General features: G+C 46.3%; 1 protein-coding gene and 1 long non-coding RNA gene across 5 annotated transcripts; both read left to right on the top strand.

The window, feature by feature from the left end:
• Window positions 1–3,876: 3,876 nt before the first annotated feature.
• LOC144102053 (uncharacterized) lies at window positions 3,877–12,910 on the top strand. Its single transcript, XR_013308157.1, has 5 exons — window positions 3,877–4,083; window positions 5,694–5,845; window positions 10,535–10,649; window positions 11,210–11,557; window positions 12,700–12,910. It is a non-coding gene; the product is annotated as an uncharacterized LOC144102053 (long non-coding RNA).
• Window positions 12,911–17,024: 4,114 nt separating this feature from the next.
• On the top strand, window positions 17,025–68,948 carry LOC144102050 (uncharacterized). Of its 4 annotated transcripts, none has more exons than XM_077635324.1 (19): window positions 17,025–17,316; window positions 18,427–18,547; window positions 19,177–19,272; window positions 21,138–21,224; window positions 21,965–22,070; window positions 23,192–23,232; window positions 31,464–31,584; window positions 34,322–34,440; window positions 40,841–40,946; window positions 41,950–42,063; window positions 43,980–44,087; window positions 45,575–45,753; window positions 53,300–53,392; window positions 57,633–57,739; window positions 59,598–59,703; window positions 61,218–61,509; window positions 63,391–63,484; window positions 67,234–67,370; window positions 68,240–68,948. In XM_077635324.1, exons 12-16 carry the CDS (start codon window positions 45,605–45,607, stop codon window positions 61,225–61,227), a joined length of 465 nt encoding a protein of 154 aa, XP_077491450.1. In that variant the 5' UTR covers window positions 17,025–17,316; window positions 18,427–18,547; window positions 19,177–19,272; window positions 21,138–21,224; window positions 21,965–22,070; window positions 23,192–23,232; window positions 31,464–31,584; window positions 34,322–34,440; window positions 40,841–40,946; window positions 41,950–42,063; window positions 43,980–44,087; window positions 45,575–45,604; the 3' UTR covers window positions 61,228–61,509; window positions 63,391–63,484; window positions 67,234–67,370; window positions 68,240–68,948. The 4 variants fall into 4 exon arrangements, with proteins under 4 accessions (XP_077491450.1, XP_077491451.1, XP_077491449.1 ...); XM_077635325.1 differs by having other exon boundaries at window positions 19,115–19,272; window positions 31,464–31,578; XM_077635323.1 differs by having other exon boundaries at window positions 19,115–19,272.
• Window positions 68,949–71,607: the final 2,659 nt, after the last annotated feature.

Raw genomic sequence — 71,607 nt, 5'->3', positions numbered from 1 at the left:
AGTGTGGCAGCGAAGGAGGAAATGGCAAGCGCTATGGCTGCTTCTTCGGCTTCAAGTGAGGTTGTTGTCTTGATCGAGGATGAGGCTATGGGTTTGAGGTCATGCGATGCTACGGTGATGGCGCAGGGCGAATTGTGGATGTACTCTGTCGCGTCCACGTAGACCGCGTCTTTGTTGTTTGCATGAGCCTTACGTAAAGCCTTGGCACGAGCTTCGCTACTGGCCTGGTTGTGAACTCTGTGTAGATTTTTGGGCACAGGGTGAACTATGAGTGTGTCCCAGATTTGTGTGTGGGTGTGCCCCGCCGCGGTGGCTCAGTGGTTAAGGGCGCTCGACTACTGATCCGGAGTTCCAGGGTTCGATCCCGACCGCGGCGGCTGCGTTTTTATGGAGGAAAAACGCTAAGGCGCCCGTGTACTGTGCGATGTCAGTGCACGTTAAAGATCCCCAGGGGGTCGAAACTATTCCGGAGCCCTCCACTACAGCACCTCTCTTCCTTTCTTCTCTCACTCCCTCCTTTGCCCTTCCCTTACGGTGCGGATCAGGTGTCCAACGATATATGAGACAGATACTGCGCCATTTCCTTTCCCCAAAAAAACCAATTATTATTATTATTATGGTGTGGGTGTTGGGGTGGACCTGTTGGCTGAATCTTTAGAGAGGCGATAATGTGTCTACCTGTATTTGTGGAGGAGAGTCTGTCAATATGAGCCGTGCGATCAGCTCCAGTTCTTGTATTTATTGTGTACTCATATGCGTAGGAGATGGGAGGTGGAAACTCGTTGTGGAAGATTTAAGGTCCCCGCCGCGGTGGCTCAGTGGTTAGCGCGCTCGACTACTGATCCGGAGTTCCCGGGTTCGAGCCCGACCGCGGCGGCTGCGTTTTTATGGAGGAAAAACGCTAAGGCGCCCGTGTGCTGTGCAATGTCAGTGCACGTTAAAGATCCCCGGGTGGTCGAAATTATTCCGGAGCCCTCCACTACGGCACCTCCTTCTTCCCTTCTTTCACTCCCTCCCTTGTCCCTTCCCTTACGGCGCGGTTCAGGTGTCCAACGATATATGAGACAGATACTGCGCCATTTCCTTTCCCAAAAACCAATTATATATTCCGCTCCTGAGCCGGAGTATCCAGGTTCGAACACGACAGCGGCAGCCGCGTTTCGATGGAAGCAAAACGCAAAAACGTGAGCCTCTGTGCATTCCTCGAACACACGGGCTTGACGTCCCGTCTGTTCTCCGTCAGGTAGTTACACGCAGTGACCGAACGCTCCGCGAGTTCTACCTTGAACGATTAATAACTGGACGCCCCACTCCAGTTGCAACCAACACAGTGCTGTGCGCGTGTGTGATTTAATTCCTCTAATATGAACTAATCACGCGCACAACCTGGACACATTACTTATTGTGTAAATAGTTTGTACATGTTACTTCTCCCCCTGTCCTCTATTCCTGTCCCCTCACCTCTTTCATTTCATTTCCTCATTCTGCCTGCTGTCCTTTATTTCCGCTGCCCCAGCTCAGGTGCTTCAGTATCGATGGCAGATGCCGGGGCTAGCAAAAATCTTTTCTTTCCTTTTTACTATTATTTTTAATAAAACCACTACCACCACCATATATAGATTTAAGGCTGACTTGTACGCCTGTCTTATTAGTTCATCTACTTTCTCCTCTTCCACATTTGTGAGGTCGAGGTAGGGAAGAGAGTAAACCATCCGACTAATCTGAAAGCCTGCACCAGCTGCCTCAGGTCATGTTCACGCATGCCTCGGTGATTGTTGGCTATTATTCTAATCAGTCGCATGGTTTGATGATCGTGATTGTAAGTTTGGAGATGGTCTCCGCGTTCCGTCCATGGTTTAATAACATGCCCAGGTGGCGTATTTTTTCAACCTCTGGCACTGGTAGACTTTCACCTTGACGAGCATGCAAGGGTTTTCTTTCCTGTTGCGATTTGGGGTCGGGTGGAGTAGCCAGAATTCAGACTTAGCAGAGGAGCATGCGGGGCATATAGAGGCTGCGCACTCCACTACCTCGTCCGCACCTGCTTGAAGGGTTTCTTCCATGGTGCCAACATTGCCCATGGTGGTCCATATGGCAATGTCGTCTGCATAGAAGGAGTGAGAGAGGTTTGGAATGCGCTCTAGCTTGGGAGCTATGGGAATGAGAGTGATGTGGAAAAGTAGAGATGAGACTGACCCCTGAGGTATCCCTCTGCTGCTTTGTCAGCCTCAGCCAGAATAATTTCGACCACCTGGGGATCTTTAACGTGCACTGACATCGCGCAGCACACGGGTGCCTTTGCGTTTCGCCTCCATCGAAACGCGGCCGCCGCTGTCGAGTTCGAACCCGAGTACTCTGGCTCATTAGCCGAGTGCCCTACTGATCTGGAGAACCCGGGTTTGAACCCAATCGCGGCGGCCGCATTTTGATAGAGGTGAAACGCAAAGGCACCTACAGTACACGAGAAATTTAAAAATTGGTTTTGAAGAATGAAAATTGCGCAGTAACTACCTCACGTACCTCAGCGGACACCTGGTACGCGCTGTAAGAAAGGAATGGAGGGAGTCAAAGAAAAAAGAGGTGCCGCAGTGGAGGGCTGAGGAATAATTTCGACCACCTGGGGATCTTTAACATGCACACTCATCGCACCGCACACGGGCTTATTGGTGGTGGTAGTGGTTTTATTAAAAATAATAGTAAAATGGAAGGAAAAGATTTTTGCTAGCCCCGGCATCTGCCATCGATACTGAAGCACCTGAGCTGGGGCAGCGGAAATAAAGGACAGCAGGCAGAATGGAGAAATGAAATGAAAGAGGTGAGGGGACAGCAATAGAGGATAGGGGGAGAAGTAATATGTACAAACTATTTACACAATAAGAAATGTGTCCAGGTTGTGCGCGTGATTAGTTCATTTTAGAGGAATTAAATCCCACACGCGCACAGCAATGTGTTGGTTGCAACTGGAGTGGGGCGTCCAGCTATTAATCGTTCAAGGTAGAACTCGCGGAGCGTTCGGTCACTGCGTGTAACTACCTGACGGAGAACAGACGGGACGTCAAGCCCGTGTGTTCGAGGAATGCACAGAGGCTCACCTTTTTGCGTTTTGCTTCCATCGAAACGCGGCTGCCGCTGTCGTGTTCGAACCTGATTACTCCGGCTCAGGAGCGGAGTAAGCCGCCACGGTGGCTCACTGGTTATGGCACTCGGCTGCTGACCCAAAAGACGCGAGTTTAACCTCGGCGGCGGTGGTTCAATTTTGAAGAAGGCGAATTAAAGTCAAGAGGCCGATCTACTGTGCTATATCCGTGCACGTTAAAGAACCTCCGGTGTTCGAAATTTCCGGAGCCCTTCCCTACGGCCGAGTCCTCATAGCCTCAGTCGCTTTAGGACGTTAAACAAAAAAATAAGAATTCGTTTTGGGGGAAAGGAAACGGCGCAGTATCTGTCTCAAAACTCGGCGGACACCTTTATAGCACCGCGAGTGAGATGATGTTTACATAGCTGAGGCTAGCGTAAGTAAAATTACAGGGAAAAGAGAGCGAAGGGAAAAGAAACAGGCGAGTCAGAGACAGAAATAATAGCAGGAGGGCGTCAAAATACACATGTTTAAAGTTAAAATATGACAAAATAACCTGCCGTAAGGGAAGGGGTGCATTTGAGATTCGCCTCCAGAGGGAAAGTGCACACCCCTGGCATCGATAGTCAATGGGCGTCATCAAGAGAGGGAAGGCTGCTCACGTGTCCATTGCGCCTTGAGCCACCGAGAGCATAGGTGGCTTGGCTTGAGCGCGTGCCTCGAGACGAGCAGGACAAAACCTTTCGATGCTGACGTGTACGAGCAGTGCTCGTAGAGATCTGGAGGCGAGCGGTAGCTGGCGGCCGCGTCGCGCTGTGCTCTGGTGGTAGGACGTTTTCACCATACCGACGCTGATGTTTTACCAGGGAAAATCCTGCTTCGCACCGGACCTGGGAATCTCCTCTCTTAACTACCTTTCACCTGCGGACCATAGGCTCCGACTACAACGCACTTCGAGGTTTGCCCGTGGCTCAACCCATCGGGCCGAGAGCGGCGCTTCACACCAGGTTCGACCTCTTTCTTGTTGCATTTAATTCTCGCTTAGTACGCCAGTAATTAAGCGAAGGGCAACTGCGCCGATTCCCTTACGGCCCCATAATAGCTATTGGTACAGCTTGGATTCCGCTCTGGGTTTTTCGGTCCGGCGTCCCTGCCGGCGTTCTGTGCTACCTCCTACACAACGTAGTCGCGCGTCGAAAAGGCAGCTGGCCTTCTTGTTTTCGGTCAATAACACAGCTGCGGTCATGGCGTTCGTAGTCAGAGGACAGTACAGAATGATCCAGCCTTCTTTATTATCTTGCGCCAAGCCCGTGATGCAGAAAAAAGAGCTCCCATGACTGAGCCTAGCCTGTTCCCAATATCCCACTAGGATGACGTGCATTCGGGATGAGGCAGACATGAATCGGAGCTAACGAACGTGACCGTGCAAGCGTGGGCTCATTCGGCGTTCGATGCGAGGGTATGCACGTGATGGCGTCTCGCATTTGAGCGTTCGATTGTGTCGCGGACGTTGCACCAGTCTCCTGGTTCGGCACTTCCAGCTGGGCGTTCGTGGCCGGCTTGCGAGCTTCCGGATAAATATTGAGGCTCAGGGATGATCGAGCATTTAAAGCTGGCCACAGAGGACCACCCTGTTATTTTGAGGCTGCACTACCAGCCAGCGTCCGTATTCCAGACCAGCACTTCTCCTGCACCGTGACAGCGAGGCAAGCCGCCAGTCTAATCAGCAATCTTGCCCCGTACCGGCCGCAACCGAAATATACGACGTGTTTTCCTGCGAAAGCTATAATGTTTTCGTTATAAGCCACCTAAGAGCTACAACGCAGCCATATCGCATAACCTTACGCGGGCTGCGTTTGCATTTTTTAGCCGCCGTGGTGGCTCATTATGACCCACGGCTGCTGACCCGAAAGACGCGGGTTCGATCGCAGCCGCGGTGGTCGAGTTTCAATCGAGGCGAAATTCTAGAGCCCCGTGCAATGCGCGATATCGGCGCAGGTTAAAGAACCCCAGGTGGTCGAAATTTCCGGAGCCCTTCACTACGTCGGCCTCATAGTCTGAGTCGGATTGGGACGTTAAACAAAAAAATTAATTTGGTTTTTGGAGGAAGGAAAAGGCGCATCTCCGCTGACACATTTACGACGCCACGAGTAAGATGTTTCCTTAGCTCAGGCTAGCGTAACTAAAAGGACAGGGAAAAGAGAGCGGAAGGAAAACAAAATAGGCGAGCGATAGATAGAAAGGATAGGAGGAGGGCGGCAAAGTACGCTACTTGCAAGAAGAAAATATAAAAGTCGCCGTAAGAGAAGGACCGCCATTTTGAGTTTCCCCTTCAGGGGGAACGTGCAGCTTGGCGTCGATAGTCAGTGGGCGTCAATGAGAGAGGGAAGGCTGCTCACGTGTCCAATGCGCCTTGAGCCAATGAGAGCATAGGTGGCTTGGCGTGAGCGCGTGGCTCGAGACGAGCCGGACAAAACCTTTCGATGCTGACGTGTACAAGCAGTGTTCTAAGAGATGTGGAGGCGAACGGTAGCTTGCGGCAGCGCCGCGCTGTGCTCTGTGGTAGTTTTCACCCTACCGATGCTGATGTTTAACCAGGGAAAATCCTGCTTCGCAGCGGACCTGAGAATCTTCTCTCTCAACCAACTACCTTTTACCTGCGGACCATAGGCTCCGACCACAACGCGCCAGGCAGGTCGTCCGTCTTCATCGACTTCGATGTTTGGCCGTGGCTCAACCCATCGGGCTGAGAGCGGCGCTTCACACCAGGTTCGTCCTCTATTTATGTCGCATTTAATTCTCTTACTACGCCAGTAATTAGGCGAAGGACAATTGCGCCGGTTTTCTTACGTTCCCATAATCGCTATTGGTACATCTTGAACACGGCTCTGGGTTTTTCGATCCGGCGTCCCTACCGGCGTTCTGTGCTACCTCCTACACCACGTAGTCGCGCGTCGGAAAGGAAGCTGGCCTTCTTGTTTTCGGTCAATAACACAGCTGCAGTCGTGGCGTTCGTAGTCAGAGGACAGTACAGAATTATCCAGCCTTTTCTATGATCTTGCGCTGACCCCGTGGTGCAGAGAAGAGTGCTTCCATGACTGACCCTAGCATGTCCTCGATATCCCACTAGGATGAGGTGGATTGGGGATGAGGCAGACACGAAGCAGAGCCAGCACACGTGACCGTGCAATCGTGGCCTCATTCGGCGTTCTATGCGAGGTACTGCATCTGATGTCGTCTCGCATTTGAGCGTTCGGTGTTGTCGCGGACGTTGCACCGGTCGCTTCTTTTTCGTTACGGCACTTCAAGCTGCGCGTACGTAGCCGGCGTGCGAGATTAGGCTTTTTATTGAGTTCTAGGGATCATCGAGGTATTGTGACTGGCCACAGAGGACCACCCTCTTCTTTTGACGCTGCACCACCAGGCAGCGTCCCTCTTAGACCAGCACTTCTGCATCGTGACAGCGAGGCATGCTGCCAGTCGAACCAGCAGTCTGGCCACGTACCGGTCGCAACCGAAATGCAGGACGCGTTTTCTAGCGAAAGCAGTAATGTTTACGTTATAAGTGACTTAGGATCTACGATACAGCCGTAATGCGCAATGTTACGTGGGCTGCTTTTGCATTTTTTAGCCGCCGCGGTGGCTCAGTTGTTATGGCCCTCGGCTGCTGACCCGAAAAACACGGGTTCCCGCGGTGGTCGAATTTCGTTGGAGGCGAAATTCTAAAGACCCGTGTACTGCGCGATATCCGCGCACATTAAAGAACCCCAGGTGGTCGATATTTCCGGTCCCCTTCACTGCGGCGTCCCTCCACTCCCCACCTACATTAAAGTGACATTAAAGATAGACTGAGTCGCACTGGGACTACAAACCCCATAATCAATTTTTCATTTTCTCACTGCGTGGATCAATTCTCCCTCCAAAGAGTGAGTCATCAGTGTGCCTTTGATCAAAACCAAGGAAGTGATTCCCAATCAAGCTCATTTCCAATCTAGACGTTCTAGATTTGAGTAAAGGCGAAACGCTCAGGTGCCCTAGTGGTCTGCCATGTGTGTGCACGTCAGATATCACCATGTTATCAAAATTATTGCGGAGCCCTCCACTACGGCACACCAGCGTCTCTTTCTTACTCCCTCCTCCTTCCCTTAGCTCAGTTAGGTATCAACCGATATGTGAGACATTTACTGCGCCTTTTAAAGCGAAATCTTTACTACGCCTTGTTCCCTGAGTTTCGCCAACTCTGTGGATTTGAGCGTCAACAACTTTCACCCGCTCTCGAGCTGTGCCGAAACCAACCAAGAGCGGCGCTTCAAAAGCAAAGGAAAGGCGCATAAGTGAGCCCCTGGTACAGTAGACACTCAGGCGCGCTTTAAGCTACGTGGCGGCAGTGACAGATGTGCGCTGCATGCGTTGGCACTGACTACGTTGTGACAAACCCGGCTTTGAAGCTGTAGGCTTCAGCGTTCATTGTGTTCATTGGTGTTGGCGGTGACAACAATCTACACTCCGACGACTTCTAGGAAAGGAAGGCGCATAACTGGCTCCCTGGGTCAGTGGGCGACTCAATCACGCTTTGAGGTACGTGGCGGTGGTGAGAGAGATATGTGGGCTGCATTCGTTAGCGCTGAAAATGTGGCAGACACGCGGCACTGCACCAGTAGGCCGCAGCGTTGGATAAAATCCTCCGGCGATCAACCATTAAGCTGCCACCTACCATGTTGGCAGGGTGGGCGCGCTTCCTATCCAGTATCCGAAACGCACTCAACGTTACAGACGCCAAAACTGTATGCGAGAGTGACGCCGCCTCTTTAAGGGAACGCAGTCACGGGCATAATCACATGACCACATCTGGAGAAGCGGCGGTCGACGGCGCTCGTGATAAACTTTATAAAGCCAATGATTTCCACTTTCTAAAAAATTCCTAGAATTTGTCGGAATTCAAACATTGACCCCTTGAGTTTCAAGACACACTACCCCTGCGCCATGCAGGCACGCTTGCACGTCTGCGGTACAAGCGAAGATTTGAATGTGTCATGTGGTCTTTCACTTAAAGTGGTATATTTAAACTCTGTTCTAATGAGTGTGGTTATAAGTAGAAATAACACTGTACTCTAATGAGCGAGCGTATAGTTATAGGAGTTCTAATTGAGGAAGTGGAAATAAGGCCAGTAGCAAAGTGCATGTGGGCGCGCCATATTGGCGGAGCATGCCACAGCAATCAAAATACCCTTCAATCTACTATGCGCCGCTCCCCCAAAAGATGGTGAGCGAGCAGTGCGAAGTCTTCGTCTGTGGAACTTTTGTCGAAAAGAAGTGTTCGCGTTTGTAAAGTGATACCTAAAGGGGCCCGCAAGCCACTGAAACGAAATTGGTTTTTGAGGAAAGAAAATGGCGCAGTCAGTCTCGCATATATCGGAGGACATCCGGAAAGCCACTGAAACGAAATTGGTTTTTGAGGAAAGAAAATGGCGCAGTCAGTCTTGCATATATCGGAGGACATCCGGACCGCGCCGTAAGAGAAGGGATAAAGGAGAGGGTGAAATAAGAGAGAGACACTGAAGGGGCCCATTAAAGCTATGGCGCCCTACCTTTTTTTTTCTCGGCGTGACTAAGGTGTCCACCGAGAAAAGAAGCCATTTACTAAGCATCTTCTATCCTGAAACCAAGCAGAGCCTCGACTGCCAGTATGACTGGACAGGTAACTAGGAGGCCGATTTGCTTCATCAAGCCGGCCCTGCAGCAGATCTAGATAATCACTCTTACAACTAGTTGTTGCACGAAAGCCTGGTACAGCATGTATGCTAAAGTTAACACGGCTGATGTTCGGGTCGCCATTGCGGCTTGTCTCGGCGTTTGCGGCTCAGCAGCAGAATGTGCCGCCATTGGTGATTGACTGCAGATCATCTGCCGGCCGTAAAGACGTACAAGCTAATGCAATTTGAAGGTGATCGCCTCAGGCTTAGCCTCCTGGGATTAACCTCCTTTAACAGGGTTTCGCACGAACGCTGGAATGAATACGTGGGCTTAACTAGCCGAAGGATTCCCTTAATCTGTTTGTTACCGACTAAATTACCGTCATGCAAAGAAAGAATTCCTGGTCCGTTTCTGGGGAAACGAATGTGATAACCTGAAAATCGCGTTAGACTATACGTGTTTCGCCCGTCAATTGGGAACGCTTTTGAACAGCGCGATCAAAACTCCTTAAAGAGCAGACAGCCACATTTCAAAAGATCCCCAGTTGGTCGAGATTAGTCCGGAGCCCTCCAGTAGGGCACCTGTTTCTTCTTTCACTCTGTTCTTCCCTCCTTCTCTTACGGCATGGTCTCAGCCATTTCGAACTCCAATTACTCCGCCGTTTCCTTTCCAAAAAAAAATTCAATGTATGCGAAATTCAAAAACCTAGTACGTATCCTGTGCGACCGCAAAGTCCCTTAACGAAGCGCGGGTGCTTAATCCACATGCACCTCTGTAATGTGAAACCCGGCACTCCGGAACGAATGCCAACAGGGTTTCTGCCCCAGTGCTTTATTGGCCATAGGCAGGACGACAATGCCGGCACCCTCCCTTTGAAATTCTAGAAGACAGAGAAAACTGTGCTAGCTTATCGGCGTACGCTTGTGACGTACGAAAATTCGTCGTTCAACGCCCGCCGAGTTCCTAAGCACAGATGGGACTTCCGTAAACTCCGGAAGATCGGTGGATAAGAGGTCTTGCTATGCGTTGCCGACATCATGTCCCAAGTTTAGAGTGGTCTGAAGCCCAAAATTCAAACGACCACAAGCACTCGGCCAGAACACCAGCTTGGCCATGTTGGTTACTCATTTGTCACGGAACATCGCAGAACAAAGCGACAAAACACGAGCACTGATTTACAACTCATTCTATTTTAAAAGAAACAAGGCTTCTTCGAATAAGAGTTGTCAGTCAATGCTTGCGTTTTCTTCCATTGTTCTGGACTGTTCCGTCACAAACAAGCATGCTGCGATGGCCCAAAGTGCATGCCTTCTAGTGAGGAGCTGCCTCTTTTGCCTTAGCACTAAGCTCTTCATGCCCAACAATTCTGCACAAAAGCATTTTTGAACAGGAAAGTGTTTATGAGCGCAGTTTTTTTTTTCATATATTGAAAGATTTCACTGTAAGAATCAACATATCTGCAGATCTCTCGTCGGCAGGCTTGACATTTTTTTGCTATTAACGCTTTTGCTGTCAAAAGCTGTTCCCCATTAGTTTTGCAAGAGATTGGAACAATACGAAAGAAACATTTTGCTGCATATCAGTAAAATGGACGATTACTTACAAACTTCTGCACCTCTAGATTGCAGTTTTAGAATATTCAAAAAGTTTCACCAAGAATTTTGAACATGCTCGCACTTTTACTATAGGTTTCGTGCCGGTTTTCTTTCAACTCAACCTTGGCGCCAGTGTCGAGATGACAGCCCGACATTTTTTCTGTTTCAGCCCAAAAGCGAGCACCAGTCGGCACCGCAGCTTTTCGGCCAAGAGCACCTCCTCCTGAAAATAACTGCGGGTTGATGGCTGCACCTGCACCAATAGAAGCTCAAGCCTTAAACGGGTGAGTAATCTGTTTTGAATCAAACAGCTTTTGTATCGTCTACTTGCTTTAGAAAAAGTTTGGAAAAGTTATCTCTGAAAAGAAATTGAACATTAAATCTGATGAGTCGGTTTATTTTATCGATGTGTCGATGTGCTGCAAGACATTCCGCACTTTGGGACATCTTTAAGCAACAGACACCATGCCTCATAAATTTTCAGCTTTGCACTACTTCGGTTTTCTGCACAATTTATACACGTTCGGCAGTCACAGAATGTTCAAATTCCACTCACTTTAGGTAAGCACTCAATGACGTGTTTTTCAGAGGTGACTCTCAGCCAGTGCTTTAGACAACAACGTGGAGCAACCAGAGGAGGCCATGAGGAGATGACAGACGCCCTTGCCAGATAATAACTAGTCGTTTTTCTATCATCCTACTCTGTAGAGAATTTAATGCTAGAACCATCCGCGACATGTGTGTAACATTGCATCCTGTCGCTTAATTTCTTTAGGCTACAATTAGCGTACAGTGTCACCACAAGTGTACCCATATTACAAATTTGTAATCTTGGATTCCGCAGGCAGCATTTGGTGCCTTGGAAGTGGATGGATGTCTTCATTGTGATCTACTCCAGGGCTGTATACTTGAATAAACGCCCAGGCCATGGCGTACGCCGACCAAGTCCCCTGCCCGGAAGAAGAGTCGCGGGGAGCGCGTGGAGGAGCGAGCGCGCGCAGATGAAAAAGATTCAGGGCCACCGGCGGAGTTCCTTGGGTTCTCTCCGGCTTGGTGTGCTTTCCATTGGGCGGAACCGTACTCCCGTAGCAATATGTCGTCTTCCCTGTCCTGAGCTTGCCAAGCACTACCCTCCGTGTCGACCCTGAAGCAAGCTGGCGTGAGAGGCGACCTCCTTCTTGTGGCAACACGGGTGAGTATTCGTGCGGATTTCTGTACAGGGTGCCTGCTTAATGTGACATAATATAACTACGTAGTGTGCATGGCACCTCCGGCCGCTTTAGTAATTGTTGAACAAACTTACATTCAAACTGATTCGCTACCGTCGTTAGACGCGGACTTTGGACAAGCGCCCCTACTTAATTCACTAAGTAATCTACAAACGCGTCTGGCAGTTATGAACACTGTCGCACCTTATCTCCTGAACAGGCAAGAAGAACGAAAAACTCCGAAGATACCCAGCACTATACAGACCATATGCTATAGATAGAAGAATAAATTTTTTTACTGTAAATAAGAAGTGAGTGATTGAAACCATGCTTCCATGAAGTGGTGGCCCATAGGCAGACAGGCGGGAAGAGGTGGCTTAAATTTGGGGCAGAGGGTCAAAAGGCAAAAGGCATCACTGGGGACAAAGCAGTCCTAAAATTACAAATTGTCACCAATGTGCGGCTTCAAGCCTGAGTCCAACAATTCTTTTCTGAAATGAGGCATTAGTTACGATCTTTGGGCTTCTAGATGGTTCACTCCCTTCGACTTCGTCTTTGACTCAGCTCCAACTAGTTGCATAATTGCTGCTTCATGTGAACACTCTCACATTTCCAATTCGGCAGTGCTATCAAAAATATCAAATTATCCTTTGAAAGTGCAGAGGTACTGAATTTTTCATCACTTCCTTTGTAATGCAGGCATTAAAAGGCTACGACGTGCGAAGCACGCAGGGAAGAAAAAATTCATAGTGAATGTTAAATTTAAGAGCACGTGAAGCCAACACCTGATGTTGTAGGGGACCGGGTTAACAAACTTCACAGAATGCTAAGAGATGTTTTCGGTGCCATTATTATTAGTGAAAAAAAACTCTCCTTTTTTAAATAAATTCTTTTAAGTACCACTATTCTCTTTGCACGGCTGGCTTACGTCAGCAATTGGGAAGCACCGGGCTCATTCCATACATTTAATTGAAGGCAGATGCCACTGACGCATGATGTGCAAAACAGCTTTTGTCTCGCAGGCAGCTTTTTTACAGCATTTGTTAGTAAAACACCAGAGCGCAGTGGTGTTTCAAGAATAATTCATTATGCTCGAAGGCATGAACATCCAACGATCTTTCTCCAGACGGCTGCGCCAAATATGAAAAGCATGTCCCTGCATCAAAGCGGAGCAGATGGATCCCGTCAGTGATGACTCCGTGCGACGGGCAGTCGGAGTCACCCATCACGTGCGTGGTCTGGCAGCAGGTTACGGCTTCATGACACTGGCTGCCATGCAGGCCCCACGTGGTGGCGGCGACCGAGATTCGAGTGCAAGATTCTCGTCTGGCTCGGCACCAAAGGTACGCATGCGTGTCAATTACTCACTAAGCCAATGCACAGTTCCTCCGGCACTTGCATTAAACCATGATGAGGTTGTGCATATATTGGCATGCATTGTGCGAAAGCAGTTGTGTTACTGGCCTACCTGGAGTTCGCTACAGCACGCCCGTAGTCTGGGTGGAGTGGACATCGACTAATGCGTTCTACCAACGCTACTCGGAGCATTTGTGATCCCCGGGAAGTCGACACAGCCCAGAGTGCAACAAACCGCAACGTAAACACTCCGCAAAGATTGGGGAAATCGGAGCTTTATCAGTTCCTTTTGCCACAGGATTTCCCAATGTGCTGATTGCAGGCAAAATAAAAGCGACCCAGCCAGCGTAAAATATATTGTAACGGTACCCATCAGTATGATGTTATATTCACAGGGCACATTATTACGGTTAGAAAATAAACATTCAGGCATGCGTGTATTTTGTTTCTCAGAACTTGGAAGTGCTTATTTTGGGTTTCATTGATCGGGCACATTCGCGAATGCTTCCACCCGTGGCTCTCGCAGAGGTCGCTAAGTGTACCCTGATTCTCGACAAAAGCATTTCTATCCAGGACAGACTATGAAGTCAATTTTTTTTCAGATAATACAAAATTTAAAAATTACAAATATCTCTACATACCATGTAATGGCAGCATTCCAGCTTTTTATATAACGTTACTACTATCGTCAAAATCATTCCCCTTTTGTTTTTATAAGAGTATTGAATGGCTTGCAGGTTTTTTTTTTGCTGTTAACCATTTTCCTATTGCCAACAGCGATCTCCATTGGTATTCTACGGCAGTCTTCACCGCCTTATTCGAGCGATGGAAACACTATAAAAGAAAGATTTAACTACATATCAGAAGAACTTATCATTACATATAAAGTTTCATACCACTACACCCAGTTTATCAATACTGAAAATTTTTTCCCAAGAATGTCGAACAAGCTCGCATTATTAGTTTTGTTTCGTGCCGGCTCCGTTTATTTTTTTCGGCTCAACTTGGCACCGGTGTCACAATGAGGGCGCGACGTCTTTTTTCAGACCATTCGCAAGCACTGGTAGGCACCGCGGCCTTCCCAGCAAGAGCACTTTCCTAATGCAGATGGCTGTGGGATGATGGCAGCACCTGCACCAATCCAAGCTCAAGCCCTAGCTAGGTAAGCGAAGTGTGTTGAAGGAAAGAGTTAAAGCAAAGAGATTCGGTTGTCATCTAGTTACTTTATAATGAAGCTTGCAAAAGTTATCTCTGAAAATAAATAGAACTTTAAGTGCTATGCGCAGGTCTGATATATCGAATCGATGATCTGCTGAAAGACATTTCGTAATTCAGGACCAATTTAACTGACAGATGCAATGCGTCATAAATTTTCAGCTGCGTTATACCTGTTTTCTACACAATTTATACACGCGCGGCAGTTACAGACGCCATTGATATTCCACTTACTGGAGATAAGCTTTCTGTGAGATGTTTTCACAGGTGAGTCACAGCCAGTGCAGCAGTTAACCACGTGGAGCAATCGGAGACCATGAGGACATGAACCAGGCACATGTCAGATAAGAAATAGTCGATATGCTATCTTCCAACAATGTACAGATTTAAAATGGTAGAATAATCCTTGACATGGGTGTTAGCTAGGTCGCAACCCATCGCTTATTATCTTCAGGCTACCATCAGCGTAAAATATCACCTCAAATGCGTGTACTCATATTACAAATTTGTAATGTTGGTTTCCGCAGGCACCATTCGGCGCCTTGGATGTGGATGGATGCCTTCGTTGTGATCCTTTTCATGGCTTTAGATGTCGTCTTCCCTGTCCTGAACTTGGTAAACAGCCTCCGTGTTGACTTAGAAGTAAGTTGGCGAGAAATGCGACTTGCGACAGGTCAAATTTTGAAGCGAAAAGCTTCACTGCGTTAGTCAACACAGCGCTTCGCGTGAGCCTGTGTAAGTCGGAGCACGAGTGACGTCATGCACGGCGCGGGTGGCCGCTGCCGACTCCGTCGCGACCTTCCGCCACAGTGGTCAGAGCGCTCGACTACTGATCCGGAGTTCCCGGGTTCGAACCCGACCGCAGCGGATGCTTTTTTATGGAGGCAAAACGCTAAGGCGCCCATGTGCTGTGCGATGTCAGTGCGCGTTAAAGATCCCAGGCTGTTCGAAATTATTCCGGAGCCCTCTACTACGGCACCTCTCTCTTCCTTTCTTCTTTCACTCCCTCCTGTATCCCTTCCCTTGTGGTGCGGTTCAGGTGTCCAACAATATAAGAGACAGATACTGCGCCGTTTCCTTTTCCCAAAAATCTTCCTTTTCCCAAAAAGGTGACCTGCCACGGTTCAACTTTATTCTTGAGGCGACACGGGTGAATGGGTGAATAGGTACGTTCCATTGTTTTGTGTGCCTGCTTAGTGTGACATAATATAACTAGGTAGCCTGTCAGACCCCTCCGGCAGCTTTTTAACTGTTGAACAAATACACATCGAACACTGATTCATTAGCGTCATTAGACAAATACTTTGGACAACCACCCCTACTTAATACAGTAAGTAATTTACAAATGCGTCTGACAATCTTTAACGCTGTCGCACCTTATCTCCTGAACAGGCAAGAGGAACTGAAAAATTCCGAATGCAGCCAGCACTATACAGAGTATATATTATAGATATAAGAATAAAACAGTTCACTTTAAATAAAAAGTGAGCGAGTGAAGCTACGCCTATGTAAAGTGGTTGCTTCTAGGCATGAAGGCAGAAGGATTGGAAGAGGTGGGATAAAGGTAATGCAAGAGGCCCGGCTCCTTGGCAGAAGTTTGAAGCGAGTCTACCACTCCCTCAAAGAGTTATACAGTCCGCACAGTGGCCAAATCTATGTCTTTAGTAAGGTTTTCTGATGGGCTAGTTGTACATACTCATTTTTGATAGGCTGTGCGCTATAAATTTGGCGTTCACAGGCATTAATAGACGTGCTATTATGTCCTCTCTACCCTTTTTTTTGTGTGAAAGTCTCTGTTAGCACACAGCTTATCAAAAATCCAGGCCTCCTAAGTGTGGTCGAGGTGGACCTTCCTAGGTTGGGCTTGCGGCTGAGATAAGCTTCGTATCGCTTCCTGTTTAACCCTTACAGCCAAGTTATGTCAGTTCGCAACATATTTGTTCCACACCCTGTAGTCGTCAATATGTGCCACTTCAATGCTATATTTATTGTCATTTAATGTCACCTTCTAACCACGTTCGCTGCTGGGCGAGAACTCAACCCGCGAAGGCCGCAGCGGGGTTTACGGAGCTTCTCCCAAGTGAACACCCCTAAAAGAAGCCGGGCGCCAGGCCGGGGGCCGCTTGTACCCATTTTAACCGGTGGGGGTCCGGCGGTGGGTTTCGAATCAACCACCTCCCGCAGCCGAGACGGGTGCCTAATGGTTACCCAATGGTTCCCAGTCAAAATCATTGGCATCACTGCGAGTAAGCTCTCCAAAAAAAAAAAAGCCGGTTCGAGTGTGTGGCTTGAACACTGAGTCCAACAATTCCTTTCTAAAATGAGGCATTTGACGGACAAAAAATAATTACTGTTTGGTCTCCGAGGGATTTCATTGCCTTCGACTTGGCCTTTCACTCCGCTGGAACCAGTGGAGTAATTGCTCTTTAGCGTGAACGTTCTTGCTTCAATAATTTCGCGGCGCTGTCAAAAATTTCGAAACATCTTTTAAAAGCGGGCACGATGGAAAGCTTAGTGTGGAGGTACTGATTTTTTGTCGCTACCTTTGTAATGTGGGCATCAAAAGGCTACGACGTGCGAAGCAAGCTATGATGAAAAAGTTCGGAGTGAACGTTAAATTTAAGAGCACACCAGGCCAGCACCTCGTGCTGTAGGCGACCAGGTTACAAACTACACAAACTATACAGATCTCTTTTCAGTACCATTATATTGAGGAAATAAACTCTTCTTTTTATTCATAAAGTCCTTTCAGTACTACTTTTCAGTTTACGGGGCTGGTTTAAGTTTGCAATGGGCAAGTACTGGACTCATTCCATTCATTGAATTAAAAGAGATGCCACTGACTCGTGATGTGCAAACAGCTTTTGTCTGACAGGCAGCTGCTCTATGGCATTGGATTCTAAAGTACCTGAGCGCGGCGGTATTTGAAGAAGCGTTGATTATGCTTAACGCCATGAACGTCCAACGATCTTTCTGCAGAACGCTGGGCCAAATGTGAGAAGCATGTACCCGCATCGCACTGGCGTAACACTAATCCCCCAGCGGAGAATGCGTGCCTCGGGCAGTCGGTGTCACTGATCATGTGCATGGTCTGGCTGCGATTGGCTGCCATGAAGGCCCGACCAGATGGTCGCCTTCAATTGGAAGGCTCTGGTCCGACCCAACACCCAAGGTACGCATGCATGTCAACATCTCGCTGAGTTAATGCACAAGTCCTCCGACGCGTGCAGTAAGCCAGTATGAGGTTCTGAATATATTGGCACGCAATAAGCGAAAGCAGTTGTGTCACTGCCATGCCTCGTTGCCTTTAATTCCCTACCGTGTGCCGGCCCCTGCTGGATGCGATGGAAATCAACCAATGCGTCCTTCCAAGGGTTCGTGGTGCATTTGAGAGCTCGAGGAAGTCGACACGGCCCGCAGTGCGACCAACCGCACCGTAAACACTCCGCGGAGCTTAAGGAGATAGGAGTTCTCTCTATATGTTTTACCACAGAAGATCCCACGGCGCTCATTGCCGCAAAAAAACCAGCGATCCAGCCAACATAGAAGCCATTTTAATGGTTCCCAGATGTTCACTGGTCACGTGGTTATTGCTAGAAAGCAAGTTTTCAGGCATGCGTGCATATTTTGTTTCTCAGAGCTTGTTAGTGCATAATCTGTGTTTCACTGATCGTACAGACTCTCGAATACTTCTCCTCGTGGCTCTCGCAAGAATCGGCTGTTTGGATGTGTACTCTGAATCTGGACAAAAGCATTTGAGGCGGAAAAATTTTATGATCATTTTTTTCATGTAATGTAAGATTTAGGTACAGCAATGAACATATCTGCAGACAAACCGACGGCAGTCTTGCGATTTTTTTTTTGCTATTATTATTATTCTTTTCGTCAAAAGCGTTCCCTTTTGGTTTTTTATACCAATGTTAAATGCAGCATGCGATCAATATAAACACGTTAAAAGTCAGGTTGTAAAATTGCTTGAAGTTTTTTTTTTCCTGTTGACCTCTTTATATCACGAAAAGTGTTCCCCACCAGTTTTTTAGGCACTCAACCTCTCGATTCGAGTGACGGAACCACTACAGAGAAGGATTTAACTATATATCAGAAGTATAGACAATTTCCTGCAATAATTTTATGCCACTATACAGTTTTTCAATATTCAAAACTTTTGTCCAAAAATGTCGGACATGCTCGCGTTCATAGTTCAGTTTCGCGCCGGTTAGGTTTTGTTTAAGCATAACGTAGCGTCGGTGTCACGATGAGGGCTAGACATTTTTTATTTCAGACCAATCGCAGCCATCAGTCGGCACTGCAGACTTCCGAGCAAGAACAGTTTCCTCCTACTGAAGATGACCCTGGGATTATGGCTGCACCTGCATCTGAGCTCAAGCTCAAGCCCAGACTGGGTAGGTGATTTGTGTTCAAAAAACAGTTAAAGTAAAGAAATTTCGTTGCTGCCTAGATGCTTTATAGTGAAGTTCGCAAACATTATCTGTAAAAATATATCGCACATGTAGTGTGATGCGCCGGTTTTTTTATCGAAGCGTCAATCTGCTGCAAGACATTCCCCACTTCAGGACACATTTCAGCGACAGACACCATGCGTCATAAGTTTTCACCTGCGTCATACTTGTGTTTTCTGCACCATTTATTAACGCACGCCAGTCACAGATGTCGTTGAAATTCCACTTACTGGAGGTAAGCACTCAAAGAGGTGTTTTCAGAGGTGAGTCAAAGCCAGTGCATTAGAGAGCCACGTGGACCAACCGGAGACTATGAGGAGATGAGCGGCATGCATGCCAGCTAACAAATTGTTTTTCTTCCTTCCTGCTGTGTACAGACAAATGTGAGAATCATTCGCCACTTGGGTGTAAGAAAACTCGCAACCCATCACTTAATTTCTTCAGGCTATCAGCGTACAAAGTCACTGAAACTGTTCCCAATTTACAAATCTGTATTCTTGGTTTTCGCAGGCAGCATTCGGCGTCTTGGATGTGGATGGATGATTTCACTGGGATCCTCTTCATGACTGCAGATGTCGTCTTCCATGCCCTGAACTTGGCAACCAGCCTCCATGTTGACCCAGAAGCAAGTTGGCGAGAAAGGCGACGTGCTTCTTGAGGCTGCACGGGTGAATAGTCATGCAGAGTTCTTTCGTGGGCCTCCTCATTGTGACATAATATAACTAGGTAGTCTCACCAGCACCTCCGGCAGCTTTAGTAATTATTGGACAAAACGACAGGGAAAACTGATTAACTAGCGTCGTTTCACGCACACGTTCGAAAACTGCCCCTTTACACTCATCTATAAACACATCTGACAATGAACACTGTCACACCTTGTATGCAGAACTGGCAAGAAGAACGGAAAACTCCAAACGTGCCCAGCACTATACGGAGCGAATATTGTAGATACAAGAATAAAGCATTTTACATTAATGAAAAAGTGAGTGAATGAAGCTATGTTTATGCAATGAGATCGCTTCGTGGCATAAACGCAAATTTTTATGAGTGGTTGGTTAAAGGAGGTGCAAAAGGCCCGATTTTTTGGCAGAAGTCTGAAGCGACTCTAGCAATGCACTTCAATTGTTATACGTTACGCCCGGTGTCCGAATCCAGGTATCGTAAGTGCGGTCGAGGAGACGCTTCCCAGGTCCGGCATGGATCCAAGAGACTTCGTATCGCATGCTGTTTAACCCTTCCCAGCCAAATTATACCAGTTCGTGACATATGTGTTGCACGCCATGTAATCGTCAGTATGTGGCACCTGGTTACAAAGTTTCATGTCAACATGTTCTCAACACCAACTGCTTTCCAGTCAAAATCTTGGGCATCGCTGGGAGTAAGGTGTGGGGTAAAAAATCCGGCGAGAATGTGCGACTTGAAGCCCGAGTACTACAACTGGTGCATTTGTTGGACAAAAATAATTGCTTTGTTTTGGGCTTCGAGGTGGTTCACGGCCTTTGACTTGGTCTTCACCTCAGCTCGATCTAGTTGCTTAAACTTGACCATAGGCTAATTTCTTCCTAATGTCATCATGATTGTCTGTAATCTGTTACAATACTATTAAAATATTTCACCTTATCCTTTGAATGCGGGCACGATAGGAAGTACAAAGTGGAGGTACTGATTTTTTCATTCCTTACATTTGTAGTCCAAGCATTAAAAAGCTAAGACGCGCGAAGCAAAATGGGACGAGGAAATTCATAGTGAATGTTAAATGCTGAGGGCACCATTCGTGAAGGGAACACGACTGTATTTAAGGTTTCATAAACATGGGCGCCGAAGTGTCCCCTCTTGAAAAGAAAAGCAGAAAATTAGTTCCCTTAAAATCATAAATTTCTATCAATTTCGTCAAACATTGCTTTTAAAGTGCCCTTTTCTGACTGAAAAATCCTTTACACTCACGATTCTTTTGACTGCACAAAGCAAACCACGAGGTGAAAACTGAAGAATGCCTCGGCTTATTTCTGTTCCGCAAACAGAAGTCAAGTCATTCATACCCTACGTACATTTAGAGCGAGAGCTTTGCTCGGGGTACAACTTCCGATTTCGATGTGGATCAGAATATGACCTTCAAAGCCTCACAAGGGGTAAACCAAATTTCACTGCGTGGTGGTATGGCCCTAGCTATCGCAGTATGACCACGTGATTATGACTATGATCATTGAGTAGCTGACCTTGACATTTGACCCTGACCTTGACATTTGATTTGAAACAATGGGCACCACATCTACAGTGACCTCCAATGCCTCACCAAGTCCAGCCGAACTGAACTGCATGGTGTTATGGCCCAAGCTATGGTATTATGGTCACTATGACCATTGGATACCTGACCTTGACCCTTTACCTTCATCATGTGCATAGACACTGGATTTGACACACTGAAGGCCACGCCTATTAGAGCTTTCACTCGTACAACTAGGCTCAAGCCACTTTGAACCCCAGTTTTTTCTTGCCTTATAATGATTTCTACACTTTACTCTTCCTCTTGCAGAATGGCCAGCCACGACACGATGATCGATGGAGCCTGCACTGGGAGCTCACTTAGTCGTCTGCAATACGCGCGTCGCTGCTGCAAAACGTGAGTCACCGTGGAGACAGCGTCGCAGCCTTCATCTTACGGCAAGGGCCCGGTGAGGTACTTCTGTCGGTCCTGTTTCCTGGTTCATTGCCACTAAGAAATTAACCTCAGCGAGGAGGAGGTACAGCAGCTGTTTCCAACATAATTTTAAAGCCAAAGGTTTACTACTCTCCTCCATAGCTTCGCCGTGTGCGCGTGTTTGACCTTGAACCGAGGAGAAACCACGGGAAAGCTATGCCGTCACTCAGCCGCCGCTGCCGAATTCGAGTGCTCGCATCTTTTTCTTTAGGCCATCGGCGTTCATTGTGTTCATTGGCGTTGATAACGTTCTAGACTCCGATGATTTTGAAGAAAGGAAGGGCACATACCTGCTCCCTAGGTCAGAGGACGCCTGAATCGTGCTTGGAGGTAGGAGCGGATGGTGAGAGATGTGGGCTGCACGCATTTGCGCTGACAACTTTGTGGCACACACGTGGCACTGCAGCAGTAGGTCGCAGCATTCATTTGGTGACCAACCTCTCGGGATAAACCATTAATTTAACTGCGACCAGCAAGGGTGGAAGGGTGGGCGCGCTGCTTATCAAGTATGCGGAACGCGCTCAACGTTACAAAGGCAAAGCCACACCTACTTCCCCGATACACCACAGCTTTCGCTCTATAACCAGGTTCAGCAGTAGTTGAACTGCACCTAACTTTGTTTTCACTCCACGCATGGTTATCTTTATGCACGGCTTTTGCAGGAAGCTGTTGACTCTAGGGATGTGCAACATGACTCGGAGTCAGTTGTGTCGCCTTTTCTGCCCTGAACTTGGCGAGCTTTGAGGCGCTTCTTCTGCTGGCAGCACCGTAAGTGATAGAAAAAGTTACGTTCAAGATTGAATGAGCTAGAAATTTTTCATTGTTGAATAGCATTGTGTGTAGCTATCGCCTCGAATATGCGCCATATTTTTTCACACACTGTTTTGCTCGGAGGCAGCCTTTACTGGATAACAAACAAAATCACATATAGGTTACTGCCCTGTACCGCTTGATTCAGCCAAGACCATTTGCGCTGATGAACACAATATCGTTTATTCACAATTATTAATGCGAAACCATTATATGCGCCACGCGAAGCAAAATTCGTCGCCAGAACTCCGCAGAATGCGTCCCCAAAATGTGTATGCAGGAAGTAGTACATCCGAGGTGACGTCATTCCAAAAATGAAATTCGAAGCATTGGGGTTCGAACGCAGGCCCCTCTGAGTGCCAGGCCCCCATGCAACGCATATGACACGAATGGTCTTTTTCATCTGTATTGCATGAAATCAGTCCCGCTGAGCCACCAAGTTCTTTACGTACACACGCACTATTTCTCAATGCAGACATACACTCTGTGTTCGCACACTGCACTCCACCTGCACACCAAAATATTTTAGATCACTCAAGCTAGACGGGAACGCCAGAGGGTAGCGTTAGCCATATAACACCCTAGAAGGAATTGTGCGCGTTTGCAGTTGACGAAAGCACGAAAACAGTGCGACTGTGGTAATAGAAAAAATTGCATGTCCTCTGCATTGCAGGGAGCCTTAAAACGCGCTAGACATCGGTGCTTCCAGCTTGGCGGGCATTGCAGAAATTTAGGGCAAATTGGCACGAACCGAACAGTACAGGAGATACAGCGACAAGCACAGCTGGTAGGAATGGCCCCAGATGCAAAGCGTCTTAGTGTAATCTGGAGCCATAGATCAGGAAAAAAACACAATGCACGTCGGGAAACTCTCAGTAGAAAATATGCGTAAGCCGTCGGAGAGCCCTCGGCATCACAATGGTGGAACTTGCGCTGAAAGTAACCTCCAGCAAAACTAGTCCCTTGTCGCACCATGTCACCTCCCGCAGACAGTGCATTTTTTTGGTCATAACTTTCGTTTTATCTTTTCTATGGAACACAGTTGTATTGATTGCTCTTTTCATTCTTGCGGAATGCAGAGCCTGACTTCTCTGAGGCAACTTGGCGGGAAATGATTTGTGTAAGTGTACCTATACTTTTCCTTCCTTAAAGAACAGAATGAGAGAGCGCAGAATAATTAAGGGGGCACTTGATTATTAGGCATGTGCGAATAGTGAGCTTCTAGTTCGAAGCAAATATGAAGCATGTAGTCATTTTGACCAAATAGTTTTGAAGTGCAGTGAATATTTTTGAATTGAAGTGAATACAGTTGAGACTGGAAATGTAGTAGGAAAAGCAGAGGCAGTTCATAAGAGCTGAATAAGATACGTTTAAAGACTAGGTTTACGGCATACACTGGAGCAAGTGAAATAAAAAAGAAAAAATGCTTTCTAACTTATGCTAGGCAAGGTTCAACAGCAGCAAGTCAAATTGCACTGAGCATCATAGCCTCAACCCCTTACCATGCTATTTATTACATGCTGCTGAACTTAAATGTAAATGTTGCTAACAGATTGTTTGGACGTTAATATTTCAGACACAATTCATACTCCTGACTTGCGCATCACCGGGCCACACATCATATATAGTTCAGTGTACAACTGTGGCAGAAATTTTGGATGCGTTGCGTCTTATGCCACAATTTTTCCGACCTCTTTCGTGCTGCACATGGTCACGTGACCACACTGCACACGTATGATTGGTGTTAGTATCACTGCCAGAGGAAGCTATGGCCTTAGTCAGCCGTTACACAAAACTTGAAAAATGTCAGCGCAGGATCTGCACATGTGCAGGAAGTGGAATGCGGCTTGCCGCCGTGTACCAATCGGTGGACGTGGTACTTGGGATTTCTGGGGTAATCCCTTGCGTATACCAACCTCACAACATTGCGCATTTTGGTGCTTCAGACAGACACACATCGTCATCATGGGCCAGCATGAGGTGTGAGAAATTGCGGCATGCCCTGCTCCCCCACACACATGCGCCGCTGCACAAAGGTGCAGGGGGCACATATCCTTGGAGAGAGCAGGATTAAGTTTAGTCTAAATACGCAAATAGGGAGCGGAAAAGCGTGCGTATGGTGTACCCCTAAGCCAAGATCACGAGCGCAAGAAAATGGCGATGCGGTTCGAAGCGAAGACTGTGCACCTACATCAAAAGGCTTTGCAGTGCCAGCTTTCTTATCACTGTGCCTAAAATAAATGGCGTTTCACATCTAGTCTAGGTGCCCTAGCTCCGCTCACTGTTTGGACCTTTTTGGCTCTAATTAAATAACTAATCACTCTATCGACATTTTTTTGCTTAGCATCTCCACATTATCCTCTTTAGATTGCAACCGCTCTTTAGACGCTATCTCTTCAAAGTTCCCCACAACTGCTGCCAACACATTTTGATGACACGTTTTGGTGGCACGACCCCGCCAACATAGCCTAGTAATGCTTTTGCACTAATAAGGTATTGTCGGCTTCGAAGTTGATGTCCGCCGACACTGCAAATAAGAAAGCCAACGCTAATGGAGTGCTCACCTCGGTCATGTTGGTCGTGCTGCATTCTTCTTGTTGGTCATCTTTGTCTTTCAGGTCCTCTGTCCTTCAGGTCCTTCCGCTGCGTTTTTGATTTCTCATCTGGGCTTTGTCCCATCACTCGTGCTCCTTCGCGGCATAACGAATCGAGCAGCCGTCGAAGGCAGAGTTAGTGGAGGTGTGCCACCATCTAAACCGGTACTATCACTCGGAGATATCAGTGCATGCATAAGACTGTTGACTGCTTCTTCCTGCAGCTTATTTTCCTGAATTGTCGAACTTCGAAATACTTCAAAAATAAGCTTGAAATGAATGACGAATTAATCGCTTCGATATTTGAAATGTTCGAATATTTGCACAACCATATTAATTATAATGCGATGACATTGCATTAGCAATAGGTCTCCTTACTTGGTGAGCTAAGGTTGCTGGCTTAGCGCATTAATCAGTGAAAGCCGGTTGACCTTCCACAATACCCTATCCACCAGGCTGTTTCCTTGGCAACCACACTCAGGTTGCACATTCCTCCGCCTGCATCAGAACCTCACCCGTCATGGTAGCAACGTTCTTGGTTCTGCCCGTGGCAGCCACCTCTTGGCTTCTTCCTCTTCCCAACAAGTGGAGAAGGAAGAATTTGTCTCTCCCTTTTGGCTGGTGGCAGGTGGTGTACACAACACTATGCTGTGCTACACTGAACTCTCTCTTTACGGTAGGGCTTCTAATGCTAATGCATTTAAAAAAAAAAAACTTGCCCGGTGGTTCTACGCTGCATGGCCTCGTGTTATTCTTTGCTTTCCTGATGAAATGTTTACTACAATTCAAAATTCGGACGCCTGATTTTTTAGACATGCTTGATTATCCAGACTTTTTTGCGGCACCTCGACGGCCCATAGAGCCAATGTATATGAGTGCCTGAAATTTCGGATACCGCAACTGACCGCTCGATTTTTTTGGACCTCGTTCGCACTCGCCGCCAATCCCCAAGCCGCCATATAATGTCTGCAGTGAAACCTCATTACTTCAAACTGCAGGAGAGATCAATAACTTGATCAAATAAAACGAAATTCAAGCTGAAAGGGGGCCTCTTGCGATACTGAAATTCTGTGCGAGTTGGCACATTGCGCTCGTGTGGTTTTCGAATTCGTACTGTTGTTGAACATCTTCCGCCGCACGAACTTTTTAAAAGCAATCAGAGTTCGCGGAATTCATCTATGCCGAGTCTTTCGTTTCGAATACGGAAAGAGGTAGCAGCGAAGAGCGTGGGAGGCATACCGCTTCACGGAGACGGCGAGCGCGGGAGGAAACTGTGGTGCATTTTAAAGCGAGGTCAGCGTACCCGCTGCAAAACGCACCACAACCCTGACTTTTCTATCGTAAAACCGTAAATAACTGGCGTTCCGATGACAGACAAGATGCCCCTCATTATACGCAAGCCACCGCAGAGTGCATATTGCCGAATACGATGCCGATTTTGGCTATAGACCTCCTGCATGTTTGTAAACAAACGAGTGGCGCTGCAGTAGCTAGCGAGCTCGTGGTAGGCAAAAGGTCGGGGAGTGGCGTCGCGGATAGGTGTTGAGCGCGGGTTTTCAAGGCTTGTAGGCGCGTTTCCAGCTTCTGCGAATCATAGCAATGGTCGATGCTTCCAACGTAGTAATTTGTTAAAGTACACAAGCTCGCTTTGGCCACGTGCGGCCTATAAAGAGAAATAGTTTGCCACTGTATTGTATATATGGTTAGTAGTAAACATGTAGAAAGTGTTCCTGCCGTTTATTTATGCGCTAGGCATTGAATAAAACAAGCTTTGACACTCTGCACTAGACGGAATGATTTTACTTCGGGACAATAGTGAGGGGAAGTGCTGGCCTTGTTTCGTCGGAGCAGACATGCGCTCATCGTCTGCTGACATACGTACGTGTCGCGCTGTGCGAAAAGTGGGGACAGCGTCGTGTCCCTGATCTCCTGTCTAGCTTAGCGCTGTTTTTAGCCGCATGACCACGCACCAGCCAGGCCGACTTGTCCTCTTGTTAAGCTGGTCGATTTGGTGAAAATTTTTGATTTCTAGAATTATTTTTTTTCCTAGCCCTGAAGTCGTTTCGTGACGAAAAATTATAGCAAAATATTGGGTACAAATTTATAAATTACGCATTTTAGAAGTGTGGTCGGCAAAAATTGTGGGGATAATTTCTTTGATTTCAGTGCCGCATTTCTTTGACCAAAGCGAAAGCGAAGATGCCATAAACGAGGGAATAAACTTTAAGGTTCGTTTTGTGACCTCTCACATTTTCTGCGACTGGATCACTCACCTTCGTAATTCGCATGAAAATCAAATGATTCCATTTGTCGCAAACTATTCCTGAGACGTTGTGGAGCGTAATAAATCTCGATTTTTTTCCCTACACGTGCAGTACTGTGTTAGGTATTTCTTGTAAGAAACGTTTTCATGTAACTATGCATGCATAAGTGCTGATCATATAGAAAAAGAACTAATCGCGTCATCGTACAGAGCAGGGCTTTATGTACATGCTGGCATAAAAAAAACTGCGCACTATCTACTCATTTATTTGAGACCTTGGGGGGACTTGACGACGGTGTAAATTATAATTACCCAGAACTGCACCAGGTATAGCTATAAATAAAAGGAATTACTGAAACTAGCGTAGGAATTTCATATTTGCACCAAGTTTAGTTACATATCGCATGCATGAATAACGAAAACACTTTTCATTGCCGCCTCCCCTCTCAATCTCGCCACGTGTCTGTTAGTAGCACGCCTGTGGCTGCTTCTTTTCAAACAAGCTTCGCGATCATGTACTACCTCATGAAACATGACACATGCATGATGCAATGAAAAAGCATATGGCGTTTAGCACACTTAAGGTACGCTATTCTAAGCACACCAACGCGACCGCGCAAGATTGACACAACTTACCAGACTTCTTTCTACTTGAATGAAATAATTAGTAAATATTTAAGTAAATATTAAATGTCATAAAACGCGCCATTAAAACATGGTGTGCTATTAACAAAAAAAAACGCATTACTTGGGGGCGAGTTAACCTGTCGGCGCCCCGTGCACTCCGGCTCTAGGTGATAAGTACGTGTGCAGCTGCATATGTCTTTTTTCTTCCTTGAGCAATTATCAGCCTACTATCCTGAAGTTCAGGTGAATGAACGCAGTAACTTGCATGCTATTAAGTGCATTGAGTGGCAGTGCCTATCGACTCCCAGACTTCGCGCTTTACTATCGTGGCCCAATGCCTGTTAGCCAGTTTCCGAATGCGGCATTTATGCGCGAGAAACCTATCGAGGCTAATTTAATATTTTTTATGCTACTACGCGGATCCAGCAGTGACTCAGCTGGTCAATACATGCTGCTTCTGCGGTGCACAGGCTTGAAGCAGCCGCCGGTAGCTGCGGCAGCTGCGGTAGACACGGGCAAGCGGAACCTGTTTTGCCTACCATGCGAAAGTCGCTGCTAACATCAGCGCCACCGCATCTTCGTGACGTCGCGGGGTGAAGGAGGTCCATACTCTAGGCCTAATAACGGAGGCCAACGCTGAAGGAGCGCTTGCTTCGGCCGTTTCTCGGCTCTTATTGCTTCAAAACCTTCACGTTCTCATTCTGGGCCCATCGTACTGCGGACGCAATGCAGTTCCCGCAGCGGTGTGTTCGCTTTCCCGTTTAGACTTTGTCCCAACTCGTGCGTTCATCGGTGACATGCAGAGGGCAGCACAGCCAGGCCGAGCTCGTGAAAGCAGTTGCCCCCCGTTGTCTGTGCACGTGTTGCGCGGCGAAATTTAGTCATTAGGAGCTTTAGAATGTGTGCAACACAACTGCCCTCTTCCTCCAGCATACTAGCAATAAGTTCGTGATTTTTTCGGTGGAGTTTGATTTTCCGGTTTGCCTGATTTTTCGTTCGTTTTCGCGGTCCCTAGAGGTCCGGCAAAATCGATTGTCGACTGTAGCCAACTTGTGTATTTTTGCTTAGAGCAGGGGTCCTCAAACTATGTTCCACGAAGAATTGTGCTTTTCTGGCTTTCTGAGCACCTAATCCATGTATGCCTCAACCTTCACTTTTCTTTTGCTCACAATGTTTTGGGACTGAAAGTACTGATTACAGCAGTCGTTAATTGAATTTGGCCATTTTTTAGGGGTTTTGTGTTTGCATGCTGCTCTTGCATGCTGCATACTCCTTTTGCATGCATACCAGGCAGGAGGCCACCACGTTCAGGGTTCCACAGCATCTTTTGAAAGGCTAGACAATTGGGAACACCTTGTATAGAGCTTGAACTGAAGGCTTCTGTGCAGAGCTACATATTGACTAATGTGAGCACTTCCTTGTGGCCCTGTTAAAAGTTCATATTGGGGCAAAACTGTGCTGCACTTAATGCGCCCCACACAAACACTCACTCGTGAGGTTGCAGAACTTGCTGTTTCAGGCTTGTGCTTTGGCAGAACAATGGCAGAAAAAAAAACTGACCAGAATAATATGATGATAAAAATATGGAGTGTTTTCGCGGCTTTGGTTCTACCATTTTATATTACTGCTTGCAGTTTCTTATTACATTGAAGAGATGTTGCTGAGTGGCAAGGTATGGCATTGAAAGAAAGTAACAAACAGCAGCCAGAGCAGCAGCCTTACATGTGACCAATCTGTCTTTTTGGAATGTTGGCCCTTCATTTTGTTAGCATTTTTAGCCACCATGGTGGCTGAGTGGTTATAGCGCTTGGCTGCTGGCCCGAATGGCGCGGGTTCGATCCTGGCCACAGCAGTAGAATTTCGATGGAGGCGAAATTCTGGAGGCTCGTGTACTATGCGATGTCAGTGCACGTTAAAGAGCCGCAGGTGGTCGAAATTTCTCGAGCCCTTCACTACGGCGTCTCTCATAGCCTGAGTCGCTTTCCGACATTAAACCCCCATAAAGGTATGGCATTGAAAGAAAGTAACAAACAGCAGCCAGAGCAGCAGCCTTACATGTGACCAATCTGTCTTTTTGGAATGTTGGCCCTTCATTTTGTTAGCATTTTTAGCCACCATGGTGGCTTAGTGGTTATAGCGCTTGGCTGCTGGCCCGAATGGCGCGGGTTCGATCCTGGCCACAGCAGTAGAATTTCGATGGAGGCGAAATTCTGGAGGCTCGTGTACTATGCGATGTCAGTGCACGTTAAAGAGCCGCAGGTGGTCGAAATTTCTCGAGCCCTTCACTACGGCGTCTCTCATAGCCTGAGTCGCTTTCCGACATTAAACCCCCATAAAATATAAACCAAACCAAACCAAACCATTTTTGTGCAATGCTGTTCGTGTGCTGGCTTACATACTGGCCAGTGCTTTAACAATGAAAAGGTAGTGCATGTGAAATAATTTGCATCTTCAGCTTTGGCCAGATTTCCAGGGAGAACCCATCTTGGTGGCTGAGTAGTTGTGGCTCGGTAGTTGTGGTGCTTGGCTGCTTGAGCCCAAGGTTGCAGAATTGGCTTTGGTCGTGGTAGCCACATTCAGTGAAGATGAAATGCAGAAACACCTGTGTGATGTGAGTGCACATCAATTAATCTGCAGCCCTCCACTGCGTCATATCTCAAAGCTCACATTAAGCTTTGGTACGTAAAACCCCACATATTTACAGTAAAAGCTTCCTAATTTGAACTTCAGGGGGCAGGGTAGGCCCTATACCTGTAATGTGTGTTAGCTTATGTTTGAGACTATTTCTGTCAGTATCTGCTAGGGTTGGTGGTCCCAAAGGTACTACTGTAGTCTGCTTTCCGTGCTCTCTTTATTGAACTAGAATTATTTATTAATTGACGTTATTTTTGTTTGTTTCTTTACTGAACTTGGAAAACAAAATTCACTGCATTAATTTGTTTAATTCTAGTTCAGTAGCTGCTCCTTTCCAATTATTAGGTACTGGGCAAAAATAATATTTCTTGTGCATGTGCCTCCCGAGAAGAATGGTCAAATGTTATGGAAATTTGGGTTTTGAGATAATTGGCTTTGAAGAGAACAAAAAGGCTTTCATTATGAAATTACAATAAGAATGTACGCATTGACAAAGGCTTCAATAGCCATCAGCCAGGTCATCTCGACAATAATTACTCGTTTATTTGCTACCTTGCTTTCCAGGCCATTTTGTGATGAGCCGCCGCGGTGGCTGAGTGGTTATGGCGCTCGGCTACCGGCCCGAAAGACGTGGGTTCGATCCCGGCCGCGGCGGTCGAATTTCGATGGAGGCGAAATTCTAGAGGCCCGTGTACTGTGCGATGTCAGTACACGTTAAAGAACCCAAGGTGGTCGAAATTTCCGGAGCCCTTCACAACGACGTCTCTCATAGCCTGAGTCGCTTTGGGATGCTAAACCCCCATAAACCATAAACAATCTTTTTTTTCAGGGGTTCAAGGTAAAGTATTCACCTTCCTTCGATCTTGAAACCAAGTGAACTTTCTGACACCGGCGCCTTGTTTCGGTATATGCACTGTTTTCCAGCGCTTTCTTCTCCCGGAACTTAACCTTGAAGTGAGTTGGTCATACGATAACGTAGGGATGCGCTCGTGGCAGATCAGTCACTGGGGTCTTGGTGAAGTCACATTCTTTTGGTATCAGTATCTCGCGTTTAAAACTACGAACTCAAAGGTACATATCATTTTGCCCTCTTGAAACGACTGCCCAGTTATTTTAGAGTGTAAAGTAATCTTAACATTTCATTGCCACAGCTTGTCCTTACTAGGCACAAGCTGTTAGCAACAAATGCGGTTGTCCGCTGTGGCGACGGAAACCTGGTTTCCTTTCCTGCAGATGGACCAGCCAATGAACAGCCCATCACTGCAGCTGCCCTTGACGCATACTGGATCGTCTGAAAAATGTGCCTCGCGTGTGCAATGGCAGCGGTCAAAATGAATGCCACAATTTGGTGAGGGTGAGTTGTAGTATCCTATTTACAAATGTGCATTTGAAAGATGGGGAGATGCGAAGAAAGTTTCATTACTTTTCACTGGTACACTTTTTTTTCTAATACCCACAGAGCTACCTTGTGAAGACGTCTGTGTGGGCCCCCAATGATCAAGTAGAAGATTTTCTGAAGCAAGAGTTTGCTTTAATCCAGTTGGCGTTTTGGCAAAAAGTGGAAAATTAAGAAAATACTTCATATGCGATGCACTATTGCTCCTCAGATGGCATCGAAGATTGAATGTTGGTCAAGTTGCTTCACTCAAACATTCACCACTTTGCTCGCCTGCTAGAGCGCGCTCTCTTCTAGTTAGTGCGACGTTTCATACAGAGTACAAAACGTTTAAAATGACCGAACTGTGTGTTCCGCAGCTTCTAAAGCCGCTGCAACCAGAAAGGAAAAAACATGACGGTGAAAACCTATTAGTTTAACTGCGCACGCTTGCAAGCAGACAATTTTTAATCAGATGCTATCCCTAGTTGCGATGCAATTACCCCGATACGAGCCCACAACGTGTTCTAGACAAGCGTTTTTCTCTCTGCATTATAAACCTATCATTTTCAAAAACTTATGACAGGTAGTTGGTCTCAGTAGGGTATCTCCAAGTCCAGTAGATGCTTGTCAAGTAAAAGTGTGTTCTGAAGGCAAACCACGGCGCCGGTTTAATCACTAAATAATTTCCCAGTATGGCAACGTACACAATCAAGAGTTGAAATTGATCAACATCTGGAGCGCTGTTCTAGGCTATGTCCTCAATTAGACCGCTGATTCCCCTCAAAGTCATAATTTATGCATTATTATATTATCAGTCTGGAAGCGGTATGTTTCCTCCGAAAAAAAAATGCCAAAGGCTACTGAAAAGACATGTGTAATTTTGCCTCTCGCTGCCAGTAGTTAGATGAAATTGGGTCAAAGAGATGCCTTAATTGAGCATGCAAGTTAAAAATACGTGCTCATTTATCATAACCTTAACTATGTGGATATGTTTGCGCAAGGCATCAAACATATACTTTTGGTGTGCGGGGTTTTTCTTAACTGTCGCACAATTTACTAATTGCAAATTTTTTCCCGGTAGCCACTCGGACAAAAATTGCATTTTCTAGTGCCTAGATAAAAACAATGGCGATTTTCGAATATGTAACTTTTAATGTAAACAATGCATACTTTGTTAATTTTACATCCCATAATTGCTATCTAACCGCCCACGACCGCGGCGGAATTCCGCCGGCGTTGTAGGCCTCGTTGTCAGCGGCGGGAGCAAAAGATCGCCAGAAACTCTGGGGCTTATGATGTCCAGGTTGCTTTTTCTGAGCAACCCAGCCACCTAGGTAACGTGACCTTGCGGCGTCAAAACATCATGCCCACAGCCGCAGGAGGCAAAGTCCCCACTAGATTCCTAGCGAAGTGACCACCTGGGCAAGTGTAAATTACATTAATAATCCGTCGCAAAACGCTACTCTGGAAGTGAAAAACGGGATATCGCAAGCTACATTGGTGACTTTGTTTGAAGCAGCCACATGCCGTGGTTGTTAGGCATTACTTAACCGCTGCACCACTCGCCACTCGCCACGGGTCATATGAGAACTCCAGGACAGCTATTAAAGAAGGCAATGGCCAATTCCACATATCTGCGCATTAAACCGTTGACACTATCGAAATATCGCGTCAGTGTAGACTCCACTTGTTATCCATGTAACTCTATTCTATGGCGTTGTGGGACGCGTGGCACCCCAGTGTCCCATATGATGATTGGGCTAGCGGTTTTGGGTATTTATTTCAGAAACAACTCTTTTTTTTAGATACTGGGCCTTCAGAGGGGCTGACATTATATTCGGGATATTCCCAGCTGCTCTGTAGGCCAGAAGTTCGCGTTTTTTGGAGCTTGTTTTATTTGATGGGGAAGAGGTCTTTATAGCGACGGTTGTACTTCCAAATGCTCTTCTAAATTATGTGATTGTCGGCAGCGACCACCTCCTCACCCTCATCCATTACCGCCACCTCCCGCGTTGCCTCTCACAACGCCTGTTCTGGCGGTTACAGATGCCCTGCAGCCTGGCTGTTTCTTTTTTGCGTGCTCTTATTGCTTCCGCTGCTTACCTATAGCACAAAATTGCTTTTAAAAAAATTCTATGCGCAGGCTCATGACTATCGCCTGAAATAAAGCACCACATGTTATGTTAACGCCATAGCGTTATAGGCTCCGTTCAGCGTTGTGAGCGGTAATTAGGCTATCTTAGCGTGGCCCAGGAAGCCACAGCAGAGAAGCAACCTAAGTGGCAACCTAGGTCACGTGATCTCGCGGAGTTATCACAACATAGCCACCGGATTGTGAACAAGCAACCACACTGGCAGGTGGCAGTTAAATTAGCGGTTGATTGCGAGCGGTTGCTCGGGAAGGCCAACTTTGGTCGCACAAGTCCCACCGGTGGCAGCACCTGCCATCTCATCACAATGGCGCGTCCTTCAACCACTGCACCATTGCGCAAGAACTGGTATGAGGATTCCTAGCGCATGCGAGTGTTAAGTTGAGAAAGAGCAATTCGGCCTATATGGGCGTTACCTCATTAACGCCATAGCATCATATTCTGAACGCGGAGCGTGTGTGTCCCATCCAATTGATTGTTGTTTTTAAGCGCAGTTTTTAGTGAAACAAGGAAGATATTCGGCGAAACAAATTTGTTGCTTACACATTGTACGTTACTCACAGGAGCCACTCTCAAGCCAGATGCCTGAAGGACGGGCAGTCGTGGCCATGTACACTGGCTGAAGTGCATCCGTCTCGTGGGTGCCTGAAGTCTGCCTACCAGCCACACTCTATCAGCAGGGGTGAGGATGGCTTTTATTCCAAATTACGTTGAAACATTACCGCTAGAGATAGTTACGCCTACAAAAATTGCAATAATTCTATGCAGGATATGGAGACAATGAGGGCAAAACTAGATACAACCGGTATTGTTCGTTTACCTTAACATAATTCAAATTAATCGATCGCTGAAACTAATCTATATGACCATTCCCATTTAGTGCTACACTGTGACCACATGATCCTTTTCGGCCTTGATTTCATGAGTTCGTATCAGTATTTCTAAAAATTTTTTTGTCGGCAATAAATTTCACTTTTGATGCCACAAAGGACTAAAGTAAGAGCGAGAAGGAAGAAAAAAAATGCAAGTAGCGTATAACTTCCACTGCTGCGTGCCTGTCCTTATAGCTGACACTGCAAGCTGCGACTTCGGGTGTTCTCAATGTCTCACCCTCTGCATGAATAACGATAGCCTAATAAACAGTAGTCGTTTAAAAGCTGTGTTCAGAGTGGTCAGTCGTGATGACTACCTGACCTGCGATAAAAAGGCAGTATGTGAAACCCTGCAGGCTGCTTGAAGGCCAGCTGTAAGCGGGGCGTTAGCGCATTGGCATCAATAATATTACATGGCGGTGGTTAACAACAGCTAATTGGTCGAGCCTCGGACCATTTATGTAGCGTATTAAAAGTCCGGTCATCCAGTGGCACTGCCCCAAGCGGATAGCTCTCACTTGTTTGCTGTCTTCCGCCGCGCGACGATTTGGCAAAAGATGTCACGAGAGAGGAATGATTGGGCTGTGTTAGCCCGCAATTTTGGGTTTTCACTTCGGTTTTGTTTTTAGTTAGTGGCTCGGTTTTGAAGATCAAGCGGTTTTAATTCAGACAAAGTGGGCAGATTGTCACCTGTCAATCGTGGCAGGTGGTGCACCTTTCCCATTCAGGCAGGTTTTAGACAAACATCGCCAAAATCGGTAAGTGGGGTCTCAGTCCTAGCGTGCGCAGCAAAAAAAAACAGAAATTAATCTGCTTGCCCTCTGTCTGCACAGAGCCGGCTCCAGAAGTGGTTTAAAACAATGCTGATGGCCCGCGCAGCTGGCACTGCCACTGAACACCGAAATGATTCCCCACTGCCACTCGAGTGCAGCTGAACAAACACACATACCCGGCAGCACAGCTAATCTGCCCAATATTAGGAATGTATTGGCAAAGGCCGGTGAAACAAAGGACCGGAGTGAAACCAAGCGTTTCCAATATTTGGCTGATTACCTGTGGCCAATTTCGGTTGAAGTCCCCTACTAACAAAAGAGGCCCTCCCTTCGAGGTCCCGCGCGCTTTCGCGAAGAGCTCATTGAAGCCGCAAGGACTTTTTTGGTGTGGCGGGCTACATACATTGTGAATTGTGAATAAACTGACTATTGTGTTTTCTCTTTTGCGGGATTATCTCAATCAAAATATGGTCTAGATTTGTAGTCCCGGTATCATGCTGCGACACCATTATATTCCTTTTGATGCGAGTGTTGTCGTGTTGTCACCTCGTCCTACGAATGATTTGTAACTCGCCAGCTTGGCGTGCTTACCACATTCCTGCAACACGATTACATTTATTGCTGAGGTGAAATGTACTCTGCACGTCGGACTTGATTTAGTCCCTCCGGTTAAATGCGATGTCCCAATTTCGGCTTTGGCTCGCAGATAGAGAAAAAGGAATCACTATGCTCCCTATCTGGCCTCTTTTCTGAAAAACTTATCATTGCTGAATGAGCAGTTCAGGGGGAAATACAACGACACCACCAGATTAAAACTATGCGAACCTTGTGGAAATACGTTAAAACTGATAGCGCTGTGACAGAAATAATGTTGTCTACCCCTGGCTGTTTTCCCGTTCGAACTGCATAATATCTCTATTCTGCATCACCACTGACGCGTGGCTTGGATTTTTTCACTTATGACAGATTACTTCTCATTGTTAGCGGAGTGAATTTCAACCGCGGAATGGTCGAAAAATTCTATTTCTTTAAATCCGACTCCTTAGCAAATACTAATCGTCTGTCGTTAACATATATTTTTTGCAGTCAGAATCAAAATTGTATATGAAGCAACTCTTTCGTATATACCATTTAACCGCCGTATAATGAATCACTTTTACAAGAAAAAATTTCCCAATGAAAATTCACATAATGCTTTTTACATTTTCCGTGAAGGAAAATGGTTGCCGCATTCAAAATCATTTTTTTGCATGTTTCATTTTTGGGAAATTGGCGTTTTCCATGTACAAAATGTCCATGTGGTCTGAAACAAGTTAGATGATCTGTGCGGTGCGAGTTTATTCTTGCTATCTGAAGAAAGCCTTTTAGATGCCTGCAACGTCTGTAAATACAGAAAATTATAGAGAAAACTGCTATGGTTGAACAATTTTTCAGTCACCGCGTGACGTATATCGTATACACCGCTTCAGAAGCCATTCTAGGCAAAAAGAATTTCTCTAGAATTGGCTCTTAAAGAACAACTACGATACACAAGTCCCACATCGACACACTCGTAGCTCCGTTCCAAGATCACAGACCACCCACGGTACGTGCCTCGCGGGATGGCCGCTACAGGAAGGAGGGGGGGGGAGGGGGGGGGGCATGCAGAGTGAGTCACCACACTCTCATGTAGCCTGCCTCTCACTTAGTCATTGTCATCATGCGATAGGAAACATGGCTGTAAAAGGCCCAAACCCTTCGACACGCCTCTCAGACACCGCACGTCGCCGGGTTGTGAAAGCCCATAGACATACTTTGGGTCCAACATGCAAGCCATAAGCTTTAGACGCTGCCCGCCAGCGCTGTGCCCCAGAAGCACTGCAGATCTGTGCTCGCACATTTAAGCACACAAGTGAGAGGAAAAATAGGTGCTCGTTATGGCATCCATGATGGAAGCCACACATTTGTTAGTTATCTAACAAATGGTGCTAGATGTTGTTAGATGATAGATGTCTTAACAAATGTGCGAGCACAAACCTGTACACAGCGGGGCAGCGTTTACACCAAGGTTCGTAATGTGGGAGACCCTGATCATCGGTCACCATTATTGGGATTTTCAACTGCTAAACGCCAATGTCCCAAAAATGGAATCTTTACATAAAAGTCACTACCAGTGAAAGAGACAGAGGCTTGCTTTACCTTATTTTTCTTTCAGGAAATCGGCAACTATTTCTCATTACGGTTGTTGTGCTCTGTCCAGTTCAACGTTGTTTTCATGCCCAGAAATTCTTTACAAAAGCGTTCTTCAAAGGGAAAGTGTTTATAAACGCATTTTTTTTCATTTATTTGTAAGATTTCACTGTAACAATGAGTATATCTGCTGATATCCTGTTGCCATGGGTTACATTTTTTGCAATTATGTTATTGTTACCGCAAAAAACCATTCCCCATTGGTTTTCTAAGGCAGTCTTAACTACTCGATGCCAGTGTTCGGAAAAATTGTATCTTTGCTAAATAATTTTTTCTAACATTTGCTAAATAACTTCTCTCTAAATATTGTCTAATTTGCTAATATTTATGATAGCTGCGATTTTTTACACAATAATTATACAGCATATGAAACAAAGAATTTCGAACAAGGATGTATTGTGAAGGAAAATAAAACATTGCATTTATTATTTTACAATTTTATAATTAATTTATAATTTTATGATAAGAGTTTAACAAATCGGGAGAATTAAAACGAAGAACACGGACCGATAAAGGAAAGTTTCTGTGCATACTGAGTGACAGCGACAAAGACCTTGGACCAATCTTTGGGAACTCGGATGGCATTTTCCTGCAGGTATAGGTACTTTGAAAATTACGGTGTTGTACGGAGCACCAAGTGGTCCACCAAGCGCATGATGGGGACTAGTGGCCTGATGGCATGTCTATTCAATTCAATGTATTTTCCAGAAAGATTCTGGCTGTTTTACAGGCAAAAAGTTGTTCCTGACTGCTTGACAAGGACCAACAAAACCACCGAGGCAGTAGGTGATGATTTGATCATGCAGAGGGTAGAATAAAAATAAAAAACAAAAATTGCTAGATGATATTTGTACTCAGTCGGCCCTCGACGTATCAGGGGCTGTATAGAGACCGAATTTTGCGCAGTCAATCATTAAATACGAGCAATGGTAATGCGCGTCAAAGTATAATGTTACGTATGTAAAGCGTGAACCTCCAAAAAATGGGCAATTACAAAGAAAATTGCACTTGTGCACTGCGTTTCCCAGTTGTTACGCATTAAAATATCCGCTTACTGCTGTCAAGATATGTTACCATCGCTCTCCATACTAACGCGACGAATGCATATCGGCCGAAACGGCCCCTTGTACGTTTTTACCGCTACCATTATTTATAGCAGGCAGTTTTCATATTGCCCAGGGGTAAATAACATTGAAAATCATTGGTGCCCAGAAAAATGGTCCGTAATTAGAGTCGTCATACTAAAGGCGGTTATATTAGCGGGGCATGATTGTATAGTATTTACCTCCCGAGCCTAAGGAAAGGGATTGAAAATAATCAGTTTTTTTTTTAGAAAAAGTAGTAAAGTCGCCTTGAGTGTCTCTCTCATATTCTCGCCATGAGCGGCAATTTCGAAGCACCCCCTTTAAAATAAAATCGCAGTGCTTGCACAATGCCTAAGTATTGATCAGTTAGAAGCTTTAACATCGAGAAAAAAGTTTAACAGGGCCTCATTTAGGGTATCTCGTTGTCGGGTTTTGCCGCGAGCAGCTGCGATCATTTTAAGCAACCGCATAAAACTAAATTACATGCATCGTTTTTTCCAGTTGCGTGCGCAGTTGAGGGACACGTGAGGAAAGGAGCAAGTCAGTCATGAAAAAAGACAAAGGTTCCGCTGTTCACTTTGTCTTCCAGTGCACCGCATCTGATAAAAACAAATGTTTTACGCATTCACGGTAACCTGTCAAGTTTAAACATGAGATTAGGGCTTTCTTATACCTATGAACACCTATGATTTTGCTTAGAAATATTGTGTTATCAATGAGCGAAGTTAATTTATTTGTGGTTTATGCAAAAAATACAAGAATTGTTGTATTCTGGACTTCGCAGGCAGCTTTCGCTAATTTGCAATTGGAGCCTACTTACGCATTTTGCGGCTCCCACCGCGTTCTCTCTTCTCTAACTCCTACTTTTGCAATGTACAGCTCTATGTCTACCAGGCCGTGTTCTAAATGTGCGGAGCTGCATTTACAAGTGTGTGAAGTGTGTTCAAGTGTGTGTTAAACTTTTTCAACTCACAAGCTTGGATGAAGAGGTGATCAGGATGCATATCAATATGAGGTCATGATTCGCAGGAGCTGTCGGAGCGGTTTCATCGTTCGCTTCCATGATCTTTAAGCAAATGTGCAATGAACATTCTGGCCTTCCAGCCTATGGCATAAAGCTTTCATTGATTAATTAATTTTATTGAAGTGAACACATTGACATCATTTTATGTCAAAGGTCTGAAAAGCAGATAAGGGGCGAACAAAAGCCAGGACCCTTATAGCCTATGTACGCGAACACACATATTTATTGCAAATGAGACGCAGAAAAGTCCTACTTTTCCAAAAAGTGCGCGCAAGACATGCTTAGCCGGCAGTTGTCATTTATTTTTAAAGCTCCTCGAGCTCTCGTTTAAGCACAAACCTGCAGAAGCCTGTCTTATGCAGGTGTCCTTAGTTTATAATTTAGGGAAACGTCACGGCTTTCTGACACTGCAGTCGACACTATGATGCAAACGAATCTGTGTTGACTCCCACCTTTTCCTTATGAATTCACCTTTCAATACGCCCCCTATATTGTGTTGATTCCAACATTTGAACCTTTCAATGAACATTGCCCTATGCTAACTGTGAATCATTTGATGAATAAAATTAGCAGACCAAAATAGAATGATAGCACTTCTTGTGAACACATATGATGTTTTGGCAGTTTTCTCACCGATGTAAATGGGAGAATATGGCCATGTGGTGACAGTCGAAAAACTACCAGACAATTTCCTTGCTTTAGTTTATCGAGGTGCCTTTGTTTGATAACATTATGGATAGTTTGCCTGCCCTTTCCGGCGTCCTTTCTCTAATCCCTTTTCTCTCTCTAACTCCGTCTTGTTTTCCTCTATTCTTCGCCTCCAATCCTCTGGCCCATCCCTGCAGTGAGTGTTGTAGGGAGTAGAAAGGAAGGGATAGGTAATGTTTCAGGTGGAGGTGGGTTTTGAAGGCAATATTTCTGTTCTTGTGCATTTGAGTAGGTACCCTAAATCGAAAGGTAATCAAGCAATGATAGCGGTGCCCTTTCTTGCTTCGAAAGCGCGTCAATGCATGCGAACTTACGACTCAGTGTGATTGCATTACTGCAATACAGGTGCCTGTGATCCCATGAGATCCTAAACCTACACCCTTTTTCACAGGCAGCACCCCGTCGGCGAGTCTCCTCGAACGCGCTCGGGTGGCTTTTGCGCAGATGGCTTCTGCCGTGTACCGAGACTCATGCCTGGTCCCCAATCCTGTCCGCGGGTGAGTAGTTTTAAGCAAGCAGCAGCTTTATATGGGTTACCGGGAGAGTCGAGCATCAAATTTCTCTATTTCCTAATCAGTGGCTGCTAAAAATGTTTCTTAATTCTGAGGGCTTCGTTCTGGCTCAGTTCTCGCGACCCTCACTTGTTCTATCTGCGCGCCTCTTGGTAGCGAAACACTGCTCCCATTGAGCAAAACTTTGAGGCAATGCATAGAGATCAAGGACGTCATTGCTACAGATTTTCTGGATTTCACCGCTGTTCATTCCTTGTGAAGCAAAACAAGCTTACTCCATTTACTACAATACAATGAAAGTTCCAGCATGGCTTTGGCCTTTCGATACTTTCTGGGTTCGTTTTCAGTTAGGGTTGTCCGGAATCTCCGGCGGGGAAGAAAGCAAAAGTAAATTTTGTATTTTCAATATGGTGATACACAAACGAAAGTCTTGCTCCTACTGCAGCTTTGTCCCATATATTGAAACACCATGCGTTGTGAAAATGAAACACCTATCATGCATGACTATTCTTCATTAAGCCGTTAGACTATAGAATAAAATGGTGGCATACATTTCTGGATGAATGGGGTGACTAGTGGACAAATCAAACGCACCACTTAGGGGTGCGGTTGAGGTGTCCACTGAGATGTCGTGATTTGAAAGCTACTCCACCCTTTCCTTAACCTTTCCTTTCCTGAAAACACACTTTTGCATTTCTCCACTTAACAAGATTTAACACTTTCCGTGTGTACATCTGTATGCGCCACTCAATGCACACATTTTTTGTGGGTCTCGTGCATTTAGGCATCAACCTTCAACCATGCATCAGTTTCGAGGGCTGGAGATTAGGGGAATCACTAGATGTTTGTTTGTAGCCTGTGGATCATTTGGAAAAAATACAACGAATTGCCGCTTTGCAGTTCGCCTGCAGTGTTTGAACGTGGACGAATTGTGCTATTCGTAACATTATTTGTGCTTCATTATGCAATTATTTCTTCACTTTCGCAGGGGACCTCTGGCATCTTGGATGTGGTAACCCGCTGCGGGCTTTGGATGTCGCATTGTCTGCCCTGAGCTTGACGGGCTCCTTGCTCTATTGCTTCATCTTTGAGTCGGCATCACGTGAGTGAAAAAGGAGACATATCTCCGACTAAAGTGAAGTTTATCCTTCAGGAAGCTACATGAGAGGCAGTTGAGGATGGTGTGCGATTCAGTGCTCGTGAGAAGTGTCCACTTCATGAGTCACCCGGGTCTCACCGTCTGCCATAATAACGTGTTGAAACAAGTGAAGTTGCCGTTCAGAAAGTAAAAAACAGAAGTATTGTGTTTTGATAGTTGGAAACGTAAGGTGGGTGGGGTTCTCAAGTCTCAACTTACTTGGAGGCGGTTACAAGCTGGAAATTACATCTGCCCAGTCTGGGTCTACCTGACATAGACGGGAGATGAAAACGATTCTGAACGTAAAATTGCGGTGAAAGGGGCACTCTGGATAACATAAATTAGGAATGCGCCGATTCCCCGGCGCCGGCTTAAACATAAATAGTAGAGGCGCCTGGGAAGTTTCGCTGCAGACCCTCGCCATACAGCAGCAAGCCACCCGCCTGGCGGCGGAGGCCGTGAAGAAGCAACGCATCTTCAGTTGTCCTCAGTCAGCGGAGCATCCCCTACCCGCGTCCCAGGCCTGCGTGCGACCTGTGTCACTAAAGGACACCAGAAGTACTATCGTGATATGCAGTATGATGTCGCTCATTACGAGATTCTGTTTCCACCAGAAAGTTGAGCAATTCAACGCACTACTCCCAAGGAAAAAAAAAAGCACAGTTCCCTACTTCATCTCGAGAATACTTCGAACAAGGAGAACAAGTTCATGGGGCAGATGTGTGCATGTTGTAGCAACAAATTAGAACGTGTACGAAGAGATTTATTGGACGTCCTATTTGAGGCCATGCCTCATCCACCTCCTGGAGACAAGCCAGCCTAGCCAGAATTGTTGAGGGAGCTCTATATAAGAACTCTACGTTGGTTATTCTGTAGTGTGTGCCTAATGTGCTGTCATTGCGCTTCTAGTCCAAGGCAAACGTCACGGCACACGTGTTACTCCAGGGACACAGTGCTTTACTGCCGGCAAGTGAAAAGAGCAGCGGGCTATTCGACCTGCGAACTTTGCAGTTTGGCACATGCAATGGCAGCCGTGCAAATTTATTCCATAGATCTGCTTTAGTTTCTTTTTAGAAAGAGCATTGAAAGCACCTCCTTGAGTGCTGCCAAAAGTCGCTCAAGAAAATTTTCTATCTATTAAGTACAGTAAAATACAACTCTACTTCCCCGAAAAAATAGGATTATCTGTTGGGCTAAAAGCAACAGCTGAGCTTTGCGGGGCTCAAGAGACCATTACAAGGCAACAGAGCAGGGAAAAAAGCAGATTTTTTTATAAAGACCATATTAATGACAAGAAGGAAAGAACAATTGACACAATTAACAGTAACCCTAAATAATATACAAGTACCAAGATATACACGGAAAAAATAGAGGAAAACCAAGTAATAGAACAAAAATAATATACTTACAATCATGAACGCACACAGTGAAAGCGTAGTGCTCTTCTGTTAAAGCCCTCAGTGTGTATGTACTTGTTTAGTATTGTCGGGAGTATATGGGTCAACGAATGGCATTTTGTTTTTTGCCTGCCCTTTTCTTTTTTCCTTTCTGTAATCACTTTCCTCTCTCTCAGTCCTTGAGATATATCTTTTTCTGCTCAGTCTCGCTTCAAAACTCCTCTCACTCTTCCCAGCAGTCAGTGTTGAAAACACTAGAAAGGGCTAGGTATGTTTGTCACGTGGAGGTGGGTTTCGAAGGAAACACATCTATTATTGCGAAGTTGAGTAGGCACCCTATATCAACAGCTGAACAAGCAATGATAGCATTGTCCTTTCTAACTTCGAAAGCGCGTGAATGCGTCTGAGCTTACCATTCACTCTGACTGCATAACTGCAGTCGAGGTTCCTGTAATTCTAAAACTGCACCTTCTCTTTTCACAGGGAGCACCTCTCCCTGCGAGTGTTGTCGCACGCGCTGTGATGGCTTTTATGCTCATGGCTACAGCCGAGTACAGAGACAGAGGGCCTGGTCCCCAATCCAGTCTGCAGGTGAGTAGATTTAAGTAGGCAGCAGCCTTATATGGGTTGCCGGGAGAGTCGAGAATCAAATTTCTGTATTTCCAAATCAGTGGCTGCTCTAAATGCTTCTAAAATGTGAGGGCTGCGTCCTGGCTCAGTTCTGGCGACCCTCAATTCTTTCATCTTCACACTTCTTGGCCAACGCGGTGCTGTTCCCTATGAGCGAAATGTCCGAGCAATACTTAGAGGGCTCTGACATTATTTCTACAGATTTCCTGGGTTTTACCCCAGTTAACTCGCTGAGAAGAACTGCAAGCTTACGGCGTTTAGTACAATATATTGGAGGTTCCAGCATGGCTTCGGCCTTTCGATACATTCTTGACTCTTAGAGGGGAACCAGCCGGGCCAGTTGGTGCATGACAAGAATTCAAAGCACTAAGGACGCGACAGAAGGTGTGTGTGTCTCCTTCAATTGTACCGTCCTTAGCGCTTTAAATGCTTGTTATTCTCGACTCGCTTTCTGTTGGTCCTACCCGGCATTTTCTGCAGGCAAGAGAGCAAAGTTATTTTTGGTGTTTTCAGCAGGGGGATACATAAACGAAAGTCTTACTCCTAATGCATCTTTTCTGCATATATCTCGAAGTTCCAAGCGTTATGAAAATGGAACATCTCACACGCATGATCCTCCTTCGTTAAACTTTTAGGAGGATGAACATGGCGACTAATGCTTAGCGCCGTTGGCATCTAACGCGCCACTTGTCAAGCGTGGTTACCACCACCACGGCGCTAGGATTCGCATTTGTATTCTCAGTATTGCATGAATGGTTAACGAAAATACATATAAGTTCAAGCCTGCGTAGCAAGCAGTCTGCTTATTATGCAAGAAAAGGCCGTCGCCTCACCCACTAGGTGTGAAATGCGGGTGCACACATCAACTACATCCTTACTCAGGTACAAGTACTCACATACGATTTTGCAGCAGCCAATCTTACATCGACTCGTGCACACAATTCGAAAGCTGTTCCGCCACTGGCGTAGCACATGCTGGCGAATTCAGTGCAACGCAGAGCCCGGGTTGGATGGAGCAGAAATTACCTGGTGCTACTGGGCGGACAGCTTCGCAGCGTGTCAGAAAGCCCTAGTCGATGAGAGGCGTGCAAGGCTAACTACTAAACAGAACTATTGAACGCGAAGTGTCTCAAATGTCACTGGACACTCGAGAGCTTACTTCTTATTCGAAAAGTCGCTTAGAATGCTATCTAGGAGTATCCAGAAAGAGTAGCTCACGTTCAGTTTTTCAGCAGCTTTATTTCACAGAGTTCTGCAAATGTTGTCGGGCTCAGTTTGGTCTGAATTCCGAATTGTTACGCTACAGTGCGCACACTGTACAAACATACTTTCCGTGTGTAAATTCCTATGCGCCACTCAACGCACAATTTTGTGCGTCTTGTCCATTTAGGCATCAAGCTTCGAGACCTGGAGACTTGATGGAGTCACAAGATGTTTGTACTGCGCAGGCGGCCTGGACCCTCTGTGCCTGACGCCGCATGGAGCCATCAAGCTCAGCCGTTCACACCACCAATGGATGGAACAGGTGGATGCTGCTACTAGCAACGAATCACAAACGAGCCTTATACGCCGCCGTCGACCTGCGCGACTGCATCATCGCCTTCGGCGGCATCGATCGCACCTGCCGGTGAGCTCACCAAGCCTGCACTCCGGAGCTTTGCTCAAATTCAGAGAGTGGGACAGCCTGTATTTGCCCGCGTGGTAGTAGCCTGTGACAACAGCAAAAGAGAATAACCATGAGGCAGTTTTTCCAGCTGGCGAGCTCTTTTTGAGCCAGCTCGTCTTAATCCTGGTTCGCATGCAGCGTTTTTTTGCAAAGGAAAACGCGCCGATGATGAAACGCGGTCGTTCCGCCGAATTTTCACATTCATGGGCGTTTGCCGCGCCCACTTCTTACACACGTGATGGTCCAGGTGTGGCGGCAAAGCCACATAGGGTCCGCCCGGGTCGCATTTTCCCGTGCAAAAAGTGTTTCATGCGGGCCAGCGAGTCCTTGGGCGTTTCATTCTTCGCTTCTATGAATGCAGTACGAGCAAACCAGACTTAATGGCGCTCTGCAAGAAACCCTAACCTTTTCCGCCATGTGGAATCCACTCTGCATTTTTGGGTAGAAAAGAAAAGCTGAACGGCTCTTGCATGTACCGATACGCATCACTCAGATGTCCAGCTTGTCAGCAAAGTCGTTTGCATTGGAGTAACTTCTAGACATTTAGGTAACGAGAAAGCATTCGACTCAGTCGAAGCTTCAGCAGTTATGCTGGCATTGCGGAATCGGGGTGTAGAACAGCCTGATGTAAAAATACTTGAAGATAGTTATAACGGCTGGAAGAAATAATAGCGCAAAAACGAGACAGAAGAAAATGCCGAGAAAGATGCAGGACAAGCGCTCTTTCTCTGCCTTTTCGTGTGTGTCTTTTTGCGCTAATATTTGTTCCAAAAGCTGTGCTCATTCTTGTCCCACTATAAGCCTTGTTAAAATATCTAACTGCTGCACACCCACTGTCGTCCTCCGTGAAGAAAGGAAGAAACGATCTCTCCAATTCTGTTCACCGCCTGCCTACAAGAGGCACCCAGAGACCTGGATTGTGACTGTTGGGGATGAAAGTTAATAGAGAATTCCTTAGCAATCTATGATTCGCTGATGACATTGTCTTGCTAAGTTAATAAGGAGATGAATTGCGAGGTGTGACCCATGACTTAGAAAGGTAGAGCCGAGCAGTTGGCCTAAAAATTAATACGCAAAAATCTGATGTAACGTTCAGCAATCTCAGAAGGGAAAAGCAGTTTGCGATTGGTAACGAGATGCTGGAAGTGGTAAGAAAATACCTCTGTATATTAGGCAGATATTCACCGCATATCCATATCGTGAGAGTGAAATAACTAGAATAAGAATTGGGTGGTGCGCATTTGGCAGGTACCCTCAAGTCATTAATGACAGTTAATCAATAAACCACAAGATGAAAGTATGAAACAACTATATCTTACCGTTACTCACCTATGACGCATAAATGTGAAGCCTAGAGGCAAGGGTTCATGATTCTTGCTTACAGCGCAGCAAGAACGGGACGCGAGACGAAAGACTAACACAAACAAGGACACCATGTGCATCAGTAGCCCTTTAATTGCATTATTCGAGAGGGAATTGAGTTATCTGACCTCCCACGTGCCTTCCAGATAACCTGTATAAGCTTGATAAGTCTTTCAATGTGTGTATCTATATGCCTTTCGTTCTTCAGTAAAAAAACAGTTGACAGTCAGCGCTTGTTTGTTTTAGTCTTTTGTCTCGAGTCCCGTTCTTATTGCGCTGTGAGCAAAAATCATGAATTCTTACTATCTCGCCCAAGTTTCCGCCTTGATGGACAATGCTTCAACTTTTAAGGACTACAACGCAACCTATGGATAGGAACATGATAGGCATAACGTTAAGATCAGGAAAAGAGCAGAGTTGGTCAAGGAAAACACGCTGGTTTACGACATCCCAGTAGAAATCAAGAAGATGAAATTGGCTTCGGCAGTGCATGTTATGCGAAGGCAAGATAAGCGATTATCTTTAAGGGTAACGGACTGGATTCCAAGGGAAGCAAGCATAGGAGGTGGCGGCAGAAAGATAGATGGTCAGGTCAGGATAAGAAGTTTGCGGGGCTAAGGTCACCACGGTTGCCACAGGAGAGGGTTATTTAGAAAGATATCTGAGGGGCTTTTGTCGTTTAATGGATGTAGTCAGGCTGATGACGATGACAAAATTCTTTAAGCAGCAGCAGTAGAGACACCATGTTATTTAATTACACCAGAACCAACGACGTATCTAAAAGCGATGCTTGCGAAATGTTTTTCCACATCTGTTAAGAAACGTATTGTCGGTGATGGCAAAATATAATTTTTACAGCTTACTGGATAAATTTCAGTAGCAAATCAAACCAAACGATGCCTAAAGACAATACTCTTTTTCTCTTGTCCTTCCACAGAAAGATTAAAGTTGTATCGACGTAGTTGTTACATTTTACTCTATTTGCGCTGATCTATTTTGGTGGGCTGATGATATGTGCTCATCTGCAAAAAAAAGATTGCTTCCTGCGCTTTCAGGGCGATATAGCCTAGTCAGGCACTTTCCGGGCCAGTTGCTATTTCTCCCGAGCCAATTTGTATGCAGTTGTCTCAAGTAAATAAATAAATAAATGAAGGAGGGAAGGAAGGAAGGAAAGAAAGAAGGAATTGAGGAAGGAAGGAATGAAAGAAGGAATTGAGGAAGGAAGGAAGAACAGAATGAAGGAATTGAGGAAGGAAGAAAGGAATAAAGAAATAAAAAAGAAGGAAGAGAGGAGAGCAGGAATTGAGGAAGGAAGGAAGGAATGAAGAAAGGAAGAGAGAAAGGAAGAAAGAACGAAAGGAGGGAAGAAAGAAAGAAGGAAAGAACGAAAGAAAGAAATAAAGAAAGAAAGAAAGAAAGAAAGAAAGAAAGAAAGAAAGTTGACACGCTGGCCCTAACCCTTATGTTTATGTCAGTGTATAAGCGTCTTCGTGCAGAAGCCAAAAATCATAACGCGGCTTTGTCATCTTAATTATACACAGTCTTCAGAAGCCGCAATTGGCACTCTGCGCGATTAGAAATATGCAAAAGCTTGAACCATGACAGTGGCTGAGCGATCTACATGATAAAAAAGTCTGCTGAGTCCGACTCATGTATAAGTATTCATAGATAAAAAAGGAGATGCGGTAAGCTAATCATTAAGGTGATGTGATTATTGCAAAACATTACAAGCACTGAAGCATTGGTAAGAACTAAGCGAATCCAGAATAGTAAAGTGTCAACGAGATAGCTCTCTGGAGTACAGCGGAGTTTCTTCGCTGTACAGTGGTGTTCCTTGTGCGAGAGAGAGTTCTTGCGCCTGAGGAGCGGTTGGCTGCTTACTTCACGGCGTGGTCAGATCGCCGGACGATCTTTATCCAGGGTGTTCAGCAGCGCGGAAGGTTACTTGTCCAGTGCGAACCAGTGACTGCTCACCCACCCAATACACTTAAGCCTTTGACCCCAGAAAAGCCGAGCACCAGGCCGCATTAAGCCTTGTACACATTTGAAAACCGGTGGTTGCCCGGCTGCACTAGAACTGCACCGCAGGAAATGAGACTGGAACCAGCTTACGTATAAGCCGCGGACTCTGAGATCGGGTTTCAAGACAGGGTTTTACTGAATTGGCCCGAGTCTTAGAGGCCATATACAAGTATTATGAATGCCACAAAACAAATGGACCGCATCCTGGCGCTCCGTCATAGTTTTCGCGGAAGGATGGCCCTCGAAGTCGGTGTGGGCCATTTCGTCGAACACATATACCGCGGGCCTTATTTGAACCTCCTGCCGGTATTAGAAAATTATTTGAAGAGTTCAGAACATATTCAATTTGTTTCAAATAATCCTGAAAATGCACTGTTTGATTCGTTTTAACAATCGAATCGAAGGATATTCTACTGTCCTTTCAAAATTTCCGAATATTCGCACACCCCTACTCATTTGTGTTATTTGGAAAGAGGTGCACCATCACGACGCCCTATGGATGCGGCATCATAATTAAAAATACATAAAGTAAGCTTAATATCTGATAGCAAACATAGCAACTACACCATGAGCTATTGCACCTGGAGAATTAAGGCCTCCAAGGTTAAATCACCTTGCACCAACTCCGCGAAAGAAGCAACACTGTACCGCTAATTTTAGTGAATACTTGCTGTTACTGACTGCCATTTCGGAGCCTTCCCACGGCTTTCAATTATCGGGTGGAACCGCTCCAAAGAAGCTGATGAACGTCGCCTTCTGTGGCGCGTTTTCTCGTCGTAGAGCAAACTGAGCGCAACATCTTTAAGGTCATCGAGAGCAACACTGTTCCATTCATAAGAGCTGTCGAAGGCATCGCTTACTCAGATACTCGGCATCAGGGCAGCCCCTTAGGTATACTCAACTTCATTTTTCTTCCTGTGTATTCTTTTTGTTCTTCTTATTCATCGTCGTGAGCGGCTTATATTCAAGGTTGAAAGCGTGAACGAAAATGCTCGCTACCACGCGCAGGATGCGAAGTGTACCTGGTTGGGGGCCAAGACGAGAACCGCCCACTCGACGACGTGAGCGTGTTCGACCGCGTCCGTCGCAGTTTCATGGAGTGTGGACCGCTGCCGAGGGGCTTAATTGGCGGGCGCAGCCACCGCCATGACGCCCGCGGATCATTTGGATTGGCTACGCCTTCATAGTAGATGGGCGAGTCCGGCCACGGGCGCCTCATCGGCGTCACATCTTGCTCCACGCGGCTTCTACTGCAACGATCCATTGATGCGAGCATCCCTGATTTTCAGTGTTCACTTGCGCCTACATTTTCTTGCTGACCTAGTGGAACGTTTTTCTCCCATGTGGCATGTCCCAGACGAGAGTGCTTCGTTCAGCTCCCATTAGCGGTTCATCGGATAAACAGCCGACAGAAAACTGCGGTAGCCACAGCTCATAACAGCAGAATAAAAAAACCAACAAAACACATGACGTAGACATGTACTACAGGTCGTCCCAGCAAAGCTAAATGCAACTGGAAAAAACAAACACGGAGACGAGAATAAGACTGCCATGTTGTCCTAGGATAAAGTGAAGTAGAGCTGTCGCAGGCTGTTCTGCTTCAGCAGTGTTTTTGCTTGTAGTTAACTGAATAATTTTAATTACGTAATGAATGAAATGAACCTGAACTGCCCTGTGGGTATAAGGAGTATGCACACCCAACGGAGAGAGTACCTGGTGTCACCACTTCGCGCACTTTAGCGTGCGCTCCCAGACACCCTTATAGCGTGTGGGGGTAGAGATGCCCTCGACTCAGCCTGGCAAGCTCAGCCGGAGACCAGCTGCCAAGTGCCAAGAGAATCGGTCCTTTGTGTCCAGCTTTCGCCAGTCGCAAGCTAGAGAATGGGTCGGAGCCAAAGGTTCACAAACCAAAACAAATTTATACAGGTGAGTGTCACATATATTAAGGAGCCTAAATTAAATTTTAAAGAGTTGCGAAGAAGACCACGTGAATTAACCGAAGAATAAAGAAGAGGAAGAAGAAGCATTCGGTGTGGTGGAGGGAGATGATTGGAGGAGAAGCAGTCAGTGAGGTGGAGAGAGATGATTGGTGGAGAAGAGAAGATGACGACAAGGCTTACGTGGACTAACACCGAGGCTATAAAAGGGGGAGTGAGAGCGAGGTACAGGGGGGAACAGCAGAAAAGCGGAGGCTCCGGCGGGTCAGGGACACTGGCTGGAAGAGAGCGATGCCGGCTACTGCTCCGGTGAGCTCGCGTCCTACGGCAACGCATCGTGGACTTCCTGTCGTGCCTGAGCCCGTTCCGGGGAGTCAACAGAGGATGCTACCACCTGCTAGGGCCAGGGGTGTCTCCAGCGCTGTTGCCACCCATCCGGGTGGTGCCCCGAACGCCAACAACACTGGCATCACCTCCACAGGCGCTTGGACCTGGAGCTTGTACGACGAGCGCAGCCAGCGACGCCGCCTACTGGATCCATACAACGCCGCAGCCACACCGAACCAACCGTGAGCACGAACGCCGACCGCTAATAGTTGAACGATAGTAGTTGACGCTGGTAGCAGTGTGCCCGAGTCATGTGTATTTATAGTCTCTGTGTTTTGTGTTAGTTTTCAACAAAACCTTTGTGCCTAAAGTGCACTAACACAGAGTGCAAAGTTACAATAGAGAGAGATACAATTGAGCAACACCTTTGCACCTAAAGTGCACTAACACAGACAGAAACACAATTGTTCACCGGGCACTGCGACTGTCTGACGACCTGAGCAGCACGACGGGGCCGATCCGCAGACTGTCGCACGTTGCCTCACTGGTCCGTGGCTGGGCGGTGGTGCTCTCCCGGGAGTCGAGCGGGCACGCTTTTCAGAAGCTTAAACGGCGGCTCGGGCTAACTGACGGCGGTTGAAGCCCCTCATTTATAGGTGCAGACAGCGTCTGTTCTTCACGCCAAGGCAGGCGCGCACATATGCGCAGCTTGAACTGCATAAACTCCTTCTCGCGCCGGGCGCGCGACCCGATTGGTCGAGCGCGGAAACCGCCTTCCAGAAAAATCTTGGTCATTCTCGCGGCTCGGAGTCATCGACGCAAGAGCGAAGGGAGAGGGTATCATTTTATTGCGGTCAAGGTCATGCCCTCTATGTCGGCAACGAACAGAAACTTCTCCGACCTTCTAGAAAAAATCGACGCCCCTCGCAGCCATGCGTCCCTTGGCGCCGCGACGCGAAAAGCTACGCACTCTCCGGGGATCCTTCCTAGCTGTTCTTTGTTTTAATTTACAGCGCGCGGGCGCGATTGCTTAAGCTCAGCGCCGGTTTTTCGAAAATGCGCCGAATTTTGTGACACCTGGTCACGTTAGGACAACGGCGCCGCCGCCGCTTTACGCCAGTTCGTCTACGGGAGTGCTGGGATATGTCAGCTAATCGTCTCAGATGGGCAAGCTGAAGCAGAAGAGAGCAGCGATGCATGTTGCAGTAAAGAACAGAAGCTCAGCTTAATGGCTAAAAAATTCGATCGGGATGAGTTACGCGGAATGGACCGTGACGATTCCAAGAACTTTCTCGTTATCAAGAACGAGACGTTTTGTAGGCTCTCACATTTAAATAAGAAAGTTCCCAAACAATTTGGGCGACACATCTGATATTGTGAACTGTGAAAAAGTATTGTTTTTGTGCAAATTCTTGTCAAATGGTCCCTGGCGTTCTCTATGTTCAGTCTTATTGGACGCTGCCGTTTATTCCTCATCTTAGAGCCGTCTGACGGCCGCCATCTTAGAGCTGTCCAGTCCTGCCGCATGAGCAGCAAGTACATTTCCTTGCCTTCATAGATTGCATTATTTTTCTAACATGAACAGCATCCCCAGCATCAGACTCTGCTCTCTGTTGCCCTGTTTGCGTGCAACAAATCGGCCTTATTTTTTTTCTACTTTTCATTTTAACATAGTTCGCAGCCGGGAAAAAATGCGACGCCACAGGTTCGTGAGAAGGCGGCGACAGTCATCCAAAACGCGTACTGCAATTACCGTAGACGAGAGAGGTTTCAGCCGCGCCTGAAAAACGCAAGTGACATTCAGAACTGTGAGCAGGACGGTCGCGTCGCCACATAACACCCACAACTTCTGACCGCAGGGACGTCATGGGAGATCAATGTGCTCGATGCGGCCTCATCTGCGCGAGAACCAGTGCTTGGTGCCCATGTCGCTGGCGCCTCTCCCTATTAAGGTGAGCACAAGCACAAGGCAGAAAGCCAGTATGCTCTCAGACACCCCTTCCTTTTTTGATGCAGATTGCTGGTCACTGGCCAAAGTCAAAAGATGAAAAGACGTTTCGGGAGCACTACGGCTCCCTTGTTCACTATGAAGCAATCGGCGCACGGATTCGTCCTTTTGTAGCACCCAGTAGCGTTTTTAATGATTTAGCATAGATAGGATGTAGAGTTCCGTCGTTCCTGTTTAATGTGTTAGACGATGTCTGTATGATAAGGGACTCAAGATTCTGCCGTGCTGATGTGTTCTTTTCTGTTGTCAATATCTTTACTTGATCCCAGTTAATCTCATGGCCGGATTCTTGCACATGCTCGGCGATGGCGTTAGATGCTGCTTTCCGGTTTCGGACGTCGTTCTGGTACTCTCTCAGGCGTCTCCTGAAGTCCTTTGTTTCACCGATATATATTGCAATCGGCGCAGTCTATCTCATATACAACACCTGGAAATCTTTCACGAGGGAGCTTGTCCTTCACATTCACCAGTTCTGTTCGCACCATGCCAGCGATTCTTGCACATGCTCGGCGATGGCGTTAGATGCTGCTTTCCGGTTTCGGACGTCGTTCTGGTACTCTCTCAGGCGTCTCCTGAAGTCCTTTGTTTCACCGATATATATTGCAATCGGCGCAGTCTATCTCATATACAACACCTGGAAATCTTTCACGAGGGAGCTTGTCCTTCACATTCACCAGTTCTGTTCGCACCATGCCAGCGGGGACGTGCGCGATGTTGACGCCATGCTTGCGGAAAATACGTGCAAGCGCTTCACTAATACTCTTCATACTCCTCCTCTTACACATTTTAATGTCACGAACAGTCTTTAGGCTATTCAAAAATGCAGACGGCGCTTCGTTGACTCTGTCAGCATTTTTTACCGTTAGCACTATAGTTCATTACAATTCAAGAATGCCGCGGAGAATGTCCCTCAAAAAAGGAGGCCCTCCAGCCAATGGCGTCGACCGGTTTTTATCAGGCAGATACTACACAAGCAAGACAAGAAGAAAGGCCGTGGGGAGTGGGTTGTTCGGGCTAGCGTGTGGGTTTTAATAGGCTTATAAGTACGTTCTCCCCGTTTAGTGGCGGCTGACACCGTTCAAATCCACCCAGACCCCACCCCGTGATCGCGTACGCTATCGAGCTTACGCCGACCACTGCGGGCCTTGCTCCCACGGAAACAAAGAAACGACTCTGGTTGGCACAAAGAAGGCATTTATTGCTACAACAACAATGCCAACTAGCAACAAAACACGTTAAGGAATCGAGGTCATCCGACTCACCACGGTTAGGAGCGAATGTCCGCCCACGGTAGGGCCGGGGAAACGCTCCACGGTCAGACGGGACGAGATGTGGGAGACCGTTCTCTCCTATGAGGCTTCGCCCCACTGGCGAAGACCGGAGAACTCCGCCGACACGTCTATACGTGAAGAGGTCCCCGTCCGAAGAAAGTGCTCTACTGCGCGCGTTTGGCAGCCATGTTGTCATGGCGCTCATGTCCCTGCGACGTAGGCACCCACTCTTGTTAGTTGAGGTGAGTAAATAGGGAGGATGACGGTGCGCCCCCCCTCCCCTTGAGACCGGTCGTGGGACGGTGCATCGCGGGAAAGCAAACCAAAAGGGAAGACGCGGGGCAAAGTACCCGTGTGTATCCTGCGGTTAATTTGGAAGGAACCAACCAGTTGCCGCTACGCAGTTCGCCTACAATGTTTAAACGTGGGTGAATTGTGCTTTTCGTAAAGTTACTTGTGCTTCTTCCTGCAAGTGAGTATTCGTTCGCTTCTATTGGTTCATTTTTGAGTCCGCGTGCGTAAGTGAAAGAGGAGACATAACGCCAACTAAAGTTGAATTTTTGGCTTTCGGGCAGCTATATGAGAGGCAGTTGAGGATGGTGCGATTCAGTGCTTGTGAGAAGTGACCACTTCATTCAGAAGAATGCGTCCCCGGGCTTCACCGTCTGCCGTAGTAGAGTGCTGAAACTAGTTCAGTTGCTCGTCCACAACAGTAAAAACGAAAGTATTGTGGTTTGAAAAGCAGGAAATCAAGAGCAGGTGGGGGCTCTAAAGTCTCACCTTAACTACGACGTGAGTCACTGAAGGCCACCAGAAATACCCCTGCCATGTGCTGTTGAATGCCGTCCTTACAGGATTGTGTTGACGCCAGATAGTTGAGGAGAAATTCGGGGCTGTACTCCCCAGGACCAAGAAGCCCACTTCCCTGCGACATCACCAGAAGTAAAAAATTTTACATCTAAGCCACCTGGAAAACACTGATCAGATATTTGAAGAAAAATCCTCTTTAATTATTATTTCTTATGGGCATTTTCGTTCAGACTACTTCAGGAAGAAGCATATACTTGCTGCATGGATGTTGACGTCTATGCTAAAAGGAGATTTTTGCGCCGAAGTACTACCCGAAAGACGCGGGAAAGTGGAATTTGTCCCTGTATGCCCAGAGCAGGGTCCACTAGAGTGGTCTCTTACCCAGAAACGAAAAAAAATAATAAAAGAAATAACTGGCGCTAGCATTAGTCAAACTGCTTTGTCCTTGGTCGGTTACTTTGCTCCATCGATGCGTTTTGATTTATATGGCAAGTAGAGCATTTGCTGATGAACGAAACCCGGCACCGAGCAGGCAATGTTTTCTTTGTTGTTGTTTTTTTTCGGGAGTACCAATACCAGAAAGGACGATAAAGGTGAATGACAGATGCACTAACAAATGAAGTCCTTAGACCTTCATCATCCTACGTCCACGTTATTCTATTCTGTTCTGTCAAACCAACTGAACCGCAAATGTCTACTTGCATCTATTGCCCATTTTGAGTGTTTCAATGGTGTCTTTTGTATAGACAATTTCCCGTCGTTCTGTAGTCCTCCACAGAAAGCTACCTGAACAGGTTTCTGATCCCTCACTGCGATGAAATGCAATGGAAATAAATTTTTGAGAAGTGCATTTCCTGACTTTCGTATCGTCAAATAGAAATTTCCCGGTAGCGCGGTTGCATGCGAAGTGCTGATTTTCCAGCTTTGTGACTTCTTTTCTGTGCCATATGAAATCCTACTCATTTGTAACATTTCAGAGGAACTGACTTCGCAAAATTAACTATTTGCGTTCAACAACGATTTAGTCTTGCAGAGAAAGCTCTTAATGGGAAATAATTTGATTTGGTAAAGTTTTTGTGCAGTGTCCATAGAGAAGATGAAAAGGCAAAGAAATGCACACGAGGAAAGGAGACCAGGAGAGAGCCGGTATAAGCCTTTCAGTTAACCCCTTAGTCGCTGTGTTGGCTAAGGGACTAAGCCAATGTTTTGTTTTTAATGCGGATTTCAACCTTATATCAAAGGGGGTATTTGACCGGTAAAATTTGCGGTTTGGCGAAATTTCTGCTCTGGTGAGAGTTAATTTCTCTCTGGGAAGAGGACTGAAACCACGTGCTTGGGTGCTGCCAAAAGTAGCTCATAAAAATTAATAATTTCCTGTCTCTTCGAAACACTACAATCAATACATCTTTATTTTAACCGCAACAACCAGACGATCTCTTGGGCTAAGAGGAACAGATAAGCTTAACATGGGAGTGAGAAGAAAATTACACGGCGGCAACCCAGGAAAAAAAAAAAAGCTGTGGAAGTTTTAAAAAGACCACATTAAAGACAAAAAGGAGAAAACAACTGACAAAATTGACAGAAATTCTAATAAAAAACAAGTATTAAGCAATAGATTGAAAAAAAATTTAAACGAACAGTGCGCAAAGTGAAATCTCATTTCTTGTCTGTTAAAGCCCCCAGTGCATATATATTCGTTTAGTATTTTTTGGATATATGGCTCAACGTCTGGCATTTGTTTCGCCTCCCCTTTTGCTTCCTTTATGTAATCCCTCTCCTCTCTCTCAGTTGTTGATATATTTTTTCAGCTCATCCTCACTTCTGTACTTCTGTACTCCTCTCGCCTCTCCCCCAAGAGTGCTGGAAAAGAGGAAAAAGAAAGGTCCAGGTAGATATTTCAGGTGGAGGTGGGTTTCAAAGGCAACACATCTGTTCTTGTGAAGTTCAGTAGGCACCCTATATCCACAGGTAAAGAAGCAATGATAGCGGTGCCATTTCTTCTTTCGAGACCGCGTGAAATCGCGCAAACTTACGATTCAGTGTGATTGCATTACTGCAGTACAGGTGCCTGTAATCATAAAACTGCACCTTGTCTTTTCACAGGGAGTACATCTTCGGCGGGTGTCATAGCACGTGCTGTGATGGCTTTTACGCTCATGGCTGCAGCCGCGAACAGAGACAAAGGCCCACGTCCGCAATCCAGCCAGCAGGTGAGTAGATTTAAGTAAGCAGCAACCTTATTTGGGTTGCCAAGAGTGTCGAGATTCAATTTTCCTGAATCAGTGGCTGATGTATAGGTTTCTGAAATGTGAGGGCTCCGTTCTGGCTCAGTTCTAGCGATCCTCACTTGTTCCATCTGCACGCTTCTTGGCCAATGCGGCACTGTTCCTTTGATTGGAATTTTCAAGCAATGCATAAAGGCAATGACATTCTTTCTAGATATTTGTAGAGTTTTACCGCTGTTCACTCTTTTTGAAGAACTACAAGCTTACTGCATTTAGTACAACATATTGAAGCTTCCAGCACGGCTTCGGCCTTTCGAGTCCTTTTAGTTAGCCCCTTAGACGCAGTGTTGGCTAAGGAATTATGTGAATTCACAATAGCAAAAGTGACTGCCTTTCAATATGCCCCCTAAATTGTGTTGACACCAACATCAGACACTTTTAAGGAGCAGCGCCACATCGAAGCCTTGAATGATTTTTAAAAAATTAGTAGACTACCATAGAGTGGCAGCACTTCCTGTGAACTCATATGATGTTTTGGCAGTTTTCTGACTGATACAAATGGTGTAATATGACCCTGTGACAAGATTCACAAAATTAGCAGAAAATCTCATTGGCCGAGTTTATTCAGGTGCCTTCGTTTGATTTGGTTCTAGATAGTTCATGCAATATCTTCAGCCCCTCGCTTAGAAGTAAAGCTTGCACTGCTTTTCAAAACCTTCTTAAAGGCATCGAAAGAAAAAAGATATTGACGTAAGCTTCGCAGATGGCAACCACTCGATATAATTACGATGAATTTGTCGAATGACGAGAGTTGCTGGAGAATGTTTTGTGGAATATAACTTTTCTCAGGAACCTAATCGGAGTAGCGATAATATATGCTGGTTTTTAATGTGTGTCTGCAGTTGCACATGCCTTAAGTTTCACAGTGCGTGTGCGGTAATTTTGTGCATGTTGTAGCAACAACTTAGAACCTGTACTAAGAGCTTTATAGGACGCCTTAGTTAAGGCCATGCCTCATTCACCTCATGAAGCCCAGCCAGCTTGGCCACAATCGTTCAGGGAGCTGTATTTAAGAGCTCTCTTTGGGGTGCTTGTTTAATGCACTCCTAATGTACAGTTATAATGCTTCCACAACAAGGCAAATGTCACAGCATTTGTCTCCATACAGGAAGCAGTGGTTACTCTCGGTGAGGAAAGAGAGCTGCGGGTTATTCGGCTGTCAAAGTTTGCGGTTTGCAACATGCAATGACAGCCATGCTATATTTCTGCACAGGTGTGAATTAAGTTCTCTCTGTGAAGAGGATTGAAACCGCATGCTTGGGTGCTGCCAACAGTTGCTCATAAAATTTTTTTGTCTTGAAAACAACACAACAAATAAATCTTTATTTTTCAGAAAGAACCAGATGACCTCTTGGACTAAAAGGCACAGATAAGCTTAGTAATTTTGGTACCTTATGGGTCAACGACTCGCATTTTTTTTTGCCTTCCTTTTCCTTAGTTTTCTTCCCTTTCCTTCTTCCTTTCTCTAATCTCTTTCTTCTCTCTCTGGTTTTTCTACATAACCTTTGTTTCCCCTCATCCTCACCTCTCAATTCCTCGCACCATTCCCACCAGTCAGTGTTGAAGAGAGTAGAAAGAAAGAGCTAGGTAGTTGTTCCAGGTGCTGGTTGGTTTGAAAGGAAACACTTCTACTGTTCTTGCAAAAGTTCAGTAAGCACCATACATGAACAGGTAAACAAGCAACGATAGCAGTGCCCCTTCCTACTTTGAAAGCGTGTGAATGCGAGCGAACTTACGATTCAGTGTGATTGCATTACTAAAGGAACACCTTGTCTTTTTGCAGGCAGTATCCTTTTGTCGGGTCTCGTCGCACGCGCTCTGATGGCTTTTATGGCAATGGCTATAGCCGCGTGCCAGACGGAAGCAGAGTTCCACAATCCAGTCAGCAGGTGAGCAGTTTTAAGCAAGCAGCGGCCTTTCATTGTTTACAAGGAGGATCGAGAATCAACTTTCTGCTTTTCCGAATAAGTGGTTAAATGTAAATCTTTCGTAAATGTGAGGGCTCTGTTCTGGCTCATTTCTGGCGACCTTCACTTGTTCCATCTGCACGCGTCTTGGTCAGCGCGTCGCTGTTCTCTTTGAGCAAAATTTTCAGGCAATGAATAAAGGGCAGTGACATTTCTGCACATTTGCTGGGTTTATCCTGTTAATTCATTGTGAAGCGCTACAAGCTTACTGTGTTTACTACAACGCAATGAAGGTTTCAGCATGGCTTCGGCGTTCCGTTACGCACATTCTAGGCTCGGTTTCGGGAAGGAGTTCATGGCGTTTTCTGCGCGGAAGAGACCCAACTAAGTTTTGTATTTTAATCAGGCCGATGCATAAGTCAGTCTTGCTACTAATGCAGGTTTGCAGCATACATGAAAGCACAGAGCTTTATGAAAATGGAGCACTTAACATGCGTGACCCTTCTTCGTTAAACTGTTAAACTTGCACCTCTGGATCAACGTGGCAGCTGATGGATTGTGCTGTTGGTATCAAAGGCACAACTTGTGAAGGATAGTTACGCGGTTACCATCACAACGTGCTCGCATTCGTATTTGTCCTGGTAGCGCCCCATGCAAGGTTAGCGAGAATACATGTAAAGTTGAGGCCTTCGTAGCAGGCAGTCAGCTTATTATGCAAAAAATTACCCTCGCCTCACCCACTAAATTGGAAATGCGCACACGAACATCAACATCATCCATACTCTAGCAAAAGCACTCACATATGAATTTCCCGCAGCCAATACTACTCAGACTCATAGACAGAATTCGGAAGCTGTTACGCCAATAGCGTAGGACATGCAGGCGGGCTCACTGCAACGCAGCGCGCGCGTTGGATGGAGGATAAATTATGTGGCGCCACTGGGCGGACAGTTTCGCAGCGTGTCAGAAAGCCTTAGTGGGCGAGAGGGGTGCAGGGATAGCTACTACGCAGAGCTATTAAGCACAAAGTGTGTCTATTACATGTCACTAGACACTCAAGAGCTTACTTCGTATCGAAAAGACACTTAGCATGCTATTTGAAAACTTTGCATCACCTTTATTTCTGAAAGTTCGGGAAATACTTTCCGGGTCAGTTCAGTCCCATTCGCGTTCAATCATCATTTGCGGGAGCCGCTGTGGTTATGAGGAATGGCGAAGACAAAAGTTCAAGACCGCAACGGTGGACTAATCTTTTTAGCTCTTCTCCATTAATGGCGTCCCTCATAGCCTCAGTCGCTTTGGGACGTTAAAGCCACATGAACCATCTTTGGTGTCAGATGCCTTTGCGCCTTATAACTTTCATAAAAAGCTCACCTTTCATGCACGATGCCCACTTGTGTGATCCGTCGGTGTCAGCAGCAGACACCACAGAGCTGATTATAGATGTATGAGTTTTCATCCGCGGTGCAAAATTAATATTCCTGCTCTACCCGCAGCGGCTGCTGATGCTGCGAGGCTGTAGTGGAAACCATAGGCACAGGCGTAGAGGCTTCGGCCGCTGCGTGCCTAGCTCAAAGCTCGATGTCGCTAGGCTCGGCCAACCCGTCGGGGCCATCACATCCGGATTCCGCAACTGAACTTCTCACCACTTCGTCCAAGGAAACCCGGAAGCGGCCTCTGGAGCAGCTGCCAAACGATGTTACGCAGCATGAGCTGGCAGCTTGTTCTTCATCTTCCCTGCTCTTCTCAAGCATACCATACGGAACAAACCAGACGGAAGAAAAAAAAGTAAGATCCACGAGTTTGGCTCGTGCGGGGTGCCGCGAAGTGTGCGCCGTGATGCCGCGCTGCCAAATGCGAATTAGTTGCGTTAGCAGTTCGGTTTTCACTTTGGTTCCGGTTATCAGGTCCAGTGTTGAGGAATGGTAGTAGTTCTGATAACAGTAATGGGTTAACATTCGTATGTGCTAAATCGCCAATCTCTACATTCATGGACACCTGGGAGTAAATAAATAAAAAATACATTCGCCATACGCTGTCCAATGTCAGTCCTTGCGAAGTACTGTTGTCAGAAATTTGAGGAGAAATTCGGCGCAGTATTCCCCTGGACAAAAAGCCCACTTCCTTGCAACATCTCAAGAAAAAGAAAAATTGCATTCAAACCACCTGGAGATCACTGATTAGATGTTATGAAAAAATCACCTTCAATTATTAATAATTATTAACCGCTGCATGGATGCTGGCGTAAGTGCTAAAGGTAGACTTTTGCGCACAAGTACTACCTGAAAGGCAGGGAAACGCGGAATTTGTGCCCGTATTCTCAGAGCGGGTTTACTAGAGTGGACAAAAAAATAAACAAACAGCAGTGGTATAATTGCTATGTGTTTGGTTTGTTACTTTCCTGCAGCGATGCGCTTTTATGGGGCAGCTATAGAGCGTTTGCTGATCAACGAAACCCTGCACCGAGCAGGCAATTTTTTCTTCATTGCTTTTTGCCGACAGTATGAATGCTAGAAAGGACAATAAAGGTGAACGACACAGGCTTTTACTAACAACTGAAGTTCTTAGACTTGCTTCATCCTGCCTCCACAGTATTCCTTTCTGTCCTGTCAAACTATGCCGCGACAATCCACTTCCATCTATTGCCTATTTTGAATAGAAAAGCTTCACTACGCTAGGTAAAGAAGTCGTCGCATAGGCCGGAAAATGATCCGTTGAACGATCTTCAGCCCTACCATTTTAGCAGTGCATAACCATGACCCATAGCCTTTAGTTGACATTTGAACCCTGACCTTGAGTGTACCTCTGACCTTAGATCTTTCACCTTTGACATTGGGTGACCTCTGATCTTGAGAACATCCGTTGGGGTGAGGTGAAGCCCCGAGATGACATCCGAAGGGGGTGCGGTAGGGCCCTGTGGTACCACGCCATAGCCACGTGCTTGCTTTTCGCTTATTCCAGGATTAGTCAAGTTAAGCCGCTGCCAATTTTTAGTGTTTCAATGCTTTCTTTGTTGAGTCCATTTCCCGCTGTCCTGTTCGTCTTCATTGAAAGTTCTCAGAAGGACGCGATCTTTTACTGCGATGAAATGAAATGAGAATAAATTTCCCGGGGTACGTATTTAATAACAGCATTTCCTGACAAGTGCTCCTCCTGGTTTTCGCATCGTGGAGCGAATATTTTCTGCTAGTGCGGTTGCATGTCAACTGCTGTTTCCCCAGCTTTATCAATCTTTTCCCACTCCTTATGAAAGCCGACTCATTCTTCAGCTTCTAAGGAAGGGCACTGCGCAAAAATAACTATTTCCGTTTCGATCACGATGTAGTTTTGCAGCGAAAGCTCTTAATGCGAAATGAGTTGTTTTGGCAACGTTGTAGTATGGCGTCGTTAGAGAGGAGCAAGAGGCACCTGGAGAGAGAGTCGACATGAGCTTTTTACTTAACACCTGAGCCGCTGTGTTTGCTAAGTGGTTATGCGAATTCACAATGGCAATTGTGAATTCGCCTTTTAATACGGCCCGCTAAATTGTGCTGGTGCCTACAATAAGAAACAGTGCCTTCTACTAGCCGTCACTGATTTGGTGAATAAAATTGAAATAGAATGAGAGCACTTCTTGGGAAAACAGATGAAGTGCCTGTAATTCTAAAACTGCAGCTTGTCTTTTCGCAGGCAGCACCCTTGTCGCAGGCGCTTTGTTGGCTTTTACGCTGATGGCTACTGCCGCGTTCCCAGATGAAGACAAGTACCACAGTCCAGTCAGCGGGTGAGTAGTTTTAAGTAAGCAGCAGCCTTATATTGGCTGCAGGGAGAGCCGAGAATCACATCTCTGTATCTTCGATCCAGTGGCTGATGTAAAAGTTTCTGAAATGTGAGGGCTCTTTTCTGGCTCAGTTCTTGCGACCCTCACTTGTTCCATATAAACGCTTCTTGGTCAGCGCGGCGCTGTTCCGTTTGAACGAAATTTTCAGGCAGGGCATGAGGAGGAATGACATTATTTCTAGAGATTTGCACGGTTTTTCTCCTGTTTACTCGTTCTGGAGCGCTAGAAGTTTCGTGCGTTTAAGTGCAGTGCAGTGAAGGTTCCAGCATGACTTCGGCGTTTAGATACCTACCTTCCCGGCTCGTTTTCGCGAGTGCTTTCCCGGCGTATTCTAGGGGAAACAGAACAAAGTAATTTCACATTTCCAGCAAGGGGATACACAAGCCAAAGTCTTTCTGATAATGCAGCTTTGCCACATTTATCGGTACACCAATCGTGAAAATGGAACCCATGATATGCGCGACCCTTCTTCGTTAAACTGTTAAACTTATAAAATATTCGCACTTACCACCACCACGGCACTCGCATTGGCATTTGTCCTTTCAGTGCCGCATGAATGGTTTGTGAAATTACGTAGGAATTTCAGGTTTGCGTAGCAGGCAGTCAGCTTATGCAAACAAAATGGCTGTCGCCTCACCCACTGGGTTTGTAATGCGGACACGCACATGCACTATTTCGTTGCTTACTCAGGCAAAACGAGGCACGAATTTCCCGCACCCATATCTTGCACTTTTTTACATATCACTTTCAATCATCATTTGCGTGAGCCGCTGTGCTTATATGCCATGCCGAAGACAAATTTCAGGACTGCAACAGCGGACTAGTCGTTTGAGCATCCGACGCGAATGCTGGAGGTGCGTGGTTCGATACCAGTGCCGCTGGATAACCAACCGGAGATACAATGGACTCGAGCTTTGTCCTGCTTGGTGGTCGGTTTTCTTAGCGTAAAATTCTTAGGAAAAGAAAAACCGTGTGCCATGTTGCTCTTTGGCCACAGATACCCTTGCGCCATTGCAATTCATCGTCACCATAATCAAGGAAAAGTTCAGCTTTCCTGCAAAACGCACACTTGTGTCACTTGTCTACGTCAGCAGCAAACATCGTTTAACTCAACAGCGATGGACGATTTTTCATCCGCGACGCAGAATGAAATAGTTCCTGCTGTACCCGCAGCGGCTCCGCCCTTCCATCAAATACGTTCACTGGAGCGTACCCAGCTTTCAAAATAACCGCACGAATTTCGATAGGACGCGTTGGCAGCGGCTGAAATTACATGTTCTCAAAATTTTCTCGGCTTCCGTGTGCACATTGTAGAGACGTTAGTTTTCGTGTGTAACTCTGATCTGCTGCTCTTTGGGCACATTTTGTGCGTCGCGTGCATATTGGGGTCAAGCTCCAATCATACATTTAAGACATGGAAAAATTCGTGGGAGCACTAGATGTTTCTGTTTGTATCCTCATGATGTTTTACTGGAGTAGCATGCCAGGCCAACAAACAGGCAGACCTCTCTTGTTTCATTACATCTCTCCTCCTCCTCCTCCTCCTGTGGATATTTTGGACAAAAACACAGTGGCCGCTAGGCAACCCGTCTACAAAGTTTAAACTTGCACGAATGGGGCAATTCCTAGCGTTTTTTTTTATGCTGCGTCATGCGAATGAGTGTTCCTTCACTTTCGAAGGGAACCTCTGGCGTCTGGGATGTGCCTCCTTCTGAGGGCTGTGAATGTCGCCGTGTCTGTCCCAAGCTTGGCGGGCTGCTCTATTGCTTCGTCTTTGAGTCGGCATGGCGTGAGTGAAAGAGGTATTTACGGACATTGTCGTACGTTCTGCTTCAGGAAGAGTTAATTACTTGCGGCATGGATGTTGCCTTCAGTGCTAAAAGGAACTTTGTGTGGGAAAGTACTACCTGAAAGGCATGGGAAAGTGGAATTTGTGCCCGTATGCCCAGAGCAGAACCACTACACAGGTGTTTTAGCCAAAAACAAAATAATAATGAAACAAATAACTTGCGCTAGCAATGGTCCAACTACCTTGATATTGGTCAGGTTCTTTGCTGCACCGAGGTGTCTTGATTTACATGGCACCAAGAGCGTTTGCTTATCAACGAAACTCGAAACCGAGCAGGCAATTTTTTCTTCATTGTGTTTTGATAAGAGCATCAATGCCAGACAGGACGATAAAGGTGAACTACACAGGCACTGACTAACAGCTGAAGTTCTAAGACCTTCATCATCCTGCCTCCACGCCATTACTTTCTGCTGTATCGGACCAACTCTCACACAGAAATCCACTTGCATCTATTGCCCATTTTGAGTATTTCAAGGGCTTCTTTTGAATAGTCAATTTCCCGCTTTTTTGTTCTCCATTCAAAGTTATCTGAACGTGTTTGTCATCTTTGCCTGTGATGAAATTTAATGAAAATAAATTTACCAGGGTTCGAACTTTGAAAACCAATAGCTGAGAAGTGCTTTTCCTGATTTTTGTGTCGTCGAATGGAGAATATTTTCTGGTAGTGCAGTTGCATGTCAACTGCTGTTTCGCCAGCTCTGTGACTTTTTTTGCCACGCCGAAAGCCGACTCATTTCTCACATTTCAAGGAAAGTCACCTCGTAAAAATAACTATTTCCTGTAGAGCACTGTGTACTTTTGCATCAAAAGCTCTTAATGCAAAGTCACTTTGTTCTTTAATGTTGTAGTGTGGCGTCCAGAGAGAGGAGAGGAGACCAGGAGCGAGTCGAGATGGGCCTTTTAGTTATGCCTTACAAAAACTTCTTTAGGCAGTCTATAGACTGTCCATAAACTTCTCTCTATAAAGTCTATAGATTCTCTATAGAGGAACCCTAGAGAGCAGTCAATAGGCAATACAAATCCGATAGACAGTCTATAGACAAAGATTTACGGCCATACACTTTTAGTAGTCTTTTGTCTATAGACGGTCTATTGACTATGAGTAGACATATATTAGGTTGGGGCTAGCTAGCTCCACTGACTATGAGTAGACAAAAAGAAATATCTATATGAGCGCAATAGATTCTATAACAAGTCTATAGACTGTCTATACACCATTTTTATAAGGGTAGCCCCTTAGCCGCTGTGTTGCGCTTTGGTATTAGCGGTGACTTGACACTCATTCCTATGAACGCACTATATATTGCACCGCAAAGCTAAAGCACCACGCAAACATGCTGCGAATAAAATGCCGTATGAACGTACTCGGCATGCTCCCCGCAAGTGCTCTCGAAGACAAGTTTTGTTTATACTTGCAGACTGTGCAAACCTAACCCGAAAATTCTAACCCTTCCTTAACAAGAACGAGATCGTCGTAACCTTATTTCCTGGCCATTATTGGGTTACTCATATCGCAAACCAGCCAGCGAGGGCACTACTCGTTCGAAAACGCGGCCAATTTTTTTAACGGTATTAGGCAACTGCACTCCTGCCATGTTGCCAGCGCCTTATCATGGCACGGATTGGCGAAACAATGGCGCTTTATCTCGCCCCAGCGCATTAGTCTTAAAAGATTGGCCACGCGTACATTTTGGGCATGCACTTCTTAATTTTTTCACTGCGCTATGTCTGCGCATGTTCCTGAGTACAGGTCGCCTAAATTAATCCGGAGCCTCCCTTCATAGCACATGTGTCGCTTCAGAGCGTTAAACCACATAACTTACAATTACGATTTTTTTTATAGCGGCCAGCCCCGCCACAATTACTGAGGAAGTCTGCCCTTGGAGTGATTTGGGTCATGTGAATTACGTGCGTCGCAGAACCATCGAAGCGTGCCAGAGTGGAGACAGCGTCGCAGCCTTCAGCACACTTCGATGCCTGGTGAGCGATTCTTGAGAATCAAGTCCCATATGTCCTATTCGAGATGTAATTTCCTTCAGTACTCAGTAGAGAGCTCATGTCACGGAGAAAAATAGTGTGTATTTTACTGACCCGGTTGGGGGTACGCCTTAAGATAATTATGGCGCCGGGATTCCGAATTTCGCAATTATTTTCTTCAGCGCTCGTCAGGCACTGCGGCAGCAATATTGTTGACATTTGTTTGGTTATTAGAGAATATTATTTCAGAATTATAGAATATCAGATTTGGACAATTTTAATGTCGTGTGCCATGTGCAGCACCATGTTAAAGACAGTTTAAGCTGCTTTAGGCCACTTTGCAACCTGTTGCTTAGACATGTGATGGCACTGTAAATGCAACAGTCGTCGGCGAACAATCTCACCAGACTCAAACTTGGTCATCTATATAAGTCACAAATATTAATGAAAGAAGAGGCCACAAAACGGTTTGCCGGGGCACAATAAATTTACTCCTCCTAGAATAACACGCTAGTTTCGACCGACAAGTTACGATTTGAGCCAATTAAACGAGGCATGTAGGATTTTGAGGGCAAGCAGCTTCACTACCGAAAAATTGTGCGCGGCCAAATCAAAGCCTTTTGGAAGCTAAAAAATGTTCAGTCAACCGGGTTACCATTCTTAATTGAGAGGGCGAATTTGCGAGCAAGTTCTGTCAGTTGCGTATCGCAGGAAGGTCCCGTTCTGAAGGCATGTTGCATTTGGCAAAAGTTTTCTTGGAGAAGGGTAAAAAACTCTTACAAGTGATGTGTTATAAAGATTTTCGTAAGACACATGCGAGAGAGATAGGTCTGCAGCTAATAGTTTTTTTCGTTCTGCTTTTATGTTGTAAGGGTGAAGACGACGGTGGAGCGCGCCGCACAAAATGCGAAGAGGCGCGGGAGAGCCCGAGCCAGAAGCAACAGAAAGAATGACTGCTTGGCGGACCTTTTCTCCAGTGTTTTTCTCCGTACCATTTTGGTGGCAATGGTGCAATATGCCACTCACTCGTGCCTAGATTCAACCCGAATTGCTACCATCGGCTGATGCAGCAATGGCACCGTCCATTCTGACAGCTTCGACCTCTCCTGGACGCTGTCCTCCAGCGCATCGCGGACCATGTCGGCCAGCGGATGGACCTGTTGGAAGCTCAAGTGGCTGCACACAATGCGGTGGCGGAGGTCAACTGCCGTGCACCGGGATGCCGCGGCCCTGTGGCATCAATAGTGGGCGGCGCCACTGGCGTTCTGAAAGATATGGAACATTGTGCCCGCACAATAAAACATGCTCCAAAGTTTTCAAAGGAACTAAGAACACTATCTGCAGCTGCTTTCCCTCGAATGACTCTTTCCCTTCAACTATGTATTATACAGCTAACTTTTTAATTCTGTTTACTTCGTCACACATGAAAATGTGTTTTCAAAGCAATGCAGAATGTTGTTTGCAGTTTAGCTCCTTTATGATTTGCACTACTTTTGTGCACTTAATTATTTCGCTTTCTTTGGTACGTGCTTTCTTTTTGGATGCCGAAGCAAAATTGAATGTGGCACTGATGTTTTGTGCGCTTAAGGTGATAAAAATAAAATAAGCTATTGGAAGTACAACAGCCTTAACATTAGCTTGGTGAATGCATCTTTCAGAACTGCTCTTCGTTACCGTTTATGATTTAGCCGCACTGAACGGCGAGGAGAGATTTCAGCAACTACGCTAAAAACGACTGCACTAAAAGAGAGCTGAATGTGTGTAGAAACACTCCCTCCTCAAGCTTCTATTGTGCGCCTCAAAAATGCCAAGGGCCCTTGCTTATTCCCGTCGCGGTGCCGCAGGGGTTAATGCGCACATCTACTGAGCCGGAGTACCCAGGCTCATACCCAACCCCGGTGGCCGCGTTTCGATGGATGCGAAATGCAAAGGCTCCAGTGTGATCTGCGATGTTACGTGCATGTTAATGATCCCGAGGAGGTCGAAATCATTCAGAAGACCTCCACTATGGCACCTCTTTCTTTCACACCATCCTCTCTCCCTTCCCTTACAGCGCGCCGAGATAGGCGAGACAGATACTGTACTATTTCCTTCCCCGAAAAACTTTTTTTCTTCCCAGTGTTCCAGCTTCCTCCACCCCCATCATTTCCACATACTTATCATAAGCAAGACATAGAACAAAGTGAAATAAAGCACTATGTATTGCATTGCACTCGCTTATAAAAAAGCTGTTGGAGCAAAGCTATCCGCTAAAATGTATTACTGCTTGGTGCTATCTTACCCGAAATCCAAAACGAATAATAGGCATGTGTTCTACGAGTAAAGGTAACGAAAGGTAAGCAATTACTCTTTAGGGAGTCCCACGCGGTACTGCAGCAAAGTTATCCGCTAAAATCAATTACCGTTTTCCGAACCGACTAGACCCACGTGCACGAGTTCGCTCTTGCCCGCTTTGTGGAAAAGTATCTCTACGGCTCTAATGTTACCATCAATAAAATGTTATCTTAAAGATTACGGGCAGTCGAGATAAAGCAAACCTTTATTAAGAAGGCGGGCCAGTGCTGTTCTTGAATACAGACATCTTGGTGCTCCTCCCTAGTCCGGAGTGCCGCATGACCCCGCCGCCTCGCGAGCTCGGCATGCGAGGGCAGCTTGTGCTGTCACACTCGAGCACTGGAGTAGGAAGGAATCCCAAGCCTCTTTAGTGGGGGTGGGGTGGGGAGGGAAGCAGGGACTGTGTTGACAGGCCCACACCATGTGGGATAGAGGAGAGCTCGTCACAGTATGGGCACAAAGGATTCACTTTAAGGTCATAGCGAGCAGCCATGGCGGAGCACCAGTAGGTGTTCGTCTATGACGAACACATTCTGCGACAGTTACAGACGAACACCTACTGGTATCCTGCCATGTGTTAGTATTGCCATCGCAGAATGCGTTCGTCTGCCTTCGAAAGCCCCTTTGCCGGAGGAGGGAACTGGCGATGCCTGTATTTGTAATAGTCGACGATTTTCGAAACCGCAGAAGCGGTCGGTCAGGCTCGTCGGTTGGGGAGGACGCGGAAGTAGGTGCCCAGAAGATAAGTGCTCAGGCATCCGCATTCACAGCTTCGTTACCACGCAGTCCCTGGTGGGCCGGCACCCACACAATGCGTCTATGCGTGGTTTTGGAGTTTTAACGGGGTTGTACAGTATGTCATAGGCTAGAGGATATATATATATATATATATATATATATATATATATATATATATATATATATATATATATATATATATATATATATATATATATATATATATATATCCTCGCATATATATATGTCTCGCAAGCGAAACGCGAGTCTGAGATAACCTTGCGTTGGGAGTCTGCGACCGCGAAGGCGATAGCGACTTCTTCAGCCCGGTGGGCGTTTTCGGCGCGGAAGAAGAGCCCATTTGTTTCCAACTTCTCGTGGACTACGGCTGCCTTGTAGTGGCCCAATGGAGTCGGACCTGCGATGTCAGCGGAGAACAGGCCGGGTTTGGAACCATGTTGTGCTTCCAGCGCCCGAGCACGCACTCTTCTCTGGCCTTCATGTGTGTGTGGAGTCATGTTGTGTGGCACGGGTTCCATCCATAGAGTGTGACGCCACAAGTCCGGGATACGGTGTGGTTCCTCCTGGACACAGAGCATGCTTATTTTGAGGAAACTGAATGTACGGCATCTCTGCACCGTCTACTGCAATCTCGTGTATTGACTCATGAGATGAGCCTGTCCCAGCTCCGAATAGGCGCTGAGCAACCGCAGGGCCATGAGGCGGACCGTGGAGGTGGCAGTCGGGAGATCCGGAGCTCGTTTCGGGATTGGGTATAATGAGGTCCAACTGCATTATGTTAGCTGTATTCAGGCGGAGGTACAGCGCCATGTACAGGATACGACCAGTGACGTAAACTTGAGCGAGACGGAGCGCATTGCGTCCGCTCAAGCCACCGCGCCGATTAGACAAGTGTCGTAGCATACGACCTGCCATTCCCCCCCCCCCCCCCCGCGGCCAATTTTGGCAATGGTGGTGTCGGCTTTCAGCCAGCGAAGAATGTGTAAGCTTCCCAAAACTCTGATCTTGTCAACCTCGCGGACAGGACCCTCCCAGAGGGTAACGCAGATTGGGTTCGAGCCGGTCTTGCGTGCACGAATGTGCACTAGCTCGGACTTGGCTGGGGCAAGAGCGAACCCGCATGAGTCGGTGTGATTCTCGACCATGG

The sequence above is a fragment of the Amblyomma americanum genome, chromosome 8 (assembly GCF_052857255.1).
Source record: "Amblyomma americanum isolate KBUSLIRL-KWMA chromosome 8, ASM5285725v1, whole genome shotgun sequence".
In the NCBI taxonomy this organism is placed as follows: Eukaryota; Metazoa; Arthropoda; class Arachnida; order Ixodida; family Ixodidae; genus Amblyomma; species Amblyomma americanum.
Note: the sequence above shows the minus strand (reverse complement) of the source record. Positions and strands in the feature narration are given on the sequence as shown.

Coding starts and splice junctions, on each gene's coding strand:
- LOC144102050 (XM_077635322.1), top strand. CDS start 51,405: ATGCCGGCTACTGCTCCGGTGAGCTCGCGTCCTACGGCAACGCATCGT. Junction 53,393..57,632: donor TGGCGCCTCTCCCTATTAAG/GTGAGCACAAGC, acceptor GTCTTTTCACAG/GGAGTACATCTTCGGCGGGT. Junction 57,740..59,597: donor GTCCGCAATCCAGCCAGCAG/GTGAGTAGATTT, acceptor GTCTTTTTGCAG/GCAGTATCCTTTTGTCGGGT.